General features: G+C 41.6%; 3 protein-coding genes and 1 pseudogene across 4 annotated transcripts; 2 read left to right on the top strand and 2 right to left on the bottom strand.

Annotated features, from left to right (window-relative positions):
* Window positions 1-21,355: 21,355 nt before the first annotated feature.
* On the bottom strand, window positions 21,356-49,319 carry dicer1 (dicer 1, ribonuclease type III). Of its 2 annotated transcripts, XM_085342368.1 has the most exons (29): window positions 49,189-49,319; window positions 46,869-46,973; window positions 46,521-46,756; window positions 45,094-45,256; window positions 44,849-44,979; window positions 43,941-44,075; window positions 43,676-43,836; window positions 38,554-38,722; window positions 36,574-37,046; window positions 35,887-36,019; window positions 35,160-35,402; window positions 34,921-35,075; window positions 34,295-34,427; window positions 34,116-34,191; window positions 33,895-34,034; window positions 32,852-33,031; window positions 32,529-32,742; window positions 32,286-32,439; window positions 31,992-32,174; window positions 31,439-31,544; window positions 30,678-30,853; window positions 29,473-30,232; window positions 29,002-29,154; window positions 26,779-27,414; window positions 25,617-25,875; window positions 25,256-25,524; window positions 23,003-23,165; window positions 22,726-22,801; window positions 21,356-21,856 (listed from the first exon to the last, which is right to left on the bottom strand). In XM_085342368.1, the coding sequence occupies exons 3-29, from the start codon at window positions 46,632-46,634 to the stop codon at window positions 21,691-21,693; spliced, it is 5,721 nt and encodes a 1,906-aa protein (XP_085198494.1). In that variant the 5' UTR covers window positions 46,635-46,756; window positions 46,869-46,973; window positions 49,189-49,319; the 3' UTR covers window positions 21,356-21,690. The 2 variants fall into 2 exon arrangements, with proteins under 2 accessions (XP_085198494.1, XP_085198495.1); XM_085342369.1 differs by lacking the exons at window positions 46,869-46,973; window positions 49,189-49,319 and having other exon boundaries at window positions 25,617-25,856; window positions 26,697-27,414; window positions 46,521-46,637.
* A 2,437-nt stretch (window positions 49,320-51,756) lies between these two features.
* LOC146611565 (uncharacterized) lies at window positions 51,757-53,770 on the top strand. Its single transcript, XM_085343249.1, has 2 exons — window positions 51,757-51,895; window positions 52,531-53,770. Exons 1-2 carry the CDS (start codon window positions 51,774-51,776, stop codon window positions 53,768-53,770), a joined length of 1,362 nt encoding a protein of 453 aa, XP_085199375.1. The 5' UTR covers window positions 51,757-51,773.
* A 519-nt stretch (window positions 53,771-54,289) lies between these two features.
* LOC146611564 (uncharacterized) lies at window positions 54,290-56,410 on the bottom strand. The gene is made up of 5 exons (XM_085343251.1): window positions 55,655-56,410; window positions 55,410-55,522; window positions 55,045-55,202; window positions 54,822-54,954; window positions 54,290-54,748 (listed from the first exon to the last, which is right to left on the bottom strand). Exons 1-5 carry the CDS (start codon window positions 55,791-55,793, stop codon window positions 54,290-54,292), a joined length of 1,002 nt encoding a protein of 333 aa, XP_085199377.1. The 5' UTR covers window positions 55,794-56,410.
* Window positions 56,411-63,834: 7,424 nt separating this feature from the next.
* On the top strand, window positions 63,835-65,221 carry LOC146611563 (zinc finger BED domain-containing protein 4-like; annotated as a pseudogene).
* The last annotated feature ends 6,392 nt before the right edge of the window (window positions 65,222-71,613 follow it).

Genomic DNA, 71,613 nt, shown 5'->3' with positions numbered 1-71,613 from the left:
AGACCAGGGGTTTATCTTAAGTTTTTATATTTGAAGTAAAAATTTGCTGATTGCTCATCACCTCATTTCATCCCTGTCTTTTCACGGTTCATTTCTTCACTCCGTCACTGCAGGCAACATGTGTTACTTGACAAACAAGCCACTGGAAGCATTACATATATGCTGTCTATTTCATCCAGTGGCTGAAGGATTGCGAATGTGTGAATGTCCAAGAAAATACATCCAACTGAGCATGTCAGGAACAATTGTTTCCATGAATGATTTTTGTTTTATTAACAACAATTTAGCCAGTTGAGTAAAAATTGTTGAGGAAAAAATAAGATTAAAGCCATGCTGTCTCCTACTTACTGTAGTGTGTCATTACATTCCATAGTAATATCCTGCTGCACAACATGTCAGCAACAATGGGCCACAGCAAAGCAGTAAATATAGGACGTGTTAAAAAAAAGTGTTTGACACTAAGTAGTAGCATTGCTAGATACACAAATGTGTTTAGAAAATGTAATGATGCTAGTGGCTTCGAAATGTGGCATAGTCAACCCAGAGACCAGAACAAATCTCTGCCCATGGCATATTAGGGTAAGGGGAGGGTTGTAGTTATGGCAACTCACTGTAACTGCCAGTAATTACTCTGAGTCAATGATGAGAAAAACAAACAACCTTTGAAAAACGTAAGTACTCACTGTCGGGGTGACCATCACGTTCTTTATTTACATTTACATTTCATGAAGGCACATGACCTCTCGCATTTACACTTGTAAGAGTGATCCAAATTACTATCTGATTCATAGAGTCCATCTACAAGTTGCAAGCTTGGTGGATCGATCTCTGACACCTCCAGTCCTAATGCTGTATCATCAAGATACACAACTCTGAGTTGCTTACAGTACATTGTGTGTCAATGTTAGTTTGACAGTTGACTTCTGAATTCAGGTCATATTTATTTATATAGTGTTGGGAGTGGTTTCAGGATTCTTAAAGGCCTTACAATATTAGAGCAAAAACTCCAAAAATCAGATGGTTCCCTAAAAAATGAAGAAAAAATGAAAATTTCTCCTTTTAACAAGAAGAAATTTCAAGCAAAACCAGTGAAGAAGATAATGCCATGATACAACCTCAATTTTTTTAAAACAAGTTGGAAAATATATCATTTAAAAATAAAAAGGTCAATTATAAATTTGATGGAAGCAATAGATTTTATAAAATCAACATTTGGCAGTGGCAAAGATTATCTGCTTCCAGCAACTCCCATGCAGGATCTTAGAGGACTGCATGGCAGCAAATCGTGCGTGGGTAAAAACCTCTTTCCCCCCTCTGTCCGACTGAAAAGTGCACATGGACAGACACATTTCCAGGACTATAAATCCCACTTTAATGAGAGATGGACACGTCCTTGAGACAGAGAGAGCTGCAGTCTACAAATAAGCCAACAATAGCTGACTGCTGTCACAAGATGGCAGTAATGTAGAAGCTGGGTGCAAACAGGTGAGGAGTTTGTGACAGCAGTGTCCAAGATGAAAGGAGAGAGAGAATGATTTACTTCGGTACATTTTAATATATGTCTATTTTTAGTTTTGAAAAGGCAAGCACTGCTTGCCTTGCTTGTCCTGATGGATGCCCATTGAACCTTCATACTTCAGATTTTCAGAACATCTCTGAGTCATGCCACCAACAGAAATACTCGGATGATTGTTCAGAAGCTGGATATATTAGCGATAGGAAGTAGGGGCTAGTGGATTGATCCAAATATGAATACCAAAATGATATTGTATCAGATCGATACTAGCACAATAGGATCCATGCTTTAGTTTGTTTGTCTTTAAGTTCAACACACTGCTCCCACTCATCGGTGTTATAGTACTCATGTTTGTGCTTGTCTCACACAAGCACACTTTGCTCTACACATTCCTCCATGCCTAGGTGTCTTTAGTTGTCCCGCAGTCATGTGACTCAGTGGCACTGAGGAAGAGCGCGCAGCCTGCAGTGAGAAAGCATTGTGTAGGAATACTTTACAACTGCAAACAGTGACGCATGTTGGAAGAAAATTCTCTGCAGTGGCAACAACATCTAACATATAAAAAGACATGACAGAGTATTAAAAAAAAAAGAAAGCTTTGTCCCAGACCCACAGGCCAAAGCACACAGAGGTAAAGAACATCCAGGGAGCTCATATAGGAATGAAAGTGACGTTTGAGACAAAGGTCACCTCTTCAGCCTTACTTAACATTTATCAGACAGATTACCTGTGAACCGTGATTACATGTCTATTCAGGCAAAATAATATGATTAGCCACTGAATTAGGTTAAACAAATTGTTTTATTATTTTTCTTTACCTCTAAATTAACTAAGAAAAATGTCTGAAAGAGTAACCTTTTTGTGTTGACTGTCAAGTCTGTTTTATTTATATGGTATATTAAAACATCAGAAGCTGACCCAAAGTGCTTTAAAGACAGACACATTTATATTTACATTTGAAAATTAGTTTTAAAATACGTGAAACGCTGAAAGGTGTGTTTTCTTTCATTAACCTACGCTGACAAGTGCTAACATTTTTTATATTAAAGTGTGTTCAGAATTTGCACATTCATGATGATTCATCTCATAAATCATGACACGCTGCTCAAGTTGCCTTTACAAGTTAAAAGTATTGGTATCAGATGATCTACAGTACTTTTCTACAGTACCTGTTTTTAGGGTCCTAAAAACCCACAATAGTACCATCACCATGTGCAGCAAGGTAATGTGGCATGTGGCAGTAAGTACTATCGCATTCATATCATTTTGAGCTCAAGCAGCTTTGTGCATTCAATCACTTAACCCTGTAAGACCCAACCCATCAAAAAATAGCAGAAAAAATTCAGATTTTTTGGAATTTATTAACCTTTATTTAAAAAATCCACAAACTTTTTTTTTGCTACATCATGTTGTGTATGATATATTTTAATTATATATTTTTTGATGCAGTGGATGTTTCTGGCAACTTTTTGTTAACAACAATGTCAATTTTAGACAAAGAAATTGTCTGTAACATTTTGAAATTATGGCAAGTATTGTTCATGTTGATGAGAGAGGTCTCACAAACTCATGTATTAAATATGATACATAGGGCATTATAGGGTTACAGTAAAATCAAAGTTAACTTTCAGGTCTCAGCGCTTAGGCCATAACTGTACACACATTTCTCTTCTTTGGCTTCCTGTGTGTTGTTTTTTTCCTGATTGTCTATTCGCCTCTAGAGTTGAAGATGCATTTTACTGAGAAGCACGACAAACCCAATTAAAAGTCCTTATGAAACATGTAGCCACTCTTATTAAAGGATTGGTGCTTTGAGCTGTGGAACAAAAACCGAGACACACTCACGGAAGCAAAACTTCTTTTGATATTATTAATGATTTGTGACAAATAGAGATTTGACATCAGAAAGTCTAATGTCTGATTCAATGAAATGTCTTGTCGAACGAATACTCTTGTAGGAGGAGATCAAATTTGATTTTTCCCTCTTGTTTGAACGAGTGCACAATTAGCTGAAATGTAGTGCGAGCGAAATGCAGTGACAGGCTGTGATCTGAGAAAACGAAGCCAGAGCTACCACCAAAGCTGATATGGTTTTCATATATTATTATCTGCATAATAAGTTTTTTTCCAAGAAGAGTTGACTTTACAAATGATAACACACACCTCTGATGGTGTGAGTACCTCTTTCCATCAGCCAACCTAATATCATACTTTTACTCTGTGATTCACCCCCTCTAGTTCAGCTAGGCTCATATCATATTTAAAGTCACTCTGATTTAGTCCCCCCTGTTGATGGCATATTTCTCATTTATGTTAAATCAAAGAGATGTGGTGTCAGACCTAACCACTGCTCATTACCATCATCACAGGAATACAGGGAGCAATTTACCTGTGGAGATGTGGTAATGCTGAATGAAAATAGGCCAAGCAGGAGCTGAAATGATGTTTCTAATTATGTGGCAACTCTCCCACTGCTCCCATGCTGCTTCTCAAGCCTCCAGTGCCCAGACTTCATTTCAATATTTGCGTCTCATCAGACAAAGATAAAGGGGAACAGCATTTCAAGGTTAGAGGTCCTCCTCCAGCCTTCAAATACTGCTTTGGCAGAGAATGATGAGTATCCCCATGTAGCATCATGCACACAAACAAACAACAGCAATCGCAGTATTGCAGAAAGGTGACACTGTGTTAATTATCTGCCTAAGCAAGCACTGTCAGCTCCTTTTCCTATTTGCTAACACTGACTAAGGCTTCAATCAGCAGCTTGATTCTTATTCACTTCTGGTTTGCACAAGTTTTTATTATGACAGCCGTCTCAGCTCTTTAGGTGTGATGAGAAAAAGCAGCGAGCAAAGGAGAGTGAGAGAATTAGCTGAAAGGTTCAGCTAATTCTCTCACTCTCCTTTGCTTGCTTACTGATGTCAGCGACATGCTTGAAAAAGTATAGGACAGGGATATGTTTACTACCTCTTCTCTTAGGAAACAAGCTTTATTTTTTTTTTACCAGCATTTCAGAACTTTCTGTCACGATTTGTAGAGCCAAATCGTGTGGAAAGAGTCAGGAGTGGACCCAAATGCAGGCAAAGGTGGATGATCACAAAAGGTGAGCCTTTACTGAACTGAGCTGAACAAAGCTACAAATAGAGAAAACTTACCAAAACCTAAACTGGGAAAACTAAGAATAAAGTAACGCGAACCTGAAACTACAACTAGCAAATCTGAAAACGCGAGGGGACTGTGGTAAGACAGGGGATGACAAGTAATCAGACATGACGAGACCAAGGAGAAGGAAAACTCAATACACTGACATAGGACACGGACTTTCAAAGTAAAACAGGAAACATAACACAGAGGACACAGGACTTGACAAGGGGATACAGAGCAACCATAGAACACAGAGACAGAAGCCAGAAGACTAGAAATGATAAATAATGACAAAAACAAAGTTCAATAATAATACAAAACTCAAAACACTGAGTCACTGACCCAGGACCGTGACACTTTCAGAAGGGGCCTCTGACAATTATGTTTAATTTTTTCAAAGTTGTATTTTCAGTTCCATTCACTTCAATTTTAATTATATAGAGGCAGGGCACAGTTATCTGTGTCGGCTGGTTGGGGAATGAGGGGGAAAAGAACAGAACTAAACAGAGGATGCATAACATACTGTGGGAGATAAAAGTTAAAGGCATATAAACACATCAGGTGAGAAACGAGCAGAGTGAGAAACCCTCAGTGAGAGGGCAAGTCCCTCAGCAGCTCAGGCCTATTGGTGCGTGGAAGCTGGAAAGTCCAAGTTCCCAGTCAGAGATGTTATGTGGAACACCCAATCAACTCAGATTTCCCAACTGGAAAGTCGAAACAGATCAACAAACCTTGAGATAGCAAACCAAGATGGTGGCACTGAACATATCTGGTGGTAAAACTGTAAACTTTTAATCTATACTGTCACTCTTGTGTACTTTTTTTTCTCATTAAGTAGCCATATTTTTTTTTAAACTGCGTGTTTTACACACACACTTGTGGATACACTGTAAGCTGAATGCAAATAGGGTCAGCTTTGTTGAAAACAGAGTTGAGGTGGAATCAGGGGTTATAGAGGGGGAATGAGCAGGGTTAATGGTGAGTTATTGCCTGTGCTGATAATGTACAGACTGCTGCTGTGTCACATCAGCGATTTATTTTAAAGTAAAATCAAAGGAAAACATGAATAAATATGCAAGAGGAAGGAAGAGGAGGGAGGGCTTGCCTGAACAGTTTTTTGGGGATTTTCACTGTAGCCTGCTGCAGTGCTGCAGAGTCTGTCACTCTGTACAGTTCTACTTCCAACCTCACCACGCTGTGGATATCGTCTACTCTGAAAGCTCCGTGGAAATCTGGGACAATTGAATATGAGACTGTTTAACCACAGACAACACCCCCGCACCCCTGCATTTTTTCTCAACTTAAAAGTACATCTGAACTTGTGGACTAAAATCTAAATAAGACTTCCTTATCTAAGGTTAGCATACTGGAACATCTCCTTTAATGAGGTTAATCAGTAACAATACTGGGTATAAAAAGAGCAGACACAGAGGCTGGCTCCAGACATTGTGGAGAGGTTCCTAACATTAAGGGAAACCGTTTAGCAGTAAAAGAAAATTGTTCTTAATTTGAAATTGTAAAAAATAAATGATCCGGCCTTCAAAGCACAATATTCTTTTTTTTTTTAAATGAAATAAATAAAGCTGATTTTTTTTTTTTTTTTACATTGAATGAACTGTCAGCTGACTGACTTTTGAATTTTTGTTTTTGTTTTTTTTCCTTTCTTGGACTGTTGAAGATATAATGTTCCTGGAAACCTCCTTCTGGAATGTGCATCAATGTAGATTGGACCTTCTACGCTAAGAAGCGTGTTGACTGGTTTATGCTGGTAATGATGTGAACCATGGGTCCGATTCCAAAAACAGCTGGAAGGTGTCTCAAATGTTAGGAAAAACACAATGCAATGATTTGCAGATCTCATAACCCCATATTTAATTCACAAGAGAACGTAGAAAACAGATTAAATATTTAAAGTGAGAAAATGCAGCTTAAGGAAAAAAACAGCATCAATGTTTCACACTTTGTATCCCCTGTTTAACAACAGTGTAGGAAGTGAGGACAGCAGCTGCTGCACTTCGGGGGAGTCTGATGGAGGATTTTAGTTTCTCAGCAGTCCTGGCTCTTTTTGGTTGTATTTTTTATTTCAATGCAGGCAGGGCAACCCATGTCCCTTGTGCTCAGAGATTTATCTAAATTATATTGTTGGAATAGTTAGATGATACTATGTACTGTAGATGATGAAATCTAGAAAGTCTTTGCAATTTTACTTCAAGGAGAAAACATTATCCTGAGCGCCTCCAAACAATAAGAGAACAAAAAAATGAGATGAATGCATACACCCTTCATGCTGCATGATTAAAATATTTGTTTTCATTGTCTACAAACTATTGCAAAAGCTAAGTTTCTGAAAACTGTAAACCGCAAAATAGCTTTTTAAAAGCTTCACTTACAGAGACCAAAAAATCTGTTTGGTTGTGGATGAAAAATGCAGAGAAAAAAGCTTTTTTTTTTTTATGACTCAAACTTTATTCGATTTTAATATACAATCCCCCCCCCCCCCCCCCCCCCCCCCAAAAAAAAAGATAGCAGAATGGACATTCCCAGTAACAACAACAGAACAAATTGAGAATCAATGCATATTTCCATCCCAAAAAAAAAAATGATGCCAACATTTCACATAGACCAGATTACAGCTATCCTAATTAGTCCGACCTTAACTACTTTAGCCGGATACGTCACTGACCTGTATGTAAAAAGTAGTTAGCCCACTTATCATTATAGTCGTCCAGTCTATTTAGCAGTCTATATGATAATCTTTCGTAAGCTGCCACTTGTCCCAAAGAGGTATACCACTGAGAGAAGGTAGGAGTCGATGAGGCCTTCCACTCTTTCACCAGCAGCTTCCTCCCCAGCATAATCGCCGTTTGTACCCAATGAGCAAGAGAAGTGGATAAGTGACTCAAAGCTAAAGGGTCTCCTAATACATAAAGACTGTTCATAAATGGGACCCCTTGACCTACAACCTTCTCTACTACAGTGTGAATATGAATCCTATGAATCCAATAATCTTGGACTTTGGAGCACCCCCAAAGCAAATGTAAAAGTGTGCCACTTCCTTGCTGGCATTTCCAGCATGCATCGTCAGTCGCTAGACCCACCCTATGCAACCGTGAGGGTGTCCAGTATACTCTATTTAAAATCTTAAATTGAACCAATCTTGAACGCAATTCGCGTGACATTTTTTTCAGATTCCTGAGGATGCCATTCCATTCCTCCACTGTAAAGTTGAGATTTAAGTCCATTTCCCACGTTCTTTTGAGGGACAGTGTGTTAGGATCAGAAGCTAATAAAAGCATTTTGTAATAAGTTGATGCCTCTTGTCCATGCCCAAAGGTTTTTTTTATTTCCCCCAGAAAGTCGCAGCTTGAAGACTCTAGAGCGGCTCTTCTAGAGCGGCTCTTCCTCAACTTCCTCCGACCACAGGTACAACATGCCCAGGACCCACTACAGTTTGCATACAAGGCGGGTGTCGGAGTGGAGGATGCCATCCTGTACCTCCTACACAGAGCCCACTCACACCTGGATGGGGGAAAAGGCACGGTCAGGATACTGTTTCTTGACTTTTCCAGTGCCTTTAATACCATCCGGCCCTGTATGCTTCAGGAAAAACTGAACAGGATGGAGGTGGACCCCTGCCTGGTGGCTTGGATCTCCGACTACCTCACCGACAGACCACAGTACGTCAGGCTGAAGGACATCACGTCTGACACTGTGGTCAGCAGCACAGGAGCACCACAGGGAACTGTGCTGTCCCCTCTTCTCTTCACCCTGTACACCTCTGACTTCTGCTACAACTCTGAATTATGCCATATTCAGAAGTTTGCAGATGACACGGCCATCATGGGGTGTATCTGGGATGATCAGGAAGAGGAGTACAGAAGTCTGGTGAGGAACTTTGTCGCATGGAGTCACACAAATCACCAGCAACTCAACACCTCAAAGACTAAGGAACTGGTTGTGGACTTCGGGAGGTCCAGAGAAGGTCCACTGCCGGTTCAGATAGAGGGGGAGGAGGTGGAGGTGGTCAACAAGTACAAGTACCTCGGGCTGTGGGTGGACAATAAACTGGACTGGTCATGCAACACAGAGCACCTGTACAAAAAAGCCCAAAGCCGACTGTACTTCCTCAGGAGGCTGAGGTCTTTTAACATCTGCAGGAAGCTCCTGAGGATGTTTTACCAGTCGGTGGTTGCTGGAGTACTTTTCTATGCTGTGGTGTGCTGGGGGAGCAGCACAGCAAAGAGGGACTCATCCAGGCTGGAGAAACTGATCAGGAAGGCTAGCTCTGTGGTCGGCATGAAGCTGGACACTCTGGTGACAGTGGCAGAGAAAAGGACACTAAAGAAACTGATGGACATTATGGACAATGCTGGGCATCCTCTGCACACGGCCATTAACAACCAGAAGAGTCTGTTCAGTGACAGGTTGCTTCTCCCCAAGACAAGAACTAACAGACTTAAAAACTCCTTTGTCCCACACGCCATCAAACTGTTTAACTCCTCTCTGGAGGGGAGAGGGAGGGGAAACAGGAGGACAAAGGAGGGGGGAACAACTAAGCTGTAGTGCCTCTGCACCTCACTGTACAATACCTTGTGCAATACTTTTTGTAAATAGTCAACAGTGCAATAGACTCAATACTTGAAATGTGCAATTCACTTGTATTTTTATTTTTTATTCCTATTTATTCTATTTATCCCCTTTGTATATTTTATTTATATTTGTCTCTGTTTTTATATATGTGTGTGTGTGTGTGTGTGTGTGTGTGTGTGTGTGTGTGTGTGTGTGTGTGTGTGTGTGTGTGTGTGTGTGTGTGTGTATATATAACAATTCTGTAACTGTAACTTCGGTCGTTGCTGTGCTTTTTGGAAGTCGAATTTCCCAGAGGAACCCACCCGAGGGATTAATAAAGTTCTATCTTATCTTATCTTCTCTTATCTTAGCTTAAAGTGAACTTTGCGAATGAACCACATGTATTGGCCATCAAATGTCTTAGTTGCAGGTATTTCCAAAATTCCTGTCTAGGTAAATCAAATTCTTCTGCAAGTTTTCCATATGATTTAAATATACTGTTTTCATAAATATCCCCCAACACTGTTATACCTCTCTGAAACCAGAGCTTCCAAAAGAAGGGTAGTTTAGCAATAGAAAGTTTGGGATTATACCAAATACCAGCAGATTGGTTAAGATATGGATCAAATTTGAATAATTTGGACATTCTTTTCCATACTTCTTTCAAATGAGAAAGTACCGGATGTGATTGGATACGGGGGGACAAATTAGTTGATAAGCTATATAATGGTGTAAATGGCGAGCAAGCAGTACTTTCAATAGAAAACCAAGGAGGCGCTTTCTCAGTGGGTAAGAACCAATGTGCCAAATGCCGAAGAGAAAAAGCATAATGATATATAAGTAGATTAGGCATCCCTAACCCACCTCTGTCCACTGGTTTCTGCAGTTTTCTCAGATTCAATCTAGGCTTTTTATTATTCCATATAAATGCCTTACAGAGCTGGTCAAATTGTTTGGTGTATTTCAAAGGAACATGAATTGGTAGAGCCTGCAACAAATAATTGAACTTAGGTGTACATACCATTTTGATTACGTTTACCTTTCCCCACATTGAGAGATACATCGGAGCCCAACGATCAATATTAATTTTCAGAGCGCTGAGTAAAGGTTCAAAATTTATCTTTATCAGGTCTGACAAATGAGGCGGGAAGGTGATGCCTAAATACTTAATGCCCTCCTGAGGCCAGGAAAACATACCGGTTTGAAAAAGTGACCTAGGACAATAACTAGTTAACGGAAGGGCCTCTGATTTGGTCCAATTCACCTTATAACCAGAAATAGCTGAAAACGTATTTATTATTGCCTGCAAGGAGTTTAAAGACTTTTCTGGGTCTGATATAAAAAGCAAAATGTCATCGGCGTGCAACATCAGTTTATGACAGTCTCTCCCTATACTGACACCTGGAAAATTGGGCTCCCTACGAATAGCCACTGCCAGCGGCTCAAGGGCCAGAGCAAAAAGAAGTCGAGAGACGGGATCCCCCTGCCTGGTTCCTCTACCTGGTTCAAAAGAAGGGCCTATTATTCCATTTGTAAGTACTGATGCCTTGGGGTGTACATATATAAGCTGAATCCAATTAATAAAGCTTTTGGTAAAACCGAAACACTCCAAAGTGGCGAATAAATATCTCCACTCGACTCTGTCGAATGCCTTTTCGGCATCCAGCGAAATCGCAGCTATGGGAGAATGGCTGTCCTGAACCGCCCACATAATGTCAATTAACCTCCTAATATTATCAGCTGAAGAGCGTGAGCTTATGAAACCAACTTGATCTACATGTACAAGAGAGGTTATTACCCGGTTTAATCGATTAGCCAGAATTTTAGATAAAATCTTACTATCATAGGAGGTCAGACTTAGCTTTTACAGTCAGTGGGGTCCTTATCCTTCTTTAGGATAAGTGTAATGATGGCTTCAGATAGTGAAGGTGGGAGCCTACCCTCTTGAAAAAAGCTATTTATTTCTATTTTTTCATTCACTTTAAATTATATAGCACTAGATCGTAACAGCAGTAGCTTTGAGGCACTTATGTTTACTAAAACAGCTGTGCACATGTGTCTAAAAAACAAAGACGAATTTCCTTTGCTTATTTGTATGATTTAACCATTAAAATCGGTGGCAATCGGGGTACTCTGTTCTGTTTAGTTTATCTATTTCCATCTATTATTATTTCATCTCTGAAAGACAGAGAGAGGAGGACAGAGATTACTTTCTGTTTGACTTTGCAGGTTAGTTTTCTTTTACTGTCGTGGACTTGAGGCGAAGAGAGACATCAGACTAGAACAGGTCAAGCTTCGATAGCTTGTGGGACTCTGGAGGCAGATGACAGCTGATGAGAAGCAAGTGGAATGCTAAAGCAAAAGCTTGGTGAGAACATGCAGCAAGATTTTTTGTCATTCTTAAAACTACAGGGTGGGCCATTTATATGGATACACCGTAATAACATGGGAATGGTTGGTGATATTAAAGTCCTGTTTGTGGCACATTAGTATATGTGAGGGGGCAAACTCCTCAAGATGGATGGTGACCATGGTGGCCATTTAGAAGTCGGCCATCTTGGATACAACTTTTGTTTTTTCAATAGGAAGAGGGTCATGTGACACATCAAATTTATTGGTAACGTCACAAGAAAAACAATGGTGTGCTTGGTTTCAACGTAACTTTATTCTTTCATGAGTTATTTACAAGTTTCTGATCACTTATAAAATGTGTTCAATGTGCTGCCCATTGTGTTGGATTGTCAATGCAACCCTCTTCTCCCACTCTTCACACACTGATAGCAACACCGCAGGAGAAATGCCAGCACAGGCATCCAGTATCCGTAGTTTCAGGTGCTGCATCACAGGTGACTCCTCCCATCCCATCATCTGTTTGATTCGTTGCCCTCCCTCAGGTCACCCACACCTACAGACTCACAAACAGCTACTTCCCCTGGGCCATTTAGACTGTAAACAACCACCATTCCACACCCCTCCAACCATCAATCTCAGCCATGCTCTGAGTATCCTTCAGGCCACTCACATGCAGACTGCTTACTCAGACCAGAGGCGGAGGCAGACATTTGATACACACGGGGCTTAGCCCTAAAGGGTAGTAGATTGAGATTGAGAAAGGTTTATATAATTATTTAGCCTTGTTGTGCAAACAAGCTGCAAAACTTAATAAATATAGAATTTGAAAAATAACAAACCTAAAAAGAAACACTAGGTACGAGATACATGAGGACCTATGATACGCTGATACTTTTGGTAAACAACCATGTGACTAACAGGTGTGTCTCACCTGCTCTTGTTCATCTCTGTTCTGTCCTCGTTCTCCTCTCTCTCCCTCTCTGTTCCCCTCTCTCTCTCTCTGTGCTGACAATCATCAAATATACAGTTGAAACCAGATATTTATAGACTCTTCGGATAAAAACACTTTTTTAATTGTAACATCAAATCAGACTAAATGTTTATTTTTTAGATAAATATAAAAAACATATTTGTTAACTTTAAGAGTAAAGAGATAAACTGTCTGTATTTCTTAATTGCAAATGGCACCAAATTGTATTCAAACTTGAGCCACACTTATGGAGCTCCACAGTTCTTTTCCTGGTGTTTTGGTTGACATCTCTTGATGTTCCCATGTCACAGAAACAGGCTCTGTGTTTTGCCTTATATGCATCCACAGCTGTGCCACCAGTTTACTCACATGGACTCTACTAACCTATCAGAAGCTTCTTCAGCTCAGAATGGAATCGTCTGCAGTTTCTTATTAATTAACAATAAATTTAGAGCTTCTATTTTTATCACTTTCATCAAATTTAGGAGCACATATACACTGTCTCTCTGTATTCTGACATTTAACTAATTCAAAAGATATTTCAATATTTATTTATCCAAAACAAAACAAGTTTACTCTAAATTGATGTTGTGCAGTAAAAAAATGTTCTTGTGTTTTCCATAAAGTGTAAATATCTGGTTTCAGCTGTGAATATACTGCTGTGTATTGAAGTTCCTCTTGTTTTGCATAGAAATATACTGAACAACATACAAAGCATAATATATAAAATAACATCTACCAGAGTTTTTTCTTTGAAAGAAGCTCCTTATGTCCATTCTTGTATATCAGTGCATTACTGAAACCGATTTATTTAGCCGTGGAGGGAAACAACTGAAAATATGAAATAAACACACGTGTAAGCTAAGACTCTCTAAAGAAACAGCATTGTTGTTGTTCGGCTTTTCATTTGTTGATTCACTTGAAGAGCAAGTAACGTAACATGGGTCAAGTGATCACTTTGATATCTTTCATGATTCACCGTCATATTTACATTATTTGTACAGTACGAATGATTTGCTTTGGTACCTGGTCGAACTTCAGTTCTCCTCTGTCTGCCTGGCTGCGTTTCTCCAACAGCGCACTCGCAGGCAGCAGCTGCCCCGCCCCCTCGCTCAGTCACTTAGTGTCTGAGCTCGGATCATACCAATATTAGGGGGGATTCACGCACAGTCGTAAATTCCCACAGTGTGCACTATGTGCTTCGAATATTGTGTGTAGTTTTTGTTTTATACAGTTGTCAGCCAGGCATCTAACTATGAAAAAATTACACTCCAAAAGACCCTGGGCTTCTGAAATAACAACCCGGGCTTAAGCCCCATAAGCCACCCCCCCGCTCCGCCCCTGACTCAGACCAAGTCCTTTGCACTAGATTTAAGCACTTTGCAACTTGTCCTTTTAATGTGCTCCTTTCTCTTGTTTTGTATTTATTCTTGTTATTTATTCCTGTTCTCATACCATTTGTATTTGTTGCACAGTTGGTGAGTAGCACCAACAATTTCATTGTACAATAACAAAAAGGGCTATTCTATCCTAAATTACATTTTCATGCAAATATGGAAAAATCAATATTTCTACAGGCTTTTTCATAGATTGTAGCCTGAACTGTGCTTCACAGGTTGACAAGCCTTTTTCTCTGAGCTGCTCCTTTGGGGGATTTCCTTTACAAACTCACATTTTGACAGGTTTATAAGAATGTGTTAGCCTTTAAGATTTTATAAATTCCAGATAGGAATGAACATCTCAACATGGGAAGAACAACAACAACAAAAAAAGACAAATTGAAGTTTGAAGTTTCACTGACACATTGGTCTGACTGAAAAATTACCTGCCTCTAAGCCGGTTTAGTCCAGTGAAATGTGACCCTGATGGTGAACCTGCTTTGAGTATTCCTGTTTGGTTCCCAGGGGGTGAATTAACTGCTGTGGTATGTTGTCAGGCACCTGAGATGGAGCCAGTATAGTGGGTGCTGTTGATGAGTTTCAGACCCGAGTGGCTGTACCTCCATACAGAGCTGAATTCAGCAGCTTAGACCCATCCAAGCTCAAATCAGAGGACAGACTTAAAAGTGATAAATGGCCTACGCATTTAGAAGACCTTAAAAAAACAACTTAAATACATTCACAGTTGTTTCATTTCTGTACATTATCTCAAAGGAACGTTTATGTTAAATCAGTGTTTGATTATTGCCTGATGGTTTGTAAACCATCTATGAACATTATCTTTATAAATCCGTGGTTAAGATTATGCATACCATCTACAATCAATATTGGATTATAAGGGTTTAACTGCTGTTTATACTTGTTCCAATATTGAACGGTTATCCTTTCTGAACTTAGTAGATGCAGTTTGAAACAGTGTAGGTGTGATAAAGCATAAAGCTCATCTTTGTGTCACACAGTAACAGTTAATCATTCATTACAATGATTGAAGGACAAAAACCAAAGTGGAAAATGATATTTCAGGCTGCACTCGGCACACAATGCAGATCCCACAAGAAAGTTCTCCAGAGTCTAGAAAGTGATACCTGAACTGTTTGAAGGAGAAAAAGAACAGTAAATACACCATTGAATGTATAAATGTAAAAATAAATCCTACAATACTTTCTGGAATGATCATCATAGGTTTATTTTAAACAGAATATGATTAGTGACACGTTTAACCCCCTGGTTCTCAAACTGGGGATTATAACAAAGATGTTCAGTGGCTGAGTGGTTACTTAGAAGTATTGGCAAAATTAACTTCAGTCTCAGAACCTTTATCAGAATATAAAGACAGCATATATAAGATACCTCACATGTGGGAAAAAAACAGTAACTCTGAATGAACAATGGGCTGTGTCATGACCATTTGCATATTAAAGATCAAGGAACTGACCTCACAGCCCATTGTTCATTCAGTGGTGCTAGTTTCAGTCATTGTGCAATGAACTGTTTATAAGGTTGGGGAAACCTGGAGTCAGCTGAGACTAAAGAAGTCACTTGGATGAGTGAAACATTTCTCTCACTAAAACCTAAACCAACTAAAACCTGCGTCCAGATGAACAGAATCAACTTTTTGGCAACTTTGTAGAATATTATATTGCTTTGCAAGTGGGCTGTGGGAGAGCAGCAAGGCTAAATGCTAACTGCTAGCAAGGTTTGGACAAGTTTTTGAAAGGACTGCTTCACCATGATGGTTCATGAAGAAAGCCAGAAAGGCTCTCTACACATTTATAAATTCATTACAAACAAAAAGAAAAGAGGAGTGTGACACTGACCAATATATCTAACTATTCAAATCCAGGGTCTAGTTTGGCTATAGTAGCCGTAACTACCATTAACAGAACATTGGTATTTGGTGGTGATAGTGTAACTGATTGCCCATTAATTATAGCTTGACCTATCAACATACTCAACCTGATTCTGTGCAGGGTTCCACCTGATAGAAAAAAAAAATGAACTCCACAGAATAACCATACCATTATTTTTATTGTAGATATAACAGGCTACAATTATAAAAACATGGGGGGGAATTAAAGGTATTTGTGACCCATAAGGTGCAGACCGCAAACCACTGCAGCACGGTATTACAGTATGACTGAGTTCTATTCCAAAGTCCCTTAAATATATTTGCTGCAGGTTGTGATGGCCCATAATTCCTCATACTGATAACAGTTCACTCGATCTGTGTAGCTCCATTCTGCTGGTGTTCTGCTGCATGGTGAACAGGATGTTCGATGTTGGCTTCATGAGACCAATATCTTGCTGCCAAGAGTTCTCTCTTTACCCCACTTTTCACCGTTTAACATTTAACAAAGCAATGTTGGTTTTCTTACACTCCATATTTGATCCTTGAAGGAAAAACCCACCTTAAAAAAACACCAATAATGCTGGATACGGTGACATTTGCTTTACAAATTTACAACCAATCAGCCAAATGCATGTGGCCGACCTGACATAGAGATCTAGTGGCTGCCCAACATAAAAACATTTGAAACTCTGATGTCACGGTGGATGTAAAAAAAAAAAAAAAAAAAAGAATTTTCTGACAGTCATTCACAGAAAATGTAAACACTTTGGAAACTTGATTGTAATGAAGCATTGTAGAAAACCTTACCCATTTTCCAAGATTGTCATACCATTCATCACAGTACCCACTGATATCCACTGTAAGGTCTTAAACAAATACACGAGCACACCGTAGTGAGTCCACGTCCACCTTCAGCACCATAAACGTTAAAGCACTTCTACCACTACAATATGCTGTTTGTTTATCTTCCCTGTTTGTTAAACTGCACACACCTCGCCGAGACTTAAAATTCACTGACTCTGTAATCAGGCGTCAGATCCATTAGTCTAAGCTCGCACTAAAGCAGAGCCATTAGGAACACATGTTGGAAACTGACATGTGGACCCTGCATCAACATTTCCATATCAGTAATAGCACCTGACATTTCAAAATAAAATAAAGTATTATTGAGACAATGTATTGTTTTAAGATCAGGAACGCTTGATGTAATTAAGAAATGACAATCATAGTTTGTCAAATCCACAGTACACAATGGTGAAGTATTACAAAGCCAGTATCAGTTAATATATCAGTACTGAAAGTTTGCTGTTTTGGTTAGGCTCTACTCTACCTTGAAAAGGACAATTTGTTGTTTCCACAGACTTTATGTAATCACATCAATTAAATGGAAAATTACAGAGTGAGCTGTGGACACAAAGCTGCATGGGCTAGATACTTTGACCTACTGGAGGAGACCCACTTTAGAGTCTCCATAGTAACTCTTGGAGTTTGCACAAAGGACCAAGAAGTGCAGTGTTTGCTCGTTTATAACAGCTGCAGAAAGAAGACTGCTGCTGATGCTGAAGGTGTTCTGATAAATCCCAACTTGAAGACCAAACAGTGTTACTACAGTAATCTATATAGTTTGACTTCAAAGTGTCACTTTTTTCATGATTGGTGTCAAAACATTCTAATTACATCCACGGCGAAAACGAGCAGTAATTTTACAGGCAAAGAATTCACAGAAGATCACAGACAATCAAATGTAAACAGTTTATGGTCCAATTCGTTTGAATGACAGACCACTTTCAGCCTACACTTGAAGAGCAGACGTGCTCATGTGAGCTGCTTCTCACAGGCATGAGTAGATTTTTCCTTTAGGTTCTCAAAAGGTTGGAAGTTTGATTACATGTGCCAGCCTCATTTCTCCTCCTGTGGTGGGCTAGTTTGCATTCTGTGACAAAGCAGGATTCAATTCAAAGTGTCAGTTTAACTTTACAATTCATTTCCAAACACATTTAAGGCAGGATATCCGACACATGACATCCAGACATTTTAGCCCCAATTACAGAGATTCTTCTTACAGTGTATTTGTCAGGTGAGAGCCTGCAGGCACGGTTTTATCTTTCCTCTCCAATCGTCTCATTCTCTCATTTTAAACATAGATTTGTGTAACACCAGCAACTGAGACAGCAGCAAACCACAAGTTAGTCCTTAATAACATGGCATCATATATACACACACTGCTTTTTCCTCCATTGTTCAGTCCCTTTCACACTTTGACATGAGGTAAGGTATGGCGCCCAAGTGCAATGCTCAATTGTGCTACATGTACAAAAAGAAAAAAAAAAAAAACAAAAAGAAAAAAACTTTGCCAGTAGAAGAAAACATCGTCCACTCCAAATAATCCAGGGCTACCTTAATTTCAGCACTCCCACACGTCTTCATCTCCATCTGAAAAGGATCCTTGTTTTCCATCGGTCACACATAATACAGTGGGCGTGGCACCGCGAGCGATTTCACATTTGTTTTCTTTTTTTAAAATAATCCCTCTTCTGTCCCTCCCAGAGTCTCACTGATGATTAGTGTGTTCAGCTCTGTGTGTTTACTACAGAGTGAGGAGTGGCAGGGTGAAACTGATAGCCCACAGTGTCTCTAATGGGGGAATGAGAAATCACAGCCTGGTTTTCATAGTTCCACTCTGCCTGCTTGAGAAATAATAACAGATTGCACTCTGACAGTGATAAGCTGGAAAAAGGTGGACTGAAGTGTTGCAAAGTTTCACATTTACTCTTCACGTAGTATTCTGTTGGACCAAAGGAAGTGAATGGGAATCTGGGAAAAAGAAAGAATCAGGTTGCTGCAACAAACGGGTCAACAGAAATTTGGAATTTGTGGCCATATTCAAAACTACCGTACTGCAGCAGCTATCAGTCTGAACTTCGTTTGGGTGTTTGTAACACAGAATACTTCTGCCCTCTGTTGTTGATCGAACCCTTTCGGGCACCCAGTCAGAGCCAGTTCCTGTCCTGAGTTCTCAGGTTTATGTTTTCTCTAGTAACACTTAGCATGGGTCAGAGTTAGAAAATGTCTGCAGTGGGTCTTCAGTCAGCCAAGGACACTGGAGCCAATCAGTGACATGATTTATTTAGGAATAATCTTCAGTTTAATTACGGAGTTTAGATCAAAAGCAAGAACATATACATTCATGTTGATTTGTGTATTCAGTGTGTCGCTGAAGATGCTGTGAACAACGCTACTCAGGAGGCTACTCCACTGACTCCACTAACCCTGCCAGTAAAACAAAACAAAACTCCAGGCCAAAAATCCAATCCTGCAGCTAAATGCTTTCACCAGGCATTTTCCTTTTCAGTGTTCCCCAAGTCAGTTTCCACAGACCCACTCTAAACAATGACCCACCTTGGCCAAGCATCATAGCTAACATTGTCCGTAGCCCATACATGGCAAGTCATCTGGATTTGGAGACGACTACAGGTAATGACCGAGCCGTCCGAGTACGGGCAAACGCTGGTTTGGAAAATGCACCCGTGCAGGATCTGGCATGTGGTTTTTGAAAACGGCGTCAAGGCAGGCACATATTTGCATACAGAGTGGAGGACTGAGAGCCAATCACGAGTGGTACTCTACACCCACGGAGATGCATTCTAATGACGGAGTGAAGTGGGCTGTCCACTTTGGGTCAGAACACTGAATAGCCTTGTTAACATCAGATACGAGCAGGGCCTGCGATCTAGTCCGTGCACACGCTGGTTTCCTCCCACAGAAGGCACTAAGATCTGAGTCACATCTTTGATTCAAGACAAGCGACGCAAATCATTATGATGGAACTGGAGATTGGCTTATTGTATACTGAAGATCTGATGTAGACGGCGCTGTCAGAGTGCACTGAACTGAACTGCAGTCTTGTGCAGAAATGAACACTGAGAGGACGGTCCTTTGAGGTAGAAGACCTGTGTGGAGGATTTTGTGACCGATTAGATTTCAGATCGCTATACTAACAGTTCAGGTGTCACACAGGTAAAAGTCTTTTCCAACCCTTATTTATGAAGACAGAACTGAAGAGTTAAGTCAAGTATTTTCACCGCCTATTTTTTGGAGCAAATTTAAGAGTGCAATCCGATTACCTCTACAAGCACGTATCCTCGTGTGATCAATCAATCGTCTGTTTTACCCCTGAATTCGAAAGGAAACTCTAAATTGTTTGAAATGAATAGATGATGAAACTAATTTATGTGCAGAGAAAACAATTCCTATCCCCGCCCTCTAAAAATCATCAAGTGCCTCAAGTATGAGAGGGGAGAAGAGTCGACCACACAGCTTTCCTTTACAGCTCTATAGCAAACAAACAGGACCACCAAACTAAACAGTTAAAAAAAAAAAAAAAAAAAAAAAAAAAGGAGGTCAAATAAAGAGGTATTATAGTTACAGTGCAAAAAAGATGAGAAGTTCAAGCTTAATACAAAAAAAAATTAGCACCAAACAAAAAAGAAAAACAAAGACAAGAAAATGCATGCAATTAACTGAGGTATTCAAGTGAAAAGGGCTTATTTATGAGGGCGAGGGGGGAGACATTTAGCAAGAAGCAAAAACCACAGACGAGGCTGGTATTCTTACCCTCGGGAACTGACTTCATTCTCATAGTGTCACATCTACTATAGCTTTGGTAGGTAAGGGATGTGAGGAACACTGTTGAAATGAATTGGTCTTGTTCACAAAGACGGTCTGAAAAGATTCCGTGTCACACACGAGTATCCAACTCATAGAAAATTCTGCAGCATATTGAACGGGTGAGTTTCTCTTTTTTCCTCGTATCAAAACTGGATGATTTGCTGTGGAAAGACATCTATTGCGCAAGACTGACCAAGTCGACTCCATCCACTCTTAGCGTCGCTAAAACCAAATCGCAGAGATAATGCCTTAAACATCTCACCTGGCTGTCGCACTACATATAGCCGTAGACTTGAAACATTTATAGAAGCCATCCAGTTGTCTCGGTTTATACATAAGCTACAAGAACATGCAACCTCAAGTGCGGTTAGAAACTAGTTTAAATTACAGTAACTGGGAATGTTGTAATTCCTATCCGTTTTGCAGGATGACGGTGAGCCTTAGCATCTAAGGCCGATAATATCATTTATGCATTTCATATATATTTATATACTTTGCTACGTATATGATTTTGGTGTCAATCTGACCACACCATTTTAAAAATAACAGATCCTAATGGAATAAGTGCAAAACTGATCAAGAATACATTTCAAGACAGATTAGACAGAAATGCCACCAGGTGTTCGCTCCAGTGGTATCTGTTAGCCACGTCTGCAGTTAGCATTTTACAAACCGCTTTAAAACTGACTGGCACTAGTGCACAGGCTGAGGGGTTTAGCGTTTTTTTTTTTTTTTTCTTCCTACATACACCTCTGATTGAACTATGTACAATCTAATACTACACAATAAGCATAAGCCTCATCTCACTGACACAAGGTTAAAAACAGATAACAAAAAGAACAGTGGGGAATTGACACTGTGACCTGACCTTTTTTTTTTTTTATATATATATAAACACCTTGCTATACGTTAATAAAGCACTCATGATTACACAAAGCAGAAAGGAAAAGTAAAGATTGTGTTTGCGCAAAAAAAAAAAGAAAGGTAGAATATCTAATGTGAAATAGGCTGTGATATCAGTCTTCTTCAATTGTTGTGTCTGCACACAGTGTTCCCTGGGTGCCGTTGTTGTGCCATCACAGGCTAAAGATACAGGGCTAGTATCGTGCTGTGTTCGGAAGCCGACGTTGCTCTGTCGGCTTCGGTAACTTAGGTGCTAATGTTGACAGCTCAGTAAGAGAGCTCAATTGTTTTGGACCTGAGGTTGATTGGCTTTGAGGCTGCGCAGAGCTCGTCGTGCCGCTGCCGACTTGGCAATCCGGTAGCTGCGGCCAACACCTTTAAACTTGCCCTTTCCGACGACCTCCACCGTCACGCGGACTTTCCCATCATACGTTCTTTCTGCGGGGCTGCAAAGACAGGAGCGGGAACAACTGTTATTCTGAGTAATATACCAGCATTCTTTGAGTTGAATATCACACGTCCAATAAGAAATGATTCAAAAAGGTAGGGAAAAAAGGTGATTATATAGAGGCTTAACCCTTTAAAACATGAACCATGAAATAACTCCCAGAAATCTTTAATTGTTTTGATAACAGTGTTTGTTGAACCTTTACACAAAATATATCAAATTTGAATCTGCATATATGAGTATTAATTTGTATCACATTTGCTACATTAGCCACATTTTGCAATTCAGCCATTAAACATTTATCATGCAATTTATATCATTTTTTTTAAGGAAAAAGAAAAGTCACGCTGATGATGTAGAAGTCTCAAAAACACACAAAAACCCTTGTAATCAAATATGATACGCTTCCAGAGATGGAGTTTTGCATAAGTAAGAAGATGTCAGAGACCAGTGTTAGTCCAGTATGATTAGTATACCTTTTATATTTTGATCATTATGCTAATTACACACTGTCCAAAAGTTTAATACCACTAAATTCAGCTGCCCTGAGTTAATAGCATCCACCAAATCCTTTCTTCTGTTTCTTTAATAGTTGATCCCATCTTAAAGAAAATATAATTATTTTGTTATCTATAAATTTGTACATGTAAAGCTGTTATTTACATATATTCCTGAACAGAAAAAACTACTTTTAGTGGTGGAATATTTTGCTCGATTAATGTGTGATGATATTTAAAAATCCTTTTGAAAGACACAAAATAATTTCCTTGTTTTTAAAATCACAGCTGGCCTAATAAATTTAAAGCACTGCACTTTTGCCCCTGTATGTACAGTCAGTGTAGCGAAGCTGTGCTCTTCATGTCCTACCTGAACTTTGCAGTTTCTGGTTCCATCTCGAGCAGCTCTCTCACAGGAGAGCGTGGCACATTGGCAGAGAATTTCTCTGTAATTGGTGAGGGGATGAAGATTGGTGAGGTAGAAAGAGATGGTATCATGACGATTCAATTGACACAACCACAGAAGTGGCAAATTATCATGAATGTTTGCAGTCATTCAAGCTCTCTGCATGCGCTGCCCATCAATCACGGAGGATAAACAAGAAACACAGAAATAAATAGAGAAACCTGCTTCCACTCTTTCTCACCTATAAGTGGCCTCATCATTGGATAATACACTTGCCACACAGTCTCCAATGACATCCTGCTGTCCATGTAAATTGCTCCAGCTAGCGACTCAAAGATATCTCCCATGGCCTTAGGGACTTCAATGTCCTCCTCCTTCTCTTCGTCTTCTTCGGAGCGTCGCAGCTGGAGACAAAAACAACAAAGCTGTGCGTCAGCTGACACACTGACAGCTGTAACACCCCCAACCAGTTACAGCTGCCCCTCCCTGAGCCCCTTTCTGTCAGAGGTTCCTTCCTGTTAAAAGGGAGTTTTTCCCTTCTCAATGTCTATCTGCACTCTGACAGGTTGCACTGATGGCAACACAATAACCAGATCCCAGTTAATTACATATGGAGTCCAGTACTGTTCCCAGTCTGAGGCTTCTTATATAGTGCTTTTCTACTCTTAGCACTCAAAGACTTTTACACAACTCATTCACCCATTTGCACAAGCACTTTCTTCTATGCTCTCTAACATTCACATGCATTTATTTCCGATGGATGCACCGGAGAGCAACATGGGGTAAGCATCTTGCCCAAGCAGACAGGGATCGAACCATAACCCTTCCAATTAAGTAGGTGACCTGCTCTACCACCTGAGCTGCAGCCACCCTGTGTTAACTCTATGCTATCAGCCTAATCTTCTTCTGTGTAATGGGGACATTGTGAGTGACTTTCCTGTAAAGCTGCAGAATTTAAGCCTCTGTCTGTTTAGCGTTACCAACTCACATTAAGTCATCTCTCCATTGCTTTTACAGCTTTTTCTGTCTGATTTGACCCCCAAATAGGGCTGGGCGATATGACCCAAAATTCATATCTCGATATTTTTTAGCTGGATGGCGATATAAGATATATATCTCGATTTTTTTTTTAAGCCATAAAGTAAGAACAAAAAGAGAGTTCTTAGTCAAAACTGTGTCCCAGATGTCACACAGGCACTTTTATTAACATATAGCACAGATGTACATGAAAAATTACTCAAAATTAAATTATGAGAATTCATTAAATAATAATGCTCCATAAATAAAAGAAAACAAGGTTGTTTTTGTGCTAAACAAAGAGCTCACAATTGTGCAGTCAAAATGTAAACTAAAAGACGCTGAGCGTAATAACAGAGACAGATTTCACAGCTGCTCTGTTCCCAAGTTTTACTGTGTGACTGATAGCCTGGAGTTTGAAATCCGCTTCATAACCACCTCTCTTACAGGTGCCATTTATGGTCCTTATACACACACAATACGGTAATATTACGTTGATGCACAGTACGTATCACTCCGCGAAGCTCCTCGGTAGCCGTAATGCGCCGACAATCTATCAAGCGGTGCAGCTCCGTAGCTTACCAAAGTCGTACTCAAACATTTTTGACAGATTGCTGAGCGCCGTGTACCACATAAAATCGGTTCGCGGCCATCAAGCACAACCAGAATTCATACATAAGGCGCGCTATCAACTTTTGAGAGAATGAAAGGATTTTAGGGTTAGCGCTGTTAGCTCGTTAGCATGTTTAGCTCGTTAGCACGTTGACGCCGTCCAGCCCCACGCATGGGGCGATGCGCAGTAACTCGTTAACGGAGATTTGCCGTGTCCGTCTTGTCGCTGCCTGCACGTGAAGCGATGGGGGAGGAGGGGGAGTTGTCTTCAGTGAAGGCGAGGCGGAGTAACGTTGCGTAGAGACAAAAGTGGACGAAAGAGAGGCAAACTTGCGGCTCCACAACTATAATTATAACGTAACATAGACTATATCGATATAAAGGATATTGTCACATCTTATATCTCGTATAAAAATATATCGATATGTTTTAAAAACTCGATATATCGCCCAGCTCTACCCCCAAATATGTTATTTTATTGTTCAGCTTAGGGCGCTCTGCAGAAACATTGAGAAAGGATTAAGCCAATGGCTATGGTAGGAAAGAGTGTGCGAGTTATTGCTTAATTTCTTTCTCTCACTTTTTTATTTTTATAAATGCGTTCTTGTTTATATGCCTGCTGTCCCCTAAGGCATAAAAGTCCTTAAGCACAACGAAAGGAGATTTTGGTGCCAAGCTAGCCTTTTGCAGACGAATGAAACCCAAACGTTGGAATATGAAAACAGCTTAATAAAAGCTGGCAGCCTCGTTATTCGCGGCGAGCGGTTCTTGAACTTATTTCAGAGGGCAAAGCTACAACAACAAAGATTAGGCTTGTTCCTGCAGAAGCGATAATAACCACATTCTTCAGAGAAGCAGGACTCACCTCAGAGTCCATGCCTTGCATTTCATTCTTCTCCAGCTGAAACTGCACAAAGTCATCAATGACGTGGAAAAGCTCTGGCGAGATGGCCTTGAAGTACTTGTGATAATCGTATTTAACAGCCAGAGAGGCAAAGATGGTGTTGTTGACGAGCGCTGAGCGCAGGTCGGTCAGTACTCCAGGAGAGTGCTGCCGTGGGTCTTCGTAAAGGTGCTTTGTTATGAGGTAGTCTAGAATTGCATCGCCAAGAAACTCCAGCCGCTGGTAACAATCTAAGAAAAAGTGAAAGAAGCACAGATTTGTCAACTGGAGATGCACAACTAAGAATGAAGGACAAAGTCAGTAAAGCATAAGGTTTACTGACCTGTAATGGTGTTATAATGGTAGGAAGCGTGAGTGAAGGCTTGCAGGAGATAAGCCTTGTTCTTAAAAGTGTAGTTGATCTTTTTTTCAAAGTTCTCAAAGCCAGATATGAGGTGGTTGAGAGTTCGTTCTGCATCTGGATGGTCCAGCATGCAGCGGGGTGGGATCTTGAGCCAGCCGTAACACAGGTCTGCGACTTGAGTATGAGTGTGAACCTGTGCCGCTGCTCCAGTCGGTGGACCTCTCTCCAATGGTAAAACCTGTTGTCGTTTTATTAAAAAATAATAATAATAATAGGAGAGAGAGAGAGTTTTGCCTTGCATTCTTTAAAACGTTACTTTCAAACAGTGCCATGTCTGTAAAGCTTGGGTCCTTCCAGATTTGAGCTGATGCAAGTACTCGGTCCATAATTCTCAATATTTTATGCATCACAAAAATTAACATCATTAACATCACTGCAATGTTTTCCTGAACAATGCATGTCGCCACTCAAACTCCATAAACTCCATGTTAGGACGCAGGGGGAGGAGCTTGCTTAACTTTGCGATCGCCTAACTGGCATGTTCAGTAACTGACATGTATCTGAATTATTTATAATTAATATAAAAATATTATCAAATATAATTAACTATTTATTTGAACTGAGTCAGGAACATATAAGACCAAAAGTGAAGCGTGTTGCAAAGCTGAGGCCAACAGCAAAACAATGAACAGTAATAAAAAGTTTGTTCTGAAAGCTGGTAAAGTACATCCAAATCAGTATTATAATTCATGTATTAAGTTCAGGCCCAGGTTTAGTTTTTTCTATAGTTATTAAATAACACAGTAACAAAGTATTTGCCACTTTCCACTGTTACAAAAGTGAAATCTAAATTTGAAGAAGCCACTTTCATCTGTGGTTTTCACTTTGGACTACTCAGGTTCTCTGCAAATGCTAAACAAGCCTGAAAGAACAAACAGGCAAAGGAAAAAGTGCATTCTCCAAAATCGGGGAACTCTTTTATAGATGTTATAATAAAAAACTTAGGGAGAAGCAGTGGCAGGAAATATTCCACATCATGTTTATGCTCATCAAAAGGACATGTGGTTTTATTAGGATTCTCAATTGATTCATTTTTGTGCGTGTTCATTTGTTTCTGCATTGCGATGCATTCCGAGCTCACCTTGAGGCCCAGTGAACACAGGAACATTTGTGCAGCTCTCTCTCCACAGCTGGTCAGGTAGCAACCTAGCAGAGCCTCGACACAGTCAGCGATGCTCTTGTCTGCGATGCACTGCTCTGTATGCAGGTCGTAGGATATGGACTGCTTACCGAGCTCAGTGCCACAGTTCTCTTCCGATGGATTCCAAAAGCCTACCACAAAGTCATCCTCCTCACCGGCCTTGCTGGGGTCCAGGTAGCACATTGCATCCCACGAGCTGTAGTCAAACTCCTCAGGTGAGGGCCCACTGGGCACCTGCTCTGTGGGGTAATGAGCTGCGGTTGGATGGGAGGGCTTCTTGGGGGTCTTCCAATCATACGGAGATTCCATAGCTGGTGAGGAGCCTGAAGCTGGAGTAAGATTGGGAGGGAAGCCACTCAACGAGATCTTCTTCCCAAATGCTCCAGATCCCAGCAACATGTTGTCAATGAAGCGGATGTGCTCCTTGTAATACTCAAGATCATCCTCCATGTTCACTTCATCTTTTGGCTCATCTTTCAGCATCAACTCGCCATCTTCATCTACATCCTCGCCCTCGTCATCATCCTCATCATATTCGTGTCCAGATCGCCCGTTAGCCAAAAGCTCCTCTTTGGCCTGCATGAGGAAAAAAAAAAAAAGTCAATATAGTCCAAAAATCAATAGTTCATATTTCTATAGTATAATCACTGAAGTCTCTTCAGCACAAATTACTTTCTCCTGGGAGTAATTAAGTAATGTACTGCATTAGGTTTAACAAAATTGTTCTGTGTCATGTATGTAATACGTTACCTTTTTAAAAATAATAACTCCAACACTGATCACACAACAAAGAGAAGAAACGCCTCCAACGCACACAAACATTTGAGCACACAGCTCATTAGCATGAATGTAATCTCATTGATATGCTGTGGAGCCAATGAGAATTGATAAGGAATCAAATCGATAACCAATAACAATAACGTAATCAGGTCTGCTGAAGCAGGTTTCCAGAGGCAAAATTAATCAAAATGCAACTTTAAGTATGTGAGCTGTCATTCATAGCCTACAGTTTAATGTGTGTTTAGTGAAGTATGCATATATAGACTACACATTGACATTAACAGACGATATGTCCTAAGCATTATCAAAAAACATAACTAAACTCTTAATAAAAGTCTAATTGTGCACAGCGACTGTGTCTTGCTCCATTTTGTGAGTGTTTCTGTAAAAACACAGAGGAGACTGCTATCTGAACTAAATTAGAAAATGAGCCTGTCTCAGTGTTTTACTGCTTTTTATTGTTAAGCATTAGTTTTATTGCAATTTATTTCTGTTTTACATTTTCCTGCAGTTATTTCTGGGACAGTATATCATTCAACACAAACACAGTATCGCAGGCCTGTTTTCAGCACTCTGGATATTTCCTGCATTCACACAGCATTAGTCCATCTCGTTTGTTATGCCACTTTTAAGCACTGTTGATGCACATAATGTGCCTAATTCAAATCATGTGGGGCACCAGGTTACTTTCAGTTCAGCATAAAGTTGAATTTGTCTTTGGCCTGTTCTCTTAGCAACAGACTTTCATAGATTATTGGTACAATCTGGAGCAAAGGCTATACAGCATTGTGTAATTTCCCACCTCCATATGTGGATGACGAAAAGGGATGCCAGGGATGAAAAGTATATAGAAAGCTAGCACCACACGAACCATGAACAAACTGTCAGGTGAACATCTAATTTTATGGTATGTATCATCATCATCACTTCAAAAATAGATCTCCTTAAAATGTTCAATGACTGGATGTTTGGGCATATGGTTTGATTCACTGAAGGTTATTATCTAAAAGGAAAAGATTTTAGTCTTTTCTGTTTTAGGTTGTTCCTTTTTAGCTCACATCTGACCATTAACTGTGTTTTATTTCAAGCCGTTTTTCCCAAGTGGTGTATAAAAGAGTGTGTCGAAGGATTTTGGTTTTTAACCTTCATTATGAAAAACATTATCTGAGCTCCAGGAGTTCAGATGAGAGTTCAGACCTGTTCGACATGCAAGCACACAATCTCACCACGAGTTGCAAAACACGGAGAAAGTCTGCCCTCTACTGGCCCGTCATCGTCATTACATGAAACAACCTTTGGAAACTCCTCAGCGAACACACCGATCGACTACCACACAACAAAGAGAAAAAAACAGAGCGTATAAAGCTGCAGTAATCCACTGACCTCCTCTGAATTCATTCTGTCGGTGCTGCTCTTGTCCTGGTTGACCACATATCCAGGAGGCAGCCAGTTAACTGGAGGGTCGAAGATGGACACCACCATTCTGCTAGGAAGCCCTTTCTTCTTTCCCAGACGGTACAGGTTACAGTTGCTCACCTGGACATCAGGCAGAGTGTGAGTAACACAATGAAGTCATCTTGTCTTAATGGACACTGTGACATCAGCCAAGCCAGGACACAGTGCAAAGATGAGTTCTTAAACAGGTTTGCAGCTGTTCCCAAATGACACTAATCAACAGACCAAATGCTAATGCATCCAAGTCATTTTGTGTCATTTGCCTTGTTGTAGACAGCGATGAAAGTGTGTACATCTTCAGCTGGGCTGCATTCCATTATATACTGTTACTGTGTACACACATGCACGGCCTGTACCTTACTACTGCCACACGGTTCAGAGAAATAACATGCGTCTCACCTTCTTGCTGCGCATGTAGCTGAGACGTCCTTCGTGAGCATCAGGGTAGGTACAGAACAGGTATGTAGTGATGGCATGCTTCAGGAAAGAGTCACCGAGCATCTCCAGCCGCTCCAGGTTGAAGCCGTCGCTGGCATTAGACAAGGTCAGGGCCTGCAGGATGAGACCGGGGTTGGGCCCCAAGCTCTTGGGTGAGTTTGCTGCGTGGGATCCATGCTGGGGACGAGCACAGACATCAGAAGGTGCTGTGAGAGTGTTGGGACTCGTGGCTGCTCGGCTGCAGACTGAGGTAGCTTTTTTTGTGTGGTCTGAAGTCCTCCCCGATGTACATTCATCACTAGGCTGTGGAGGACTGGAGTTGGGCTTCTTCAAGGTGTGAGGGGGCTGCACAAGAACTGAGGTAGTGCTTTGTACTGATTTGGAGCTCTGCAGCCCAGCAAAGCTGAGCTGGGAGCATTGGCAATTGTCACATTGGGGAAGGTGCTCATTTTGGTTGCCATCGTCACAGCTAGCAAAGAAGGCAGTGCCATTAGTTAGGTTCCTGGTGCAGGGGGCTTCTTCAGAATCTAAAGCTTTGAAGTCCTCCTGCTCAGACATGGAAGAGTGCTCACCACTGGGAAGCATTAGGGAACTGGGATCAGGGCTTATAGTCTCTTGGTGCTTACAGTGACTGGCACCTTCCTCGCTGCAGGACTCAGGGCAGGATATGAAGGTTTTGCTGTCAATAGACCTTTTCCAGCCGAAGTCCAGGTTTGGATATCTGCCACATACAGAGCATCTACATGTTAGCGTGTGCACACACACACAAGTTGTTCACAAACAACAAATCCTAAAAGAGAAGATTTGGTTTTCTTAACTAAGATCAGACATTAACACTAACTCATCAAGTCCCAATGGGACACTTTGGTCTGGCCATTCTTGTGGATGTTACTTTGACATGTGCCACCCACATCAGCATTCTAACAACTTTATCATGCAATCAACTCGTTTTACTGTGCAATAGGAAAAAATGTGCAATTTTGAGGACACCAACATTTATATAGTCCTTTCCTAGTCTAATAAGTCAAAAGGCTTTACAATCTAACCAACAGTCACCCATTTTCTACACTTGCACTCCAAAGAACAGTTTTAATTGTGTTTGTGTATGAATCTTTTGGAAAGTGTGACGCAGAAATCTGTTATTCTATTGTGTATGTAACAGCAACCTGAAGTCAGGGGGGAGGGTCTGGACTCCCACTCCGGCCTCACTAGCTGTCTGAGCTCTGAGCTCCTCAGCAGTCAACAGGCAGTGTAGGCGGTAAAGAATGCTGGGCAGACACACTGCTTTTCTCCACAGGGAGGCTGGAATAGGGTGGATGGCACACAGTTCTGGGACCAGGATCTGACGACAAACAAAGCACATGAGACTGGGATTGTCGGAATAAACAGCAACTCACAACAAGACTTCGTCTCTGGCACTCACTGGTCTAATAATTCCTGAAAGCTAACAGATCACCATCAACCCTGTCCACACACATGATCATGCCATATTAAATAATGCATCTTTGAGAATAGTATTCTTTGATATAATAGGTTATAGAAATCAGTAATAATAATAATCATCATCATCATCAATCCATCCTCTTTTCCAGTTCAAATTCACAGTAGGGCTGGAGCCAGAGAGACGAGCGTTTACCCCACAGCCAATTCAGAACCAGTATCTGGACTGTGGGAGGAACCCCGAGCACCCGGACACAGACACAGGGAGAACATGCCCACTCTACACAGAAAGACTCCAGCTGACCAGTGGATGGAAACAGGACCACTGTACTAACCAGCAGTAAAGTGATATCTAGAAACGTTCTTTAAAAACACACAAAAATGAAATATGAGCATGTCCCATGTTCCTTTACACACAAAATTATACTAGGTTTCCTACACTGATGGATATCTCCTCACCCTACAATCTAACAGAGGCAGCGAGTACCTGTTTGTTCTGTAAACTCTCCCACTTGGCCTTCCTCTTCTCTGCACTGCTGAGTGGCAGGGCTTTGCCCTTCTGGTTTAGGTGTCGAGGGGTTAACAGGTTCAGTCTGCGATGGGACAAGAGAGTTGGAAAGCCTGGTCACCATAGTGAACATTTAAATTTATATATATACGCATAGTATCAAACAAGCACCCCCCCAGGTTTGCCTTTTTCCTCCTGACCTTTATTCCACACTTCTGTGGATTACATATTGACAGTTCTCATAAAAGCTAGCATGTAAGCATATTCACACTTGGAAATTGCATTAATCTGTTTATTGCCTTTCATGAAATAACCAGTACAGACTCCACTCTTGGCTATAACATTATTATTCAGGAAGGGAGGTACTTCCTAAAAATAAAAATTGCTCCAATTCCTAACAACACAATATTTATGCAAAGCCAAGTGGAATCGCATATCTGCTTCTGTGCTTTTCTGTGTTTTCTCACATGCCTGAGAAAACTGTCCTTGTCCACATAATTATGAAGCTGGCTCCAGATTTGGTGCCACTGACCTGGAGGAGGTGTGGTCTACATCCAGGAGCGGCTGGTTAAGGTTTGACAAGTCCAGGTTGTACTTTGTTTTGTAGTACTCAGCGAAAGTCTCATACTCTGGCGAAGGAAACTTGCTGAGTGGTGTCAGGTCTGCGTACACATCAGCGACATAGAAGCGATGAGGCTGGTCGAAGTTGCGATACCTGGAAAGTAGCAGCGAGGCGATTATCATGTCGTTTGGCTCAGCGTATACTTCATACAGCTGACACGTTCACACAAAATCAATCCAGTACAGACACGTGCCGCTCCACTACCTTGGAATGATGACAGCATCCTGGTAGTCCTCCAGCTTAAAGGTGAAGGGGTTCTGCTTTGTGTACTGAGTAGTAGGAATGCCAGTGCGGGCCTCAGACTTCTCAATGTCTTCCATAAACTTAAAATCCATATCTAGTGTGTTGGAGTCTCCAACTGAAGAAGCCAAAGGAGAGAAGGAAAGATGGTTAACGAACATTTTAACACAGGTGGAAATGAATTTACAAACTGAACTGAGCACTCACCAACATTCAGAGGTAGAACACAGTAAGCAGAGTCAGCCATTGTGGGCATGAACTCCAGTGCAGGTTTCTCCAGGCGGAGAATATGGGAGAAAATGTACTGGTGGAGACGAGTGATGAGGTCGAGCTGGGCAGTGGTGAGCGTGAAGCCAGACTTCTGCAACTCGATGGAGATGGTCACCTCACCAGAGCGAGTGTACACCGGGAAATGGGGAATCTGGATCAAAGCAAAGCTGCTCGTTTTCACATGTATAACACGTCTACAGAATAAATGCTGAAGAATATTGTGAAGCACTGAGGTACTCAAATGTGCCGAAGCAACGTACTCGAGGTATGGGTTTGGCAGTCAGTATGCCGAAGCACCTGGTGGTGTCCTCTGGCGGGTAGAGCTTTCTTCTACGGAAATTGAGCTCATCAGGGAGGGGAGTGGTGAGCACCATCCCAATCACATACAGGTAGTAGCTCTGCTCCGGTACTGCATAACAGTCACACAGACACTCCGGTATCTGGAGATGGCAGAAACGGGACACACGATTTTTGCACAGTACTGTATGCTCATTGAGTCAGCCCTCATGTTTCTCTATCCGGGTTTGCCTTTACTGCACTGGCAGTGCGTTTGGGATGAAAACTCATTCAACATTAACCAGTAACATGTTTTCCATATGGTAGTGCACTGCGGATCAAAATATGACTGTACTTTTCTTGCATTCGTAATTCCTTCAATCATAATTCCAACCACACTGGATGAAGTGCACCGTTCAGATACCGTTCACCTGCTGATTATTTTTTCTAGGCCTGCTACTTGTGTTGACCTCCACTTGTCCAGTTTCCTTCCTTTTTTAAAGGTCACCATGTCATATTTTGGCAAGTTTACAGTTTGCTAAACTAAAGCAAATAGTGTGCTTTAGCAACAGGCTGCTAGTAAAGCATTTAAAGATACAATGTAAAAATGAGTCTTTGCTAATGTAAAAGTCAGTGTTAAATGGCTTAACTTGGCTCTGAAAATGTCAGGCACTGAAACTGGACTGATAAGTACGAAAGCAGCCAGCATCTAAGGTGTTTCACAGTTTTTCTTTAAAGAAGTCTGGAGTACTACTGCTAAAGCCTACTTTAGAGGAAGCAGAATACAAAGAAATGAGGGGAGCACAGTGCTGTATATGCCAACACATTTACTTACTGGTGCGATATAGCAAGGTTCTGCCAATCCAGAGAGTCAGTGATGAGTTTGGATACAGCCAGTTGACCCCCCCCCCCATCCCCCCATATCACCTCAGATTTTTGCAGCTGAATTACTTCAAAAACAGTCTGTAAACTGGTTCAGCCGTGCCCTCCCTGCATCAAATGCCTGCCTGTAATGAGCATGACGTACAGCTTTGGGGTAGCACTGCCTTCTCTTCGTAGAACCAGGCCGGCCTGGGACACTGGTCTCCTCCTCATCGTGAAGATCAAGCTCCTCCTCGTATTTTACCGTCTCCTTTCCCACGGGCATCAGGTGATCATCCAGTTCACCTTAGAAGGAAGAGGCAAAAGATGAAGCAATGAAGACAAAAATAACAAGATTAGTCTGCAAGATTGTTATTGTGGTTTTACCTATTTTGTGGAGTTTCTCACAGCATACTAGTGCAACTGCCTTCTCTGCCACTCTTGCACAATTCATCACTGGACCCTGTAGGTGCAAGTCAAAATATCAATCATCCTTTAGAAATATAAAAGGAGCACGTCAAAATGTTTACACTGGCAATTTTGAAAACTATAACAGCCTTCCTTACCTTGACAGGAACTCGCAGAGGGGAGTTTATAGGCAAGTAGAGAGTGGACTGGAAACATCCATCCCCCATCTCCACGGTTTTACATTTTGGTGCTAGGTGTGTGAATGGGTCGCTGGGCAGCCGAGCACAATACCTGAACACCAGGGCAGAAAGACCTTTTCAAATATTTATGGCAATATTTTGATAGATACAGAGCTCTGCTGGTTCTTTCTCACATCTCAAAGTGCTTTACTGTTTTTTGCCACTTGTACCCAGGAATCATGAATGAAACACACACACCTCGAGGAAACTCACACTGGCACAGAGACAACATGCAAACACTTCATCTCTTTATTACAAACTTAGTGCTGATGCGATGGCGATTGGACTGTGTGTCTGACACTTTCACTGGATTGGGAACCCTGTACTGTCTTCAGCTATACTGACATGTAAAATGATGAGTGAGAGAAAAAGAAGCAGCAGTATCATGTATATGTTGGCTCCATGCAAGCAGAAACCGTGGGCAGCAGTTCACATGGATTTAAAGTGACAAACAAAAAGAGGCTGTTTGGAGCAACCGGCAGTCTCGATCAATAACAAAGTATTTGAGCTGGAAAGAAAAACATTCTGAAAATCAGAAACCACACCTGTTAATGTGACCGATGGCCGTGTTGATGGTGACTCGAGGACCTCCATCCTCAGACCGCAGGACATAGGGTGGTAGAATGTTGTCATCATCCATCACCTGTTCCACTTCAAACTCACTCACCTCCACTGACTTGGAGCACTTATTCCTTAAGATCTGTTTGAGAGAAAATTAGGTCATTTGGCCCCTAAGCCAACAGACTAAGCATCTCAGTCTTGTCAGATAAAGAGAAAACATTACTTTTTCTATGGCCTTGTAGGTACTGAGATCTTCTTCAAAGGCTTTGGTCCTCCCAGTGTCAGCCAGCATGATGTAGTTGGAGACAGGTGCCCGAGCTCGGCCTTTGGACTGGACGTAGGACCTGTACTCTGTAGGCAAGTCAAACCGCACCACCAAGTTACACTTTGGAATATCTACGCCTTCCTCGACGATGCTGGTGGCAATCAGAAGGTTAGTTTCATGAGCCCGGAATTTGCGAAGAACCTGTCAGAGAAGGAAAAGGGGTCCTGAGTTCAGGAAGTGATAACAACAAAACAACCAAGAATTTAGCACGGTATCCACACATCTCTCCATCGTTCATTTTCAAAATCCAAGTTTTCTTTTATATTCAGCACAATTTCTTCCTGTAGTTATCTTATCAGATTCAGTGGCAGCGTCTGAACCCGGTGACCAGGTGCACAACATTTGCGAAAAGCACCTGACTGAGAAAAGTCTAGAAAGAGAAAGTGTTGTTGCCATGGTGCTCACTGTGCACACAACCACAAGTGCTAGCTCACAGGATTAGAGAAAACCATTAAATAACTCCAAACACATTTTTAAGACCTGTTCCAAGGTCCTCACAGGTCAGTGGGGTCAGAATGACTCTTTAGAAATAGTTACACTTGACTTTTCACAGAGTGCCACACCACTCAGAAGCTAATATGGAGAGAGTGTGATGGCTGACATCCCCAAGTTATCTCTCACTTACCTCCTCTTGCTTCCTGAACTCCACCTCCATTTGTTTGTTGCGTGCCTGGTTCTTGCCAATGCTGTGGCCAGTGATGAAGTTGCTACTTATATAAGCAAGCTCTGGGTCCTGCTTCCCTGCCTCCTTGATAAGACTGGAGAACAGAAAGAGTGTCAGTGATAACTCACCAAGGACAAAAACATGCAGCCAGTCAAACAACAGACGCCATCTTTCCAAACTTTTATGATTTATCACCAACTACCTGCTGCACTGACGATTTAGAGGGCGCGTTCATTCTCACCACATGCCTCTATCACTCAGCCACCAAAGTAAGAACAGAAAGGGTATTTTGGTACCTTAAGATGTAAACTCAATGGCTCTAAACACCGGGGATTTTTTTAAAATCCCAAAGCTACGATCATTAAGCTAGCCAGTGTATCTTATTTTGCCTCACTGTTACTGCTTTAAAAATACTTCTTTTTTTTTTAAACACCTCGAAAAATTGTAAAAACGCAGACGAATTTTATATGATATCATCCATTTAGGTCCACTAATTACAGACTATGACAGGCAGATTAACCACGAGTCAGTGCTCTCTCCTGCTGGTATTACTCCAGTTTCCTTCTGATGTCTGCAGCACTGACTGACTGACACACACGAAATAACACCAGTCTCTAAGCTGAAGCAATTATTCCTTGAAGTCCTTACCGATTGAGGACAACAGCTGTATAACGCCTCTCCACAAAGATGATTCCACACAGGATATTTGTGAATGGAGAGGGAAAGTTAGCTTCAGGCCTCTCTTTGGCTTCCACCTCTTCATCCTCATCTTCATCCTCAGAGTCGCTCCAGGACACATAGTTGTCCTGGTTGCGGTTGTTGTACCACTCCACACTTTCAAACTGCTGCCGCTCAAACGGCTTGTATTCGTGCAGGATCTCAAGCAGCCGTAGGACCTTTGGCGTGACAAACTTGAGGTCCAGGCAGGCGGGGGAGAAATGCTCCTCACAGAGAGCGTGCACTTTGCGCAGAATAGTGTCCGTGAAGAGTAGAAATTTGCGGCTGAGTTCCTCCTGCTCGTGTTTGATGTACTTCTGTAGCTCGCGCACCATGATGCCTGCTGCCTTATCTGCACACCAGGGCCCCAGCACCTGCAGTACGGCCCGGCAGTCATTGAGGACCTGGACGGGAAGGGCACAGTATAAACAACAAGTTCACAGAGTAGGCTGTTCTACAGCTCACCTTTCTACTTGTAATTTTAGAATCTTTTCTGGGGACATTTTTCCATCATCATGGCTGGATAGCCACCAGTAAAAATCTCCCAAATAAGCATGGCAAATTACAAAATCTTCTCAGGTATACCCAGTATACCACATTATGACTGTTTCAGCAACCTCCCTTATATTGATAATAAAATTATTATTCCTTATCCAGGGATGATGACCATTATTCTCTCACTGATGAATTCAAAAATACTGGCAGTTGTACCCTTCAGCCTTCTAGTATGGTATCAATTTTGGCATGGTGACGACAATACCACAACATTTTATGGCTGAGAGGTAAAAAGTGCGGCGAAGAATCCACTAATGGTGCTGAAATCATAATAGCTGCTGACTGCATCGGCCCGATGAGTAGTTACATTTCTCGGGAGGCGCACGTCCACTTATGTCTTAGATTTAGTGCTGAAGCATAATTCAGGCATTACATCGATGGTTAACGCTCAGGGATCAGAAAATGCATAAAGCAACAGCCTGATGAGTCCAACACATGGGTGTACAGTAAGGTTGGGCATGGACGTATATATCGACTATCACCGACAGGCTGAGGCTTTCACCCATCGTTTTTACAAGAGCAATTTATTTATTTGCCCATGAGTAAGTTTTCTAATAATGTTGGTTGAAGCTAAGAGAAGCAGTCAACGAAAAAAATAATGACACTATTTTAACAGCATCCTCTTCTAGCTGCAAACAAATGCAGCAATTCATTTACTCAAACTCATAACAGTAAAAAAGAAAGGCAGTAGCCTACGTTCAGAAAAAAATTAAAAACATTTTATTTAAATTAAGAAAAAACCCACAATGGTGAGGAGGGAAACAAAGAGAAACTGCCTTCTTTTTTCCACTATAACCGTGTTTACAGGCCGTTCCAGTGTTTGTCTGACTTACACACTCGACCAAACAACAAATACAAAATTAAACCAAAAGTAAGTTAAAAATAAATTTTAAAAAAGTTAAAAATAAAAAATAAAAATAAAAAACGCCAACGTAATGTACAGTCTTCTGTGCAAGTTGGCGCATCTCAATTAAATAAATAAATGAATATTCCAAAAACTATATTAATCCTGAAAGAAAGAAGAAAAGAAGGTAAAATATTCCCTCCAAACAAAACAAATTCTGAATGCGCAAATCAGTCTGTGTACGATTACATTGGTCACCCATCAAAAACTGACCTGCGTGACTATCGCCGGTTATTGGACTGATGGTTGTTGGTTGGAAAATTTTGACATATCGCCCAACCTTCGTGTACAAATATACAAAACCTGCAAAAACGATGCTGGTCTTTTCTGCGGTTAGTGAGAGGCACAGAAACCACCTCCAGAGTATGATGAAGTAAATAACCGTAGGATAAATAAAACTGAGATGAAGAAACACTAAATTTTAAAAGGCAGAAAACCTTTGGAACTCTGACCTGTTTGGAGATGAATGTGGGATCACGGTCCTCCTTGACCACAGATATGTTGCAGTCATTCAGGAAGTGAAGAGCTTCATTGAGTTCAGCCTGCAAACGGGAGGAGAGGCCACTCTTGTCCACGTAGGAACCGCAGTCCAACACCACTTCTCTTGGCTGAGAGGCGTATCTAAAACAAGACCCTGTATTGTGAGCATTTCACTGCCACCATTACTGGTTTTCAGTCTAGTTTCACATGTGTCACATACAATGGTGTGAAAAAGTGTTTGCCCTCTTCCTGATTTCCTATATTTTGGTACGTTTGTCACATTTAAATGTTTCACATCATCAAACAATTTTAAATATTAAAACAAACACAAGTAAACACAAAATTTAGTTTCTAAATTAAGCTGTTTACCATTAAAGGAGAAAAAAAATCCAAACTTACATGGCCCTGTGTGAAAAACTGAATGCCCCCTAAACCTAATAACTGGTTGGGCCACCGTTAGGAGCAACAAATGCAATCAAGCATTTGCCATTGGAGGAATTTTGACCCACTCATGTTTGCAGAATTGTTGTAATTTAGCCATATTGGAGGGTTTTTGAGCATGAACCACTTTTTTAAGGCAATGCGTCCCAAACGGATTCATGTCAAGACTTTGACCTGGCCACTCCAAAGTCTACATTTTGTTCTTCTTAAGCCATTCGGAGGTGGACTTGCTGGAGTGCTTTGGATCATTGTCCTGCTGCAGAACCCAAGTGCTTGAGGTCACAAACAGATGATTGGACATTCTCCTTCAAGGTGTTTTGGTAGACAGCAGGTTCCACTTACCAAGTCTTCCAGGTCGTGAGGCAGCAAAACACCCGTTCCTATTTAGCGCTTTTCTACTCTGAGCACACGTGTACATTCACACCAGCAGTTTTTTCTGTGCTGTTCCTAACTGCTTTCTGTCTAAGTGGTTTTTAAGCAGCTCACTGAGCATTTGTCAACAAGCAATCTGTATGAACCATTTCAGTCTGCTTTTAGACCAAATCACTCCACAGAAACAGCTTTAGTCAAAGTGGTAAATGATCTGCTGGTAAATGCAGACAATGATCGCACTTCAGTTTTATTACTGCTGGATCCAAGTGCTGCGTTTGACACTGTGGATCACTGCATTTTATTGGATAGGCTTGAACATTTTATTGGAATTACAGGAAATGTTTTATCATGGCTGAGATCTTACCTGCTTGGGAGGTCTCAGACTGTTAGTTTCAAAAATGATCTCTCTGAGACCTGTGCAGTGAGGCATGGGGTCCCTCAGGGGTCCGTACTTGGACCATTGCTGTTTTCTATGTACCTGCTGCCTCTTGGTGTTCTTTTACATTCTTTTAATGTAACCTTTCATTGTTACGCTGATGACCTGCAGCTTTATGTTCCTTTAACCATTGGAAATTGTGCTGAAGTCTCTAAACTAGAATGCTGTTTATCTGCAATTAAGGGCTGGTTATTGGATAATTTCTTGCTCCTAAATACTGATAAGACAGAGTTGATGGTCATTGGGCCACACAAATTTCAGCACTTGTCCCAAAATTTCATCTTGAAAATTGATGACAGTGTCATAAATTGCAGGAACAAGGTAAAAACTTGGGCGTGTGGTTCGACATGGTGCTCTCCTTCGAATCTCATGTAAAAGAGATAACAAAGACCGCCTTTTATCATTTGAGGAACATTGCCAGAATCAGACAAGTTTTGTCAAGCGACACTGCGGAGGTTCTTGTCCATGCATTTGTGTCTTCCCGCATTGATTATTGCAATGCTCTTCTTTCTGGCCTACCAAAGAAAAGTTTTAGAGGTCTACAGATGGTGCAAAATGCAGCTGCTCGCATTTTAACAAGAACTGGAAATTTGAGTACATTACCCCGGTTCTGAGATCTCTGCATTGGCTACCTTGTCAGGTTCGAGCAGATTTTAAGGTCCTGCTGCTCACCTACAAGGCTTTAAACGGATTGGCACCTTCATACCTCTCCGACCTTTTAGACCTTTATGTTCCATCTCGTGCTCTACGATCTCAGGACTCTGGCCTTCTAAAAGTTCCTAGAGCCAGAAAAAAGACAATTGGAGAGCTTTTTCTTTTCGTGCCCCGTTTCTGTGGAACAACCTCCCTCAAGATATTCAGCAGGCATGCTCTGTGGAGGTTTTTAAAACTAAGTTGAAGACACATTTGTTCACCTTATCCTACATGTCTTAATTATATGGCTTTTAGTTTTTAAATTTTTATTGTTTTTAACTTGTATTGTGTCTCTTACCTGTATTGCTATGTATCACTTTTATTTCATTTATCCCTTTAGTTGTACAGCACTTTATTTGAAAGCGCTTTATAAATAAAGTTATTACTATTATTACTATTATTATTATTAACAACAACATTCACACGCATTCCGATGCATCCATCGGAGGGCAAACATGGGGTTAGTATCTTGCCCAAGGATATTTGGCATGCAGACTGAAATCGAACCACCTACCACCCGGATAGTAGGTGACCTGCTCTACCACCTGAGCTACAGCCACCCCACAAAGCTACAGGGGTTCAGATATTGACTCAGGTGGTGACTCCAGGGTGTCTGGAGTCATGAACACTGACCTTAACTGAGCCAAATGAGGCCTGCAGTCCTTTGGTTGTTGCTGTGGGGTCTTTTGTGACCTCTTGGATGAGTCTTTGCTGCATTCTTGTAATTTTAGTCGGTTCACCACTGTTCCATGTTTTCATTACTTGTGATGGGGTCCCACAGCTTTAGAAATGGCTTTTACAACCTTTTCCAGACAGAGATCTCAATTACTTTGTTTCTCATTTGTTCTGATGAAATATTGGATTACGGCATGATGTCTGGCTTTTGAGGATCTTTTAGTCTACTCCACTTTGTCAGGCAGGTCTAATTTAAGTGATTTGTTGATTGAGAACAGGTGTGGCAGTAATTAGGCCTGACTGTGGCTAGAGAAATTGAACTCTGCTTTCCAAAGATGTGATACACCACAGTTAATTTACATTATAATGAAGGAGTGGGGGTTTGAATTTTTCCCCCCTTAATAAACATCTTCATTTAGAAACTGCATTTTGTGTTTACTTGTGTTATCTTTGTGTCTACTATTTAAATATCGGGAAGGGCGCAAACACTTTCTCACACTATTATAAATAGGGATGGGAATTGATAAGAAATTAGCGATTCCAAATCCATTGTCGATATCGCTTATCGATTAGATTCCTTATCGATTCCCATTGGCTTCACAGAGTCAGCATCATCTCTACGCAGCATATCAATGACAATATATTCATGCAAATTAATTACATGCTGTGTGGTCAAATTTTCCATCTTTGTTGTGATCAGTGTTGGAGTCATTATTGAAAAAGTAAAAAAGGTATTACACAGAACACTTAAAAGTAATGCAGTACATTACTTAATTACACCCTAATGAGTACATATGTGATTTTTCTCTTAGTATTTCAGTTTAGACACAAAACAAAGATGAAAACCAGCACAAAGACACTTCAAAGTGATGGTCACAGTGATTCTACTGTGGAAACACGAACTGGTAGAAACGGAGGCTGCAGCCTGACTGCTCATTAGTTTGTTACCTGTTGAAGTTCAGCAGCAGCTGCCTTCACCAAAATAAAAATAAAAATAAAAGTAACATCTATATTCAGGTTATAGACCACTCCACTATTTTCCTCCTCTCACATGTGAACTGAAATCAGCTGATTGTAGTGAGAGCTCAAGAACCGATAGGCACTAACAATTCCAAGCAACTGGACAACTGGGAACCAGTTCTTGTAGAGAACCCGATTCCCATCCCTAATTAGAACCCTAACCCTATTTTTTGTTTTAAAAACAAAACACAAACAAACAAACAACAAAAAACAGACACACAGTAGCAGCAGTAGGGGTGGGTTTTTATAATCGATTCATCGATTAAAATAGATTCTGTCTTGGATAATGTGAAAATCGATTCATTAAAATCCTGAATCGATTTTTTAATATAAATTTATTTTGCCCGAAACGGCAGAATCTCAGGTGAAACCTCACAAATTTTCAACAACCACCAAACAGCTAAAACGGTAAATGAGAGCAGGAACACGACTTCTGCACAAAGACGTAAACACAAAGCGCGGACCCGCGGATCAGAATCAGTGAGATGTCGCCTTTCTCACCCGACGGCACGGACACGGACACGGTCGGGGCTGAAAGCCGACAGCTCGCTGATTCTGATGTTTCGGCGGGTCCGCGCTTTGTTTTCACGCCCTTTTACGCTGATTCTAAAGCTGTAAGTTTTATCTCTCTCCAAACAATATTGACTGAACCAGCAGCAAAAGAAGATCCAAACTATGCTTCACATAAACATCGTCATGAATTCCTTCTTACTTTTGCTGTTTTGCTTCCACCACGATAAAAATCACACTTCATGCACAGCCCTCTCTCTGTACTTCAAGAACAGTTTCCCGTCTAAAAATCTGTTTTCTGCATTATTCGCTTGCTTGTTACGCACAAGTCTACTGTTGTTTACAGGCTGTCGGCCGCTGCTTTTTTTCCCCTTTTACTTACTTCCGAAAAGAAAACCTAATTTCTGCCGTTCAATCCTGAACAAATTTAAACTTTTTAAAATTATGCAACATGCAATACGCTTAGCTGTGTCTCTAATAAAACCGCTGTAATGTCAGAGGTAACGTTCATATGTTGATTAATGGTTTTCTTTCGTTTTTGATGTACTGCAGAATATTTTTATAAAATCCAGGCCAGGAAAATCACCTTCATGTTTTTCTGTGTTTTATCTTCAGCTACTTTGACACAAAGACATCTGCTGTGATGCTCACACCTTTGATAAAGTCTTGCGTGTGTCAGCTTCCTTTTAATAGATACAAAAATATGTAAATGTACTGATCTGAATTATAATATTTCTGACTCAAAATTTCCCAGATTCAAATCGAATTGAATCGGTATCGAATCGATTCTAGAAATCAGTGACAAAACCCAGTCCTACACAGCAGTATAAACCTGCAAGTGGCTAGTCGAAGCAAATTTTTGCTGAACCTCATGCTCACCCCAGCGCCTGCTATGTGAGCGCCTTAAGCCGAGGAAAGTGTCAAATGCACGCAGTTATAAGGCTTACCTGTCCAGGACCACAAGATCAGTAGCAGTCTCAGCATTGCTCTTAAGGATTCTTTCCAGATTCTGAATCTTCTGCTCCAGTTCTGATGGGTCACACTTTCCATTCAGAATGGAAGCCGTGAGACCAAGGATACGAGGAGTGCAGGAGCAGCCCTCAAACAGCTGCACACACAGAGGACAACCAGGTCACCCACAATGATTTTGCATGATTCTCTGCCACTATTACAATAAACGTAATCCCATTTCCTTAAAGACTACAATCTCACCTTCATTATCTGACAGTAAGGGTGGTCTGTGATGGCCAGGTGGCAGTCATCAAACACCACCAAGTTGATTTTCGACAATGGTAAGATTTTATTCCTCAGAACATGAAGGAATATGTGGCAAGTCATGACCAGCACCTTACAGAAAGTGACAAGGACAATGGAATAGATTATTACCAACAGTGAGTACAGGATATCTAACTATCAGATATACATCTCTATTTTTCTCTCTCTCCTGCTCTCCTTCCTTGGATGTGTATTTGGTGCCATGTATGTAATGTAAATTGTCCACAGCCAAATCTGAACAGTCACCAAACAAAACAAAAACATCTGCAATCAACCTCGCACTCACGATCTAATGACACAATTATCACCCTGTCCCAAGCAGACCCCAGTGAAATCACAGACAAAGTACACTGGAGGATTTAGAGTCCCCCTGAAGCATGAAGGGAAACAGAGTGCTGGGCTTACCATGCCCAATAAGTCAGTGTTTAAAGGTATGAAAAAAGAAATGCAAGTACAGATATTATTTTTATTATGACAAAGTAATGGTGTTTCTGAGAAAAACACTGGCATCAGACAATATTTGCTTAACTGGATGCTGTTGGCTTATTATGTGAATGTGATGACATTCAGGAACAACAATGACCAAAGTTTAACTTCCATCTGTGTTTAAATGGGACCCAGTTTCATATTGTGTACATTCAAAGTGAGTACACTGAAAGAAGCTAAAACAATTAGTTTGTATAAATATGTTAAAAGGGTGAAAAAAAGATGAACAATCTGACATATTATTGTATCCAACCAGTATTGCCCTTCATACAGTTTGTTTTACTCTCCAAGTCTGTGTGTAAAGGAAGACAAACTTGTAAGAGCATCCCAGCATGCAACTAGCATCAGCTTAAGCACACCTGATTTTCTATTATCTGTCGACTCCACCGTTGGTCAGTCCATGCTAAGGTCTCCTCCAGATCTGTATACTCTCCCACACTGAGGTCAGAGTGAGTCCTGACTGCAGCTGCTTGCTGAACTACAGAAGCAGCTGTGGAGCACAGAGCAGAGATACAGAATGACACACAGACAAAAATCAAGCACAATGTCACACCAGCTGAATCCGAATAAACAACAAGTTCACAGACATTTCTGGCACAGGTACCTGTGTTCACTAGAAAAACAGTCCTCTTTGCATTTTCTTGGTAAGGTCCACGTATTTGGTGGGAGAGCTCTTTTGTTAGAAGTACTGCAATGAAGGTCTTCCCTGAGCCAGTATTCAAGCAGACGATGGTATTGCGTTCAAGAGCTGCTTCAAGAAGTTCAACCTGTGGAGGCAGTTTCACATTTAGAGACAGCAAGCCCATAGCAGAACTAGGGACACAGTGACAAAGCACAGTGCTTTTTAAAACTACTGGGGATCACTGATCACTAAGGCTGGGCAGTTCATCAAAAATGATTCAAAACCAACATCCAGAACACTCTGATTAGTGTGATCTAGCACTATTTATAACTTAAATTCTGTTAATACTTCTACCACTAAAATATACTAAGGTGTGTGATGGAATAATTGAACGTTCACATGTCATAGTCCTGAACCTTTTTTTCCTCTGCTTTTTGAGCCATAAGCAATCAGCAAGTATTACTCAGGAAAAGGACTCCAGCATTATGAGTTAGACTGATAACCAGTACGTGGAACTGGTATACATATGTGGACACCCCCCACCGCCCCCCAAAAGAAAACAAAAACAAAAAAAACACCTTGGTATAAAAACAGGGTGAAAGACGTCTACTACAAAAGTAGTAGATGTCTTTTAAAATTAGAGTACTGGATTACTTATGACAATTACAGGTCAATATACACATCTCAAAATCCTGAGGAATGACTACACAAGCAAACTACGATATTGTACGCTTTCTTTATCATTAATGTCCCTATATAAGTGTGTTACTTTTTTGTTTTTTTTATTGTTTTAGGGTTGTTTTTTTTAAATAAGCCATCAAACTGCAAAGACTTACAGATAAAAAAAAAAGTCTATATGGCAAAATATGGCACATTCAAATGACAATTCTGAGTCCTCACTTTCCCTTGTTAATTACAAAACAAAGGTGTTAGTTTCATTGCTTTCCATTGACAGGTTTGTGCAATTAAGTGGCCGTTCGGTAACTTGTCCTAGTCCTGTGGCTGTACCTCTGCTAAGGTCACTGAATGCCTGCTTTGCCGCTTATGCTACTTGTTCAGTTTTTTTGCTACTGGTAGAAAGATGTATGATACTTGGAGCACACTTTCATAGGATTGTGCTTTGTACAACATCAGTGATGTCTGCCTCCATATCTTCAGAAGAGCTGAGCTTTGCTCCTGACAGCAAATGTGGTCGTTTGCCTTCCATGCTCATCCTGTGCTCCGGACATTGCTCAGAAGACCACAGAGTAAAGACTAAAGATAGAGTTGACTGCACTAGAGCCATAGGAGCCCTTCTTTTTTTTTTTAAATTATTTCGTCTAATCAGTTAAAACAAACATAATAAGACACACAGGAAATCAGCAGTAATAAATGATCACTCAAATGCTCATGAATTGTAGCCTTCTTGCCTGATATTTTCTAGGTGTATAAATGTTATCATGAATAGCCTCCTGCTGCCATGGAAGACCAAAGAAAGGCCCCATGGGTGAGGTGGCAGGAGTAACAAGCTGTAGGCCAGCCATGCTTCAAACTGGTGGAGGTGAGGGGGCTAAGGCTCCTCCAGTCGTCCACTTTATCTCATTTCGTCATCCTCTTCTTTTCAACAGTTCACTGGCAGTGGACATGAAAAGATTTTGTTAGGGTGCTGCAAATGACAGACATAACATTAGGGTGTTTTAAGGTATAAACAAGTTAAATTTAAGACTTAAGAATGGCTAAGTATATGTTGGAAAATGCAAAAATAAATAAATACTTACTGATAACAGAGACACATGGGCTAGGCAGACAAATGTTAATCTGGGCTTCATGATAAAATATATCTTCAGCTCCTAATGCTTCCCCACATTTGGCTCAAAACAGACCTGAGAAATCAGAACATTGTTATGATCATGTATTTCAAACATAGCTCAGTCAATAAGATTCAAGTAATCTATAAATGAGAATCATTTATTCTGATCCATCAATCAACTACTTTTCAACACATCTTAAACCTGAAATCGTCACCAGACCACCTGACGCTTGCCTGAAGGCTGTTCAGCCCTGGCAGCTATAACCATTCCCAGCAGTCAGCTTGGTGCAGCAAGCATTTCTTGCTGTAAATGAAGCAGTTCACATTTGCTTGCAATTTAAAAGATTACAACCTGACACAACAGGCCTGAAGTGAGGTCTTTCACATACACAAATCTAGTAAGTGTTTGAAATTAAAGCAGACCACACTGGTAACGCAAATACTGGAAGCCTTAACATTTCATATACAAGATGTCAACATGCAGGTAGAAAAAAAAAAAGGTTAAGAAAGAAAGAAAGAAAGAAAGAAAGAAAGAAAAAAAGGTTAAGAAAGAAAGAAAGAAAGAAAGAAAGAAAGAAAGAAAGCTCAAATTCTGTAGCATTTATAAACCAAGTGTGGACCTCTGTGTGGCTTATCATGGGACAAAGTCCACCTCAAAAATGGCCACACAGATGTAAACACACAGGTGCATGGTGCTAACTGTTTGGATCACAAAATTGAGGAAGCTAATGTGTTAACCTGCTTACATCTACACAAAAATGAAAAATTAATAATAAAAATGTAAACAATATATCACTGGGTACCTGGAAACCGTATTGACTTTTTTTTACGTTCTGAAACCGACTGCAACTTGTGATGACTAAATGGTTGCCCAGAGTTTGAGTGTGGCACACTCACAACCACTCCTGATCGCAAGGCGATTGCACAGGTTGCCTGATAAGAGGCATTTTTTCTAAAGTAGACTGACAGCAGTCACTCGCAGAGAGAGATTGTTGAAGCAAATAATTACTAAGTTATCAAAGGGGACAGACTGCCAACATGTTGTCATCAGTCTGAATGAGTCTTTGTCAATGACCAACGCCAGTGTCACAAATGATTTAGCAGACTGACTTTATCTTGTGGGAAGTTTTAGCAGCAGTTTAGGCGTGCTTGACAATCTCATTTTGCAGCCAAAAAACAGAATATAGTAAAAAATATAATTTGCCGTTGAAAAGGTGGTGGTAAATCACAAAACATCTTTTTCTTCTGATTATCCACTTCAGGGTTGCGGTGGACTGAAGCCTATCCCAGCTGCCTTAGGGCAAGAGGTGGCTGAACATGTCGCCAATCACAGCTATGGGCAATTTAGAATCACCAGTTAACCCAACCCCACTAACTGCAAGTCTTTGGATGGTGGGAGGAGAGCCAACGCAGACTCTGCACAGTAAGGCCAGATGGTGAATTTGAACCAGGACTCTTGTTGTGAGCCACAGTGCTAACCGCCATGCTGTCCCAGTTTCATCATTAGTTGATCAAATTGAAGTCCACCTCCCAGGTTCTATATTACGTTAAATTGTTACATTAAATCCAAGGCCGAACTCTGGCATTTCTCCACTTGTCAGCAAGTGGCAAAGAGCACAATGTGTGTTGGATGGCTAGTTAGCAGCTAAATGTCACATTTCCACCGAACACCTTCAGACAACCAGTCGAGCTGATGCACACGAACTCGACATTAAATTAGTTTGAGTAAACATTTGAATACTGGTGATTTAAAAACATGTACTAGAAGAAAACGAGAACTTTAAAGTCCCTGGCCTGAGAACTGCTATAAAAGTACAACGATAGCTACTGCTAAGTGTGCCATATTACAAAAAATAACTTATTTACGTAATGCTGCCTTACACTATGATGTAAAGAACCAAACGTCTCTAAGAACCCGTTAGCATTGTACAAAGCGTTGCCGATTGAGCAGAGACTTGTACAATTGCAATGAAAACCTTTTCACAGCGGCCAAAACAGTAAGTGAACGTAGCATGCCTAGCACACGATAAATGAAAGACTGGGCCTGTGTATTGCGGCGGTAAATGGCCTGGCTGTGTGTTTTTCCTCGCATTGTCCCTGAGCTACAGGCGAATCTGACCCATGGCTTCACTTGAAATTTACAGCGTTAAATGTAGTGCAACATCTGTACGGTTACTGCGGCCACCATGCACCATCATCATGTCAGCCAGCTAGCTAACAGCTAGCGAGGCTAAACACCACAGCAGTATTTTACAAAGAAGAAACAAGCAACTCGACTATAAACTCACCACTGGATGCTTTTCTGATTATCACCTCGATTAGCTTAAACTCATTCGTTGAATATTTTAAGTGCCATTTACTCTCGTCCCGATTTGGTAGCTACTCGTCCACGGGGGACCACTTCCTTTTACCTGGGCCTCTGCTACGACAAAACATTCACGTAAGCTACGCAACCGCTAGTCAAAGAGTGGCGCACCAGTCTACTAACACGAACCAGAATAGCAGTCCCCGTACCGAGCACGAAGTGTGGAGGCCCCCCTCCGACCATCTCAGACAGGAAACCACTAACGGATTTAACTAGACCAAAGCAACACTGAACACCTGTGACACTGAACCTGACGCTGCCCAGTTTACAGGTTATTAATATTTCATTCTGCTGTTGGATTAATCGTTACTACTATTTAGACTATAAATAAATTGTTCTCCCACTAGGAGCTCAGTCTGAGTGGAGTTTTTTTTCTCCTCCTCTTACCTCATGTAGTGTATTTTCGTTGTTTTTTTCCTATCAGCCTACCTTCTGACATGTCTGCCCAATGTGATGTTTGTGTAAAGTTGGTCAGAAGGTTCCTTTGTGAGTGCGCATGCGCCATTAGCGTGCTGCCTGCTGTAACCCCTAATTTCCCTCGGGATGAATAAAGTATTCTGATTCTGATTCTGAAATAGGTCTGTGTGAAATGTAAGTGAAAACAGGATGCAATGACAGCATTCAGACAAGCAGAAGCCTGGCTACTGGTTTCTTTTAACAAAACCCTGACAGCAAACGTCACCAAATGCTGTGTTCTCGATTCTTACCTGATATAGCATCAAACTGTTGCTTTCACATCTTAACAAATGTTTTCAGTGGGTGAAAAGTACCATAACTTCTCTGCTTCTGAGCCATACCAATGGATGTTAAATAAAAGTAACATTAAAAAAATCTATCATTGAGGATTTGCTGTTTGTTTGTTTGTTCTGGGTTTTTTGTGAAAACAGTGATAGTAATATCAAAATTAAGAAAAGCAATGGGAAGGGACATATAGGGTTTTGGAGCGTGATGTCACGAGAGGGGGCGTGACCAGGTTTTTTGGTCGAGTCGCCATGTTAGTAGGCCAAACAAAGCGAACGTGCTGTGTTGTCGGTTGCAACGTTAGTGGTCAATAAAGAGATGCTGTAAAGCGTGTTCATGTAAACATCGTCGGGTCTGCCGTGATACGTTTACAATGGGACTTGTAACATAAACAAAATACACTTCAGCTAAATACTTCTAATTTATTTTACCAAACAACGAGGAGCCGCACTATAAGGACTAAAGAGCCGCAGGTTGCCGACCTCTGATCTAGAGCCGAGGAAAAAAAAAATCAAAGGAGTGAGACCCATACGAGCATACAGAGTTGAGTAAGGACGTGCTGCCCAACTTTCATCGCGCACATATTTATTATTATATGGTCCTAAGTTGTAGTGCATACACTCACAAAATGTTTAGTAACTTCAGACCCCTGCAACAAGCCCAGGTCCAGTTTACTTTGGTGATTTGGACTATTCCATTTCACAGCTGTTGTTAATTTTTTTCCCTTTGCGTTGGCCTGCGCAGGAGATAATCTATTTATCGTTTCAGGTTGTAGTATTACACAACATTTTCAGATCTAATAGAAATAAAATGAGTGTTTCGTAATTCATTCAATTTATTATCTGTATTTATAACTGGCATTATTGTTTCATTCTATTATAGAATCTTACAAGAAAGAGGCAAAATTGTATTCCATTATGCTTTATTAGCTGCTTCGGTGAAAAACAAATCAACAATGCAAAAAAAATAATAATTTCAAAACAACATACTGGAAAACCGTTATTCATCTCTTGATTGCTTCAATACAACACTTGGGCACACATATGCGGGACTTTTCGTGGCTGTTTTGATATCGCTGTCTCTGTTAACCGATCAAATCTCGCCGTGGTAGCAGCTTTACACTCGGTATGACCCAGGTTGATAGAGGGGCCCAGTCTGGATCGCATTCCAGCATTTTGTAGGCCGGTTTTCCTACAAAACACAACAAACATTAGCCCGCAAAGCCACAGTGAACAAAGCAGCATAGCGCAACGAATTCAATTCAAATTAAGACTTATTTGTAACCTACATCAACAATTATGTTATGATAAATTACGTAGTAACTACAACAGAAGACTTACCTTTGTGGAAATGCTTGGAGCAGACTAACATGTGAGCTGGAGTGTTCTGGGACGTTATGTTTGGTCTTCGAATGGCTGCAATCCAGGCCATCCGTCGGCTCTGTTACTTCGGAAACATGGCTCGAACAATTTCTCTTCCACTACGTAATCCGATAACAACGATCTCTTTACCCGTCGGCTTCCCGTGGCTGTCATGCAACCGGCTATTGCAGTTAATAATACAACATCTTCTTGCCATTTTTTGTGTTTCTTTTTATCGCTGTGTGACTGTTTTCATGTGCTAGTACTGCTTGCCACTCGTTCCCAGAATCCTTTGCGGTTTTACCCCTGAATGACGTCACATTTTCAATCTCTATCCGGTTGTTCAGTGATGACGCGACGAATCCGACGAATCCTACTTCCGGGTCTAAACGCTCCTGTGTTCAATATGACACAATGCTGTGTTCCTGGTTGTTTTAACCAATCTGGCTCAAAACAACAGTCTAATCTGTCATTTTACCGGTTTCCTTGTGAAAAGAGAGAGAAGAGGAAGTGGCTGAAGTTGATAAGGTATGTTACAACTCGTAAGTGAATGAATAAATTTGTAAGATAAGAGCTAGTGGGCTCTTACTTTAGTTAGCTAATATAGCTAGTGATGAACAATTAAAACCCGCTACTAAAAGACAAACTGGCTTTTACGAGTAATTGTACTTATATAGACAATGGATTTTATTGTGTTTTTTTTAATACAAAGACGTTGTTGCATTTTTGAAGTCATTTTTATTTCTCCAAGCAAAGATTGAGAGCTAAGGGTCACTTCGCTATATATATGAACCTTAGTTAGCTTTCGACGCTCAGAGGAATAAAAATTACGTCCAAAAAGCGATGTCTATGTAAGAAAATACATTACAATCCCCAGCCTATGTGCCAGTTAATTACCAAAATAAAGACCTAACCAACAAATAGCTAGCAAAGGTTGCCAGTACTTATCTTTCTGGTAAGCTTAAAAGCAAATTAGTACAACGATGTGTAAGAAAAGCATCTGGACTTCTTTAAGTTTTAAGTTTCTTGAAGCTTCTCTCATCTGGATGAAAGAAGCTTCTCTCTATTATTTATCTCTATTTTTTTTTTTGTATTAATCATAACTAATGGAGGGCTAGCGTATGATCTGAAATTTCTCTCTGTCTTTTTAAACACTTCCACAGACGTGAAAACTTCACCCCAAACTGCAACTCAAGAGTCTGCAGTTGGCACTTCCCTCAAGGAAAAGCTGCGGGGCCAACAAGATTTGCATGGAACGACGGGAAGTCTTTTCAGTTCCCAGATGACCACAACCCTGTTAGAAAAAAGAAGAAAAAAGAGCAGGTCCCAGCTATTGGTGAAAATCAGAGTGAAATATCAGATGAGCCACATCATTCCAACAATGCAGCTACACAGACAGATACTGCAAGTTCCACAAGTTCTTCCCAAAGTCTTCTGGTGCTAGAGATTCAGAATGACATGCTAAGAATAGAGAATGAAAAACTTAAAAAACAAGTAGAGAAGCAGAAGCAGACTTTCTCATTCAGTCAAATATCTGACAATCCTGAAAGGGTCCAGTACTATACTGGATTGCCCGATGCTGCTTCTGTCCTGTTTTTAGAAGCGCTTCTTTCCAGATTTGATCTTAAATATCATTCTGATTGGACTGTCCAAATGATGCCCCTAATTGACCAGTTATTTCTAACCCTGATCAAGCTTAAACTTAATTTTGGTCATGAAGACCTTTCAATAAGGTTTAACTGCAGCAGAGGCACAGTAACTAATGTTTTTACAACAATTGTTAGTGCACTGTATGACATTTTGTATGTTGGCATGCTGGAAAACAACATTCCCTCGAGAGCCAAGAATCAAACATCGCTGCCAGATTGCTTCCAACCATTTCCTAACTGCAGGATTGTGCTTGACTGCACGGAAGTTTCTGTTTGTAACACAGAGAGACTTGACACACAAAGTCATTTGTACAGCCAGTACAAAGGACGGACCACACTAAAGGCTCTAATTGGTGTGGCTCCTAATGGTGTAATAACCTTTGTAAGCAACTTGTACGGTGGAAGTGCCTCAGATAAGGCCATAACAGCTGACTGTGGAGTACTGCAACATCTACAACCAGGTGACATGGTCATTGCAGATAAGGGCTTCACAATTCGGGACATCCTACCAGAAGGGGTCTCACTGAACATTCCGTCCTTCCTCACCAACGGACAATTCACACAGGAGGAAGTGAACAACAACAGGAAGATTTCCTGTGCAAGAATACATGTAGAGCGTTCCATTCAAAGACTGAAAGTTTTCTCAATTTTGCATCACATCCCATATCAGTTAAAAAAAAATATTAATAAGATCTTGAAAGCATGTGTGTGTCTTACAAATTTACAAACACCTATTCTCCGTGAAATTGAATAAATTATACCTGTGAGAGTTCAGAGGTAAAAGTACATTGTGTCATTTTCTAACTACTTGTGGACCAGAAAACACAACTGTTGAATAAGTTTACTTTTATTATTTATAACTCCTAAGTGGATTGTTTTGTGTGTATACTCAGGATGTTACAACATAAAAACAACTTAGTTGCATAGTTTCAAATTGAGAATGGTCTCATTTGTGATTCGTATAATGTTTTACTCTGTTTTTATCAATGGCTTGTTACATTTTTCATTCCATTCCAGCTTCCTGATTACTGCCTAGTTTTCTTGCTATGCATTTTCAATTAAAATGAAGAATACCAGATACATGTGTTACTCTTTATTTTCAGGAACAGTTTGTCCAAAACATTTTATTTTTTCAAATCAAAAATTAATATAATTTAAGAATTTATCTGAATATATTTACAAAGTTACAATGACAAAAAATGTACAATTTCCAAATAGTTTTAAAATTAACTATAAACATTTGGACTGATAAATTACTCATGCTGATATGAATTCAAAGCTGCGATAAAATATGGGGTAAAAAAACTTCCCGGTAGAACGTTTCCAACGCTTCAATGTTAACAGCCCAAGTTTGTTCTCTATCCACATGCAAGATGAAAAAGTCACATGGAGTCCAAACAATAAAGTGACAGCTTTTCGCCCCTGTGAGATAGAGGTTGCCCTGGATCTGATGCCAGTAGTTGTGATTCTTTTTTAATACCAGGGAACCACTTGCCTCATCCAGCTGTAGGAAAAAGTCCTTACTTTCTGCAGCCTCCAATACAGTTTTGGCTCTGGCTGACCATGGGCATTTCACCTCAATGATGCACTCATTAGAGACAGTCCCATCTGGAGAACCACCAAGCAGGCCACTGTTAGATAAAAACAGTCCCCTCTCCTTGATAGCTGCACCAGTACAGTCAGTGTACAACTGCTTGGCCTTTGGCTCATGAAGGATCCCCCAATCACATGCCTTTGGGGATGAAAATACAACTTAGTCATAAAGGAATTCTTAGATGCACAGACCCTTTTTACTAACAACTTACTTTAGATCCTTCTGTCAGGTTGTACTGTCCAAGCAGAGTCTTAAATAAGGAAGGGGGGTATGAGCGCCGCTGGACTGCACTCAGGACCAAACCGAAGTTGCTGGCTGTGATTCTCTTCTTGCGATATGCTGACCTTTTATAAAGAAACACAAATTAAGAGACACAGTTAACTAAAATTTCCTACTTAACACTTAACAGAATTAATTTCAAAGCACTTTCTTACCACAATGCATTCTTCGTTTGCCCAACTGTTGCTTCCTCAATCTGTTTCTTCTCTTCGTCAGACACAGCCAGTGATGCCAAGAGATAACGAGCCTTGTCTTCTGCTTGGGGAAATCCCAGGTTCCTCAGCACTTCATCAAATGTCTTGGCTGGTTTAGCCTAGATTTAAAGCAAAAGGATTTTAAAGGTTTTAATGGAACCAAGAAATTTTGACCACAGAATAGACAAAGTCAGGTACAGAGTATATAAAATACATGTAAAAAATAAAGTGGGGACAGTGGAAGCAAACAGTCTGCTGTATGTAGTTTACAAGAGTTTACATACATGTACAATTTATACCACATGTTAAAGTAAATATCAAAGTACCTGAGAGCATTCAGGACTCAAAATCCAACCCATCCCAGTAAAACGTTGCAATTTCGATAGGGATGCCACTGCCCATTCCTTGTCCTCCTGGGAGACAGGTCTTTCGATTCCAGCTGAAAAAAAAAAAGCTTTTAGTAATCTGAATAAATAATAATTTTAGCATATAAAACACAATGCTTTTTAAAAAGTTAAGAAAATAATTATTATAATTAATTCAAAGGGCAAATTTTAAATAAATAACTGACCTTGTGTTGTTGAGGGTGTCATCACAGACACTCTCTTGGCAGTAATTTCTTCTGCTTTGCATGATTTTACCCTCTTCCACACACATTCCACGTCAGTGCGAGACACATTCTTCTCCACCCAAATCAACAATGCCGCCATATGATGGCACTTATCATTGCCAATCGGGCACTCACAGGAGCTGAACCTGACTGACTGACCCTCAACATGCACCTACATTGAAAGAAAGTTAATGCTTACCCTAATGATGTTCCTTCCTTCCTGATGTTGTAAACCTGCTCAACATTTGGCAATAAAACCCTTTCTGATTCTGATTCTGATTCTAAACATTCTAACAAACACTTGCAGCGCTGCTCTGTGTACTGGTACCAGGTTAACTAGGCTAATATAACTGGTACTAGGCTAACATTACTAACTCTCCAAAACCTCCATGTTATGTAGATTTTCATCTTCGTTTACTTCCACTGTTATAGCATTGCTGTACGTGTGTGTGCTTTATGAAATACATCAGAATACAGAATATCTCATGTTTAATCGTCGGCTAGCTAGCTTACTCCTAGCTCACCTCAACATTGTAAATCTTCTTTTTCATGGATGCCTGGACACTTCCCTTTATAATTCCGCCTGGGAGAACGGTTACACTGACCACTTTACTAGAGTTGAAGGAATTAAGACCCTTTTTAACCCTAATTGGTACTTCGCTAAAGAAGGAGGTAATCGTGAACAAAGTCACTGGCTCCGCCATCGTTGTTTCTTGAGGAGCACTTAGACCCGGAAATACCTGCAACGTCATCCGTGACGTCTGACTGAACAACCGGATAGAGATCGAAAATATGACGTCATTTCCGGGGTAAAACCGCAAAGGATTGTAGGTACGAGTGGCCAGTGCGCACGGGCCATAGACCCTGTGCACGAGATAATGCTAACCACTCACCACTGCTGTCATAAAAAAAATAAAATGATCAATTTTGACTTTTGAAGCTTGTAGATCGATTGGTTGTTTACATCAGTCAACACAAGCAGAACTTCATTACAAAATGAGAAGACACATCGGCAAATGTTCAGCATTCAAACTACAGGTGAACAATAGTCAAATGTTTCCAGTTATGTTGATATCAGCTAGCCAAGTACACACCTACACAGCATGTCAACAAACCGTGAAAAAAAAGCCACAAAAAATAAATGTATCGTGCTGGTAAGTATTTCTATACATTAGTATTTACAAAGGGTATGTTGTGACTTACCTTCAAAATTACAGTGGTCCCTCGCTATAACGCCATTCGCCTTCCGCGGCTGCGCTGTTTCGTGGATTTTTTTAGTGCAATTTTGCATGCTTTTTTTTTTTTTTACAGTGCATTGTGTTCTGTGTCCTGATTGGCTGCAGACCACTGTCGATCTCCTCCGTGCCCTCTCTCCTGCACAGTACAGAATCGCTACATCAATCGCTGATTCATTGATGTTGAATTATCTCGCAGCTGCTCTATTCCCATGTTCTGGACCTGAAAACAGGGTTTGATCTTTGGTTTCTTTCTATAATACTCGACTTATTTTTCTACAAAGGTTTGAACTTTGAGAGTGTTTAAACAACAGAGAAAAGTGTGAAAATGTTCATGCCTGTATGAGAAAAGTGTAAGTGTGTAGTGAGGGGCGTTACAGTCTTAAAACATCTATAATAATTGTAAAAAATAAAGTTGGCTACTTTGCGGATTTCACCTATGGCTGGTTATTTTTAGAACATAACATCCGCAATAAACGAGGGACCGCTGTATACAAATACTGAGAAATATAGAATTTGAATCCTTTCTCTCTTTTGTTCTGAGATGCGGGGGGAAAAAATATGCTGCCCCGACATCATGCCAGCGCATATTGGGAATGGCACAGGCACTGAGCGGTTTTCTATCGCCCATTTGCTGGGAGTAAGGGCGCCCTCCGTTTGCGAGGTGCGCCTGCTGCTTGCGGCGCAGAGAGGAGAGGGCGGGGCGGCGGGGGATTCTCGGGCTGGCTGGAGCAGCATCTAATAATCAACTCGCAAAATAAAACAAAAGGGGTAAAGGGCTCAATAACAATTTATAATTTACAGTTTGATGATTTAAAGTCTCACACACAACCCATCGAAAGGGGAGGGGGGCGGCTGCTTCCAAATAGAGCGCATTTCATTCATAATGATGTAAATCCAAGTCCATTATCTATTCATGATTTGAATCCTGGGTTGTGTGAAATCCCAGAAATAAACCCGAGACAAAGTGAATCTGTGAACTAAGGTGTAGGTCTATTAGGTTATGTTGTGGTGATCGGACAACATGACGGAGGGACTGGATTGCAGGGTAAGTCCTGAGACACACGGTAGTACAAGAAATCCCTTTCACTGGAAAGAACAGTGACTGTCGCTGCCCCCTCTGTCTTCCAGTACTCCAGAGCGAAGAGACAGGACGGCCGGGGACATCGCTGGGTTTTCTTTGCCTCGCTCCGATTTTAGTGGATTTTAATGCTGTGGCTGACGCCACTGGATTTTTTGTGTTGTTTTTATGTTTTTACTGTGTGTTCTCCCTGGCCAGGGGTGTTTAACTGTTTTAAAAAATAAATAAATTGTGAAATAAATTATATTTTTGTAATCGAGTTTTATATTGTTCTTTTGCCTTGGCTACTCCACTGCTCTGTCCGTTTTTTGAGGGGTTTCCCTTCACTTAGAATAAAACCACCTACATATCTGGCTATTCTGAACATGTCAGTGTCCTGTAACCATCCGTCGGTAAACTGGAACTGGGCTTGTTGCAGGGATCTGAAGTTACTAAACACTTCATGAGTGTATGCACTCACACTTAAGACCATATAATTATAAATATGAGCGTGATGAAAGCTGGGCAGCACGCTAACGGCCACTCTTATGCTTGTATGGGTCTAACCCTTTCACTCCTTTGATTTTTTTCCTCGTACCTTTTTTTTTTTTTTTTTTGCCTTTTCATCAAGTCTGTCTGTGTCAGACCTGCCGCTTTCTCCTTCGTTTTGTACATAACTGTTTTGGGGGCAAATAAAATGCAAGTAGGGATTAAAACTGCAGAATGAATGGTTACCGGTGCTGGAAATGCTAGCGCTTGATGCAGTGTTTTGATTTTGCTGCCACTGGTACCTACAATGCAACGCGTGCAAGTCACGTGGTCTGTCAATCTCTATACATGTGTTTGTGTGTTCATTTGGCCCCATTGTACTTCTGTATGTTCTCATCCTCCTCCTTTTTGATGTTGTTATCTGCTAGGCTTTGGTCTTATGCTCCTTGTCTGGTTTTTAACCATCTTTGATAGTGTCTCCTATTGGAACTTGGAAACAGGACCATGTTGCAGACTGTACAACGGTGCCCCGGAGACTATTCAACACATACTAGAAGGGTGTGAAAAAAAACAAAAAGTGGTCCCATTGGTCATGAGAGCATTAGGAGACAAAGTCTCCTAAAGCATAAATGCAGGAGACATTGTCGCAGATTTCAGACACAACATCTCTAGTCTAGAAAAAAAAAGTCATTATCATATACTACACATTGAGAGGTTTTATTTGATATCACTCTCTTATTTATTTTTTTTAATCTTAACTCTTCATGTTCTCCCTGTGCTTCTTTGGAATACATTGTAGGAGGAGACCAGGTGTTTCCTACCACATACCAAAGACATGCTAGGTCAAATATGCTAGATTAATTGGTGATTCTAAATTGGCTGTGTGTCAGGGTCCTCTGAGCAACTATGGACTTATGTTATATTATATGTATTGTATATGTATTTTTGGTGTTGCTGCCACAACTCTGTGTGTGTGTGTGTACACGTGTGTACAGATGCCGGTGTTTCTGTGAACACAGATTTGCGGGCGCCTTCAGGCCCGGTGGGTGTGGCCCTGTTGGTACTGGCCACACCCGAAGCCACACACCTGCTGCTGATCAGGGCTTGTCGGGGGAGCTACTTAGGAGAGTCTTGGAGCTCCCACTGACGTGGGATCATTGCATGAGACTCCACGTTAGTCACCCAGTTTAGGTTTAGTCGTTTAGTGCATGCCTGCTATTAAGCGTCCTGACAGCTGCCGCTATTGTTTCCCGCAGGAGGAGCATAGGAGGCCCCAAGGGCAGCGAGCACCGGGAGTGCAGACACGGAGCAGAGAGCACAAGGAGGACACGACACGGGAGTCTTGGGAAACACGGGGACTTATTGTTGTTTTGCACCATACACTGTAAATAAACGCACTGTTCGCACACCGAGCACTGCGCCTGGGTCCTCCTTCCCTACACCCCCACAGTCTGCCATGCCAAACCGTGACACTATGGGTGTGAGGTAGACAAAGTAATTCAGGTATATAGAATAAAGCCCTGTATGAATTTATTTTGAAATGTGACTTGTAGTTTAAAGAGCTTCATAACACCTCGGGTGAGCACAGCTGGTGCCCAGCAGTTACCTGCTAGTCTAGTCACTGAGCCTGCTATAACAGATTTCTCAGTGTTTGACTTGGGACCAAGTTATGGACTTTTCGAGAATGTTTCCATGCTTTGGCTAGGTCTTGTGTGGCTGAAACTGATTATGAACTTTTAAGTAGTTTCCATGGACAGTGATGTTAAAAGTGTTTTTCGTGTGGCCGAACGGACCCCTTTCAAGACTGAAAGTCTGTCCTGTTGAGATAAAATTATTTGAAGTGCCTCAATAATGCTATGCTTTTATTAATAAGTGTTATAAAGTTATATAGTATAGTATTAAGTGGACACAGCCCTGAAAAATAAAGGCATTAGACTATGTGTCCTTGGGGAGTGGAATGCTGTAGACTCTTGCTCACGCTTGCCTGGGAAAAAGTAGATAACAGGGGACCATCTTCTAGTGGAAAGTTACTGAGACACTGTTGTTTAGACTAGAATGAGAGAGCTTCCGTAATAAAACTGTTAAGCCCGCATCACCATTTTGAGAACCACAGCAATATGTCATGCAGGACGCATCTCCCTTCTAGAAGTACTGTGAAAGCGAAATAAAGTGTTAAGTGGTCTACTGAGCTGTCACAGTCTGCGGGGCAGACCGAGTGGAGAGAGTGAGGTGGACCCAGGTGCAGACACAGATGAGGAGATGAAACTGAATCTCAAACGAAAAGCGAGCTTTTATTGTGGCTGAAACAATGACATGACAAAAACAGCCGGGACAGAGATTAAACTTAACTAGAACCTGAACTGGAGAACAGTATGACTAACTATGAGAACTAGGGATACTATGGTTATGAGGACTATGAACAAGATTCGGTGCAGATGCATGAAAAAAACCATGAGAAAACCTTGACTTGACATAAACACTAAGAACGTGACCTGCAACGAATCTTGAAAAAACACTTGACATGACCTGAGGGACGAAACACAGACGACGCCACACTGACAAAGAGAAACACGGGGCTTAAATACACAGAGGGATAACGAGGGGAACTAGGCACAGGAGGAGCTGGGAGTAATCAGAAATGACAAGACCAGGAGGAAGCAAAACTCAATACATTGACAAAGGACACCGACTTTCAAAGTAAAACAGGAAACAATTCACAAAGACGCAGACTTAACACAGGACTAAAGCTATACTAAACACGAGCGTACAAGAACAAGACCCTTAACTGAAACAGACGAAGAATAATAATAATCAACAAGACACAACCAGAGATTAAGAATAGCCCATAATACAAAATCAAACCAAAAGATAAGAACTCAAAATGCTGGGTCGAAATGACCCAGAACCGTGACATGAGCAGTGTTTTGTCTTCCATCGGATGCCTCTGAGGAATCAAAAGAACTCTGTGAAGTGTTGATATTTAACAACTGGGGGCTTATCCGGGATTGCGATAGGCTAAGGAAGACAGATTGGGCAGTCTGGGGGCTCAACCAGCAAAGTGAACAGAGGCCCGGGTCATTTTCAAATAAAGGTAAGCACCACCTGTTAAATCAAAGTGTGCATATTGGAGCTTATCTAAATCGTCTGTTTCCCAAGTTGTTTGAATTCTCAGTGTCAATTTGCTGTTGTAGACAAAGAGGCGGTGTATGATCTGTCCCACTGCGTTAGAGCAACTAAATTGTGGGTGTAATAAGCCAAGTAAACCAATTGGCTGTTGTGGATAGTGACTGAAAAGAGTAAGAGTAATTATTAGGGATGCACCGATACCGGTATCTGGTATCTGCCTCGATACCACATTTTCTAAAGTACTTGTACTCCTTAAAAGTCCCCCGATACCGGGGACCGATTCCACGCTCTGAGAAATGTCTATGTTTGAGCGGCGTGTAAGGGGTTAATCACAGGCGCAGAGTCCCCGCCCCCAGGCCCCGGCTGCAGCTCACAGCAGGGAGAAGGCGAGGCGAGACATGTCAGCCGTGTGGAACTATTTCAAAGTGAGTGAAGACGACAAAACAAAGGCCGACTGCAAATTGTGCTCAGCAAAATTGTCCAGAGGAGGCTCAAAAGGTAGCGCATTTAACACAAGTGATTTAATCAAGCACCTAAAATCCCAACACGGCAATGAGTACAAAGAGTTTACCCACGCTTCTAAACCAACACAACCCATGCTGCAGCAAACTCTTGCAAGACGAGAGAAAATGTCCAGAGACAATCCACGTGCTGTGAAAATAACACAGACAATTATCGAGTACATTGCATTGAGTGACCAGCCACTCTCGGAGGTAGAAAATGTCGGATTCCTGCATCTCCTCCATGTTCTGGAGCCCAGATATGATGTCCAAGCCGCCGCTACATGACTAACACGGAGCTGCCTAAACTACACGAGTTTAGTGGCTCGTGAAAAAACATATCCACAGCCTACTGGAAGCCTCCTCTGCGTTTAGTTTCACCACAGATATTTGGACAAGCAGTGTTAGCCCCGTGTCACTAATTAGCCTAACCTCCCAGTGGATAGACGAGAGTTTCACGCCACAACGAGCCATATTACATGCAAAACAATTCCGCGGCTCGCACACCAGCCAGGCTATAGTGCATGTGTTTGCGGAAATGCTCCAGACATGGGGTATACCTAAAACATCAGTACATGTTGTGCTTGGTGACAATGCCAAAAACATGATAAAATCCATGAATAACGCAGGGCTCCCAAGTCTGCCGTGTGTCGCTGTGATGGATGCATGCAACCACACAACTGAGATACTTAGGTAATATTCATTTGGTCTTTTGTCTTATGTTTACGTTATGCTCTAAAGTTTCTGTGATCATAAGTTAATTAATTTGATATTTTGAGTTTACCTGTAATGCATGACAGCACTAAGCTATAGCCCAAATGGTGGCATAGACTTTCCTTTGCATTGTTTGTTATTTTATACAGGTATGTTATATTGATTATATTTCTGCTCTTTCTGAGTTACCTGACCTCCGCTCCAGTCCTTCCTGGTTTGGCTGAAAGAGGAGGCTGAGGGTGGAGCTGGTTTAAATGCAGAAGCCAATAAAGTGGAATGGACCATCTATTGTGATCATGCAGGGGGAATGGGGTTCTTCTTGAATGATGGTTATCTGTTATCTCTTTAGTTTTCACCTTTGGTGTATATAATGGTTTATTCATTTGCTATATAACTGGAGCTGTTTCTCATTTGGGCAGGTCAGTTTGTTGAGTTATGTTTTTGTTAAGTGATTTTTGAGTAGCGGTCTGTTAAGTTAACCTCTTTTATGGGCCCACTTGGTTCTTAAAGACTTGTCCTTTTTGGGGGTATAATAAAACCCATTTTTTGAAGTTTACATTTGTGCCTGTGTGTTCCTGGCTGCTTGGTTCATGACAGTCGCGCACAAGTTCACGAGGGCTTATTAGCACAGAGGAGCATAGCTGATGCTATAGCAGTGGGGCGGAAAATAGTTGGGCATTTTAAACATTCCGCCTTAGCCTACTCCCGCCTCGAGGACATTCAGGGACAGCTCAACCAGCCAATAAAGAGACTGCAGCAGGATGTACAGACGCGCTGGAACAGCACGTATTACATGCTCCAGTCCCTCATAGAGCATGTGTCTGAACATGAACTCCCTATCTCACCGCTCACCAATGGGCTCTTATGAAAAAGACTGTTGCCATCCTCGCCCCCTTTGAGGAACTAACTAAAAAAGTGAGCAGCTACGACGCACTAGCCTCTGATGTCGTCCCAGCTGTGACTGTGCTAGTAAGACTTCTAAACAGAGAAACAGACGAGGACCACGGCGTCAAGACAATGAAAGCAACCTTACTGGCAGCTGTCAAGAAGCGCTTCAGTGACGTCGAGACCAACCCACTGTACTTCATCTCCACCATACTTGACCCAAGGTAAAGTCTGTGTGCTATAGGTATTCAATGATAAACTACAGTACTAAATGTAAGATTAATTTCCATCTGAAATATTATATTTTTGTAACTAAAATACACAAATACAAAAGTATGCAATGTATAATATGAAATACATTTACTACCAGAAAGCCAAATGGCTGGCATTTGTGACAGTGGTTTAGGGGAAACTAAAATCAGTCCTATTTTTCCACATATTAATACATTCATTAATTTTGTTCAGGTATAAAGATTGCTTCTTCCCCAACAACACTCCTCCGGAGGCCAAGCTGCACCTGAAGCAGGAGCTGCAGAACCTCCTGCTAAAGTGTTCCTCAAGGCCCAGGCCAGCACTAGCAGCAGTCTGGACACTGTATTTGAAGAAATCACTAAGGAGCAGCCCCAGGCACCACAGCCGCTGGTAGCAGGTGCTGCCATTGAGCTCGACACATACCTCAGAGAGGCCCCAAGCCCTCGTGAAGACAGTCCCCTGAAGTACTGGGGTGTCAACAAAATCAGGTTCCCCATTTTGGCTAAAATGGCCCGTAAATACCTCTCAGCCCCATGGAGCAGTGTGGAAAGTGACAGGCTTATTAGCTCAGTGTCACACATTATAGATGAAAACAGAACCAGGCTGACTGCTGATAATGCAGAAAAGCTACTGTTACGCCCCAGTCTAGGGGTACAGGAACGCAACATAAGTTTGAAAAGATTGCCCCGCATTGGTCCCCAAAACCATACACAGAGGGAAAACCAATTTCTTAGTGAATGGTGGTTTATTTTTCTACACTGCAAAAATGAAGCTCCGGGGTGAACAAAGGCCAAAATAACAAACAAAACAAGCTAAGTCAGGAGGAGGTGCTATCTAAAACCCTATGTGAAATCAAACATCAAACAAAAGACAAGCGCTACACCTAACTCCCTAATTGAAATAAACAGGAGAAAACAGTGCAAGGAAAACAATAAGGCAGCTCACCCCTTCTGTTCCAGTGCTATTTACAATGAAAACTAATGTACACACTATATACAGAACTCAGAAAGTCGCACAAATGTCTCAGGTTTTGGAGGCCAGGGTCAGGTCTGCTGCTGCTGTCAGTGGCTGCCCCGGGACAACTGCTGGTGATGGATTTTGAATGCGACCACATGATCAGCGGACCAATCGGCAGCCGTCAGCTCATCCAATCCGGGGCCTGCCAAGACTTAAAGACACAGACAATAACAGCCACCAAAACAGATTATGGACAGGGCCATAACAGCTACTTTTCTTTAAAAAAAAACCTGCCACTCACTTTTTCTAAATATGCTCCATTAAGTGAGTCGTCTTAGACTTGATGTTAATACCTACCTCAGTTGCACTGACTGTCACAGTTCTATGTTGGTGGTTGTTAGTTTATTCAAATATTGTGCACTAAATAGCAAAGATGTTTATTAATGCCCCTTGTGTTGTCCAAAGCGGCAGAGTTTATAACAAACTGAAAAAAATACTTGAGTTGCGCTGTCACTGTTTACATTTTTTTAATAATTATTTATTCTGTAATATGTTGGATACAACATGCTTTTCATTTTAAATAAATGTTCTTAATTCCAAACTAGTCCCTTGTTTTTTTGTTAAAATATATGACTAAAGCTGTTACCTGTAAATTTAAATCATGTTTTTATTAAGTACTCGGTAACGGTATCGGTGCATCCCTACAAAAAAGATGTCACCTCACCACAGGGGTGTAGTGCAGCCAGAAGGCAATGGAGTAATGCTCCGCCACTTCTTATTTCTGAGGAAATAAAATAGTCAATTAACTCAATTGGTTGCAATTTATTCATCATTTTGATACATACACCCATGCTAGTGGGATTTTTTGGGTGGTCTACTAATATTGCACTAATATATATTACAAGGATGCAGTTAGCTTATTTCAGTAATTACCTCCCAAGAGCAGTAAATATCAGCGGTGTGAAATTACTCAAAAAAGTTTTATATTTTAGATTCTTCAAAATATCCACCCTTTGCTTTGCTTTGGAGATGGAGCTGGACCAGATGGTGGCAAGGCAGCTGCAGATGGGTGCAGGATGCTGGACATGTCTGGCTGAGCCTGTAGCTCAGACATGAACAGGTGCAGACGCCTGCCGAACACTAGCCATCCCCACCCGAAAAATTGGTACAGGTGCGGAGCTCTGCTGTACCCTGGCTGGCCTCACCCTAGGAACCGGCATGGGTGCAGGAGCCTGAGGAGCAGGTAAGGGTGCAGGAGAAGGCTGGGTCGCGGCTACCCTGACCCTGGGAGCCAGGACTGGCACAGGTACTGCCTGGACGCCCTCTGTTTCCACCCAGAAAACATACGCGGGTCTGAGGACCAGTGGCGCCTCAGCTGCCCTGGGAACAGGAGTAGCGACGGGAAACAGTTCTTTGAGGTGCTGACAGGGGAGCGACACCAGAAATCTTTAATTTTTGTCAGTTCTCTTAGTTATCATGCTTCTTTCCCTCTCTGGACCCTCTGTCCCCCTTTAACGGGTGGGCCATATATGGGATGACTGCTGTGTTTGGGCACTTGTCAAAGTATAAAAATTACAGGCTATTATTAAAGCTAATTCTCTCAGACCTCTCATTATTTTCCAGCCTCCCCCAATCCCCATTCTGGTTGTTTCCTGCTTCCACCTTTGTGCTCAGACTAGGGCTTTTTACCTTCTTTACAGTTAAACAACTAATCTTCCAGGACGGGCGATTCTCTGCGCTCCTCTCCTCTTCTTGCTTCAACCTTAGGGGTTGACTACCCTTTGGTTCGTTGCATAGATCAGAGGATTATTCTGCCCCAATGTAAAATAAATAATTTTTTAGATTTGACGATGACCACATTTGCACTCAGCTGGAATGAATGGCTGGTTTGGGGTGGCTGTAGATCAGAAGGTAGAGCAAGTCTTCTACTAATCGGAAGGTTGGTGGTGATCGATTCCTGGCTGCTCCATCTGCATGCCAAATATCCTTGGGTAAGATACTAACCTCAAGTTGATGCGAGTATGAATGTTAGATCACTTCTGCATTGAAAGAGTGCTTGTATGAATCGGTGAAGCAGGCATGTCGTATAAAGCACTTTGATGCTCCGGGAGAAGGCAAGGCAAGGCAAGGCAAGGCAAGGCAAATTTATTTGTATAGCACAATTCAACAACAAGGTGATTCAAAGTGCTTTACAGAGACATTAGAAACAAAAACAAATAAAAAGCATGATTTAAAATTGATTAAAACAAGCAAACAAACAAACTAACTAAACACACACATTTCACACCTGTTCGCGCGATCTGAACCCTTATCGTAAGGGGAGCTACCAGTCCTTCTGTGGACGAGCTACTTTCTATTTTAAATTCCCTGAATTTAAAATACTCTCTAGACCCAGTCTAGACCCAGCTGGGGAGCTACCCAGAGCTCTAAACCCACTTAACAAACAAACAAACAAAACAGTATATAAAATCAAAACAGATAAAATCAGAACAGTAGATAAAATCAGTAGTTAATGTAAGTTTTGAAATTTAAGCTTAACAAACAAACAAAACAGTATATAAAATCAAAACAGATAAAATCAGAAATAGATAAGATCAGTAGTTAGTGTAAGTTTTGAAATTTAAGCTTAAAGTGTGGATTTGGTGCTTTATTCAAATGCAGCTGAGAACAGGTGAGTCTTCAACCTGGATTTAAATAAACTGAGTGTTTCAGCTGATCTGAGGCTTTCTGGGAGTTTGTTCCAGATATAAGGAGCATAAAAGCTGAATGCAGCTTCTCCGTGTCTGGTTCTGACTCTGGGAACTGATAAAAGACCGGATCCAGATGACCTGAGGGATCTGGAAGGTTCATACTGGGTCAGGAGGTCACTGATGTATTTTGGTCCTAAACCATTCAGAGCTTTATAGGCCAGCATCAGGACTTTAAAGTCTATCCTCTGACGGACAGGCAGCCAGTGTCAAGACCTCAGAGCTGGACTGATGTGGTCCACTTTTTTGGTCTTAGTGAGGACTCGAGCAGCAGAGTTCTGAATGAGCTGTAGTTGTCTGACTGATTTTTTAGGTAGACCTGTAAAGATGCTGTTACAGTAATCAAGCCTACTAAAAATGAATGCATGGACTAGTTTTTCCAGGTCCTGTTGAGACATCAGATATTTTATCCTTGAAATATTCTTGAGGTGATAGTAAGCTGATTTTGTTATTGTCTTAATGTGTTTTTCTAAGTTTAGGTCTGCATCCATCACTACACCCAAATTTCTCGCCTGGTTTGTGGTTTTTAGATGTATAGATTGAAGTTCTCTGGTGACCTGTAATCGTTTTTCTTTGGCGCCAAAGACTATTACCTCAGTTTTGTTTTTGTTTAGTTGGAGAAAATTGTGGCACAACCAGTCATTAATTTCCTCAATGCATTTACCAAGAGCCTGTACAGGGCCTCGGTCTCCTGGTGACATTGTGATATATATTTGTGTGTCATCTGCATAGCTGTGGTAGTTTATTTTGTTGTTCTTTATAATCTGTGCCAGTGGGAGCATGTAAATGTTAAACAGAGGGGGTCCCAAGATGGAACCTTGGGGAACTCCACATGTGATACTTGTCTGCTCGGATGTGAAGTTACCTATTGATACAAAGTATTTCCTGTTTTCTAAGTATGTTTTGAACCAGTTTAGTACAGTTCCTGAAAGACCTGCCCAGTTCTCCAGTCGTTTGTGTAACGGGTCTGGGTCCGTTGGACCCAGTATGTGGAGTTTCATGTTTTTGTTATTCCATGTTTGAGGTTATTATGTTTTGGTTTTAGTTTGCATCAGGGATTGTTTTCTTGTTCTCTTGTTGTGTTGATGATGATGATGATTATGATGTTTATTATTTGAGTTTCATGTTTAAGGATTTGTTCTCGGTTGTATCTCACGTTTAGTTTAGTTCAGGTTCCATGTGTCATTCTGTCTGTCTCTCAGTGTCAGGTCTGCGTCTTGGTGTGGTGTTCTCATTTCCTGTTTTATTGTGAAGGTCTGGGTCTCATGTGAGTGTGTTCAGTTTTACCTCTGTCTCGTCTTGTTGATCATTCCCAGCTGTGTCCACCACCTGTGTGTAATTCCCCTGTGTTTCTCTGGGTGTATTTAAGTCATGTCCTCCGTCATTGTAGTTGCTGGTCCGTCTGTGTATTCCACCCTGCCTCATCTGCGTGTTCTCCCTGCAGTCCGCCGTTAGTCTCTTCTGGTCGTTCTCGTTAAGGTTTGTGCTCTGTAGTTTAGTTGATCCCAGTATAGTTTAGTTCCAGCTCCATTTGCCGTTTGTGTTTACTTTCATGTTCAATAAACCACCTTTACACCTTCACGACTGCCTGCACTTGGATCCTCCTTTTTCCTTTTCTACATGGCTCTCCTCACCCGCCGTGACAGTACGGACCAGCCAGATATGGATCCAGCGGCATTCACCCCACCCACGGAGCTTCGGGACCTCATCACGAACTCCGCTTCACAAATAATCAACCTGTGGCTAGAGCACGAGGGAGAAGCATTCCTCCACGTTCCGGAAGCCAGACTGCAACAGCTGCTCACGGATTATCCCTGGCTATTGGACTCACTACACCCTCTGGTACAAAACTTCATTCTCCACGAACTTCACCTCCACCCTCCAGCCTCTACCGCTTCCCAACCCAGCCCGCCGGCGAAGGTTTTGCCCGGCCCGCCGGAGGTTTTGCCCGGCCCGCCGGAGGTTTTGCCCGGCCCGCCGGAGGTTTTGCCCGGCCCGCCGGAGCAGTCGGCAGGGAGGAAGCGACGTTCGCGGCACCGGCGCGGCACCCCACAGCCGGACTTCAGGATGACAAAACAGTCGGCTGTGGTGGGTGAAACAGACACTCTTTCTGTTCCTTCTGACCCAGATACTAGGTCTATTTCTTCTGGAGCTATTTTTTGTGTCTCCTCTAAAAATAATAAGGATTTCCCTGTCTCGCCCATGGCCATTGCTCCTAAGTCTACCTTTGTTGAGCAGACTTTTTGTGCTAATGACTATGTTCATGCTGTTGTTCCCATGCCCGGAGTAGCTGAGCCTAGCACTACGAACATAGGGAATTTAAGCGTCAGGGAAGCTTTCTTGTCTCCGTCAGTTCCTTCAGGGAAAGTAATAAAACTTTCTGAAACTGGTTTTTCTGGCCATATTGTCCCATCCTCACTTTCACCTCAGTCAGCAGCCCAGCTGCCCTCAGTTCGGCCAGTAGCTCAGTTGCCACCAGTTCAGCAGCCTACCCACTCACTCATTCAGCCACCATCCTCACTGTCTCATTCTTTTTTCTTTTCTTTTTTTTGGCCTGTCCCGTTTGGCTCTTTTGCCATCAGAATTGTTGTCTAAAGGCAAAGAAAGATGCCCAACGGATTTACTTTACCAAACTGACCATCCCAGCCTTGCCGTAATGGTCCATTTGATTCACCTTTTATTGTTTATTTTATTTTCACTTACTGAATACGGGACAGACTTGACTGGGGGAAGGAAGGGGAGAAAGAAAGAGGGAAAGAGAAACAGCTGAGAAGAGGGACGGGGGAGAAGGGCAAAAGACAAAAACCAACAGAACGGGCAGAGAAAAAAAAATGCATATATCAATCACCTGGATCACCTGCTGAGAAAGAAAAAAGAAAGCAAGCAGAAGAGAACAAGAGTAATAGAATAAACAACATGATATATGGGAATATGACAGTAAATACTAAATGTTAAACATTATTGTGCAGCACATAAGATCAACAGAACACAGTGTGCTTTGAGGTAGGAGCCAAAAAGGGTGTAGTTTGTGGGTGTGATAACCCGTGTGTACACCTGTGAGCATGGACGCGCTTGTTTTTTGTTTTTTAAAAGGTTCCTTCATGTAATAATCTGCTAGAGGGTGTGGGGGGGCCACAGCCCCGTCCTCCAGGGCATGAAGCAGGTGTGGATGAGATCAAAACTCCAGACATCCAGAGGCCCCCAGAACACAAGAGACCAAGGAAGACCAACAGAGGGGCAGCCGCGCCACTGTCCCAGAAAGAGCTGAGGAGAGTCCCAGATGAGGGCTCACTCAGCAGCCGCGGAGCAGAAGCCAGGGGGAGTTGCAGTGACGCGCCCGTGAGCTCCGCCGGCAGCCAGCTGTGCCTGAGTGACCGAGCCCCAGGCCGAGAGGCCGGGGGCACCCCACCTCCGAAGTGGCCCGAGCGAGCCCCAGGCTCCAGGCCCCGATAAGCGGCCGCCAAGGAGTGAGCCGGTGTGTACCTGGACGCCCATCCCCGGACACAAAGAACCACCAACGCACCGATGTCTGAGGGGGTCCGCCACTGGCAGGGGAAGTGGTGGTAGGGGGAGATAGGCCTCCAAACCTTGGAGGGCCTGAGATGTCCCCAGAGAGGTGGCGCCTGACACCCAACCTGACATATAGACACAGACATACAGGCACACACAGATACAAACATCCATTCCCACCCTCATGCTCTCATATGCACTTACTCCACACTCAACCAACGTGGAGACAGACATAAAGAGACGTTGTACACACGATCACACTCCCCAAGCGTACTCTACAAACCGGGTCTAGGTGCCCCCGCCCCTGGAGGGGGGAACTGCACCCAGACCCAGGTGGTGTTTCCCTTTTCCCTGCGGTGGGGGGAGGCAGACCGCCCCGACTCCGCAGCAGCAGGAAGGCTCCACACTCCAGACCGCAGTCGGACGGCCAACTCCTCCTCCTAGC

Source organism: Diplotaxodon limnothrissa, linkage group LG19 (genome assembly GCF_057381915.1).
Source record: "Diplotaxodon limnothrissa isolate DT_005_m linkage group LG19, D_limnothrissa_male_GT1.1, whole genome shotgun sequence".
Lineage (NCBI taxonomy): Eukaryota > Metazoa > Chordata > Actinopteri > Cichliformes > Cichlidae > Diplotaxodon > Diplotaxodon limnothrissa.
The sequence above is the reverse complement of the archived record's forward strand: the minus strand, read 5'-3'. Positions and strand labels throughout refer to the sequence as shown.

Excerpts from the sequence above, each read along its gene's own strand:
- LOC146611565 (XM_085343249.1), top strand. The coding sequence starts at position 51,774 with ATGACACAATGCTGTGTTCCTGGTTGTTTTAACCAATCTGGCTCAAAA. Across the intron at positions 51,896-52,530 it reads AAGTGGCTGAAGTTGATAAG|ACGTGAAAACTTCACCCCAA; the intron begins GTATGTTACAAC and ends ACACTTCCACAG.
- dicer1 (XM_085342369.1), bottom strand. The coding sequence starts at position 46,634 with ATGGCTGGCCTACAGCTTGTTACTCCTGCCACCTCACCCATGGGGCCT. Across the intron at positions 34,428-34,920 it reads GCCATCGGTCACATTAACAG|GTATTGTGCTCGGCTGCCCA; the intron begins GTGTGGTTTCTG and ends CCTGGTGTTCAG. Across the intron at positions 25,857-26,696 it reads GAATCCTAATAAAACCACAT|GTCCACCGACTGGAGCAGCG; the intron begins GTCCTTTTGATG and ends CATTGGAGAGAG.
- LOC146611564 (XM_085343251.1), bottom strand. The coding sequence starts at position 55,793 with ATGGCGGCATTGTTGATTTGGGTGGAGAAGAATGTGTCTCGCACTGAC. Across the intron at positions 55,523-55,654 it reads GACACCCTCAACAACACAAG|CTGGAATCGAAAGACCTGTC; the intron begins GTCAGTTATTTA and ends TTTTTTTTTCAG. Across the intron at positions 54,955-55,044 it reads CAAACGAAGAATGCATTGTG|GTCAGCATATCGCAAGAAGA; the intron begins GTAAGAAAGTGC and ends TCTTTATAAAAG.